The following is a 72,089-nucleotide window of genomic DNA, read 5'->3' on the forward strand; positions in this document are numbered from 1 at the left end:
ATGTAAAGTTAATCTACACAAAGGTTTTAAACAATGTCTTAACGAGAAACATTGTTATCATATGATCCTGAATCTTGAAGAAGAAGAAGGTCTAGTTTTGAATTTGTGACCTTAAACTCAAGCTGGGACACAGAGCACATATGAATATATGCTCTATGAAAGTCCATGACATACTGTATATGTGTATTTGCCCATATTTTACCACTTTAAAAGGGTGAAATCACTGACAGCTGACCTGGAGAGGAAGTGTCAGAGTCCGAATAAAGGAGCAATTAATCTTCTGTTTTTCCACAAAGGCTCATGCGGGTGAAATGGAACAAGAAAGGAGACCTGTGTACCGCAGTGAGTGGACGTTCACCGTGAAATGACTGGATCCGGCTGGCAACAATTATTCTCCTGTGCCCTCTCACTGTGCTCAGCTATCACAGAAGGGTCAGTGGCAGCTGTAATTATTATACCTTGGCCCTTTGTTCTCAGTGCCATTTTCAATCATTATTGTTGCTTTCTGCAGGGGAATTGTTCACATCTCAATGGTTATGTCACAGCGGGGTTGCATTAGCTTATATGTTACTTTGCATGTGAGTGGAGCCGTGAAAGACGTATTATGCTGCAGCGCCGCTACAAACTTCGTTATGCAGCGAGTGTTTTTTTTTTTTTTGTATGACTCCGTTTAATAAAATATACTTCTTGACTTTTAATTGACTCTTTCAATATAGAAAGTCAATACTGTAAACAATTGTAAATGTTTTAGCACCATTTGTAGTCACCAGTCATAAAGCACAAGATACGTTCTTATTACTATGTTCACATTCAAGTTCTATTAGTCTTTTCAGTCCTGCCTGTAGTACAACTAAATGAGCCTTTGAATTGGTTAACCGGGCTGAAAACATTGCGCATTAAGGTAAACAAGATTGTACTTTCTCCTATCTCCCATATGACTCTGCCCCTAACCAAATTAAGGGAGTCATTTGCATAAGCGAGATGGATGAGACGGGAGGAAAATACTTTCTCTCTGGAAAGTAAGTGCACTGCGAGATAGACTGCGGGAATCTCAGATGTGATGTCGCGGCCCATTAGACGGGCCATGCTTCATCATTTTTTCATACAATGGATTCCTGTAATAAGTTTTAAGTGTTCATAGCTTTGGGGAAAAAAAGGTTCTCACTGATGAAAACAGGCAGTGTTTGACTGTAAAATGAAAATGCATTTTCTGTTCAGATCCTTAATTGTAATCACTCCGGAAACACCTGGAGCACTTTTGGCTCTCTCATTTCCTATTCCTGCATCTGAACCGTGATTACATATAATGCATATGTTTGAAAAAAAAGAAATTGTGGATTGATGAACAGTTCTGATGCACCAACAGCCCCGTTTGTTGATAAAATCCTAACGGGCAATGAAATATATGATAATAATAATGCATTTTATTTGACGCCACCGTTCAAAACACCCAAGGACACTTTACGACTTTAAAGACACAAAGTAAACAGGAAGGAAATGACTACAACAGCACTACACAGTTAAACCTTGAACAGATGAGATTTGAGCAGAATTGAGAAACAATTCTGGATCTGAGGTCAGTTCAGTTTCTAAAACACAACATAGAGTGTCATTTGCGTGTTTTCTTCGAGGGCAACATGTTACTTCTGTAAAAGTTAATTAATGTCAGAATGTCAGATTGCACATTCAAAACGGACAGTAGAATTCACTGGTAGGTCGGTGTGGATTCACCATGAGACGGTATCAAACTTATAGGACATCACATTATTCCTGGTTGTAATCTCTCTGCAAGTAATATCTATAATAATGTACACTAACAGACTCTTTTGCCCCTCAGTTGTTCACTTTGATGTGTTTCAGTATCTAAGCTCACTGGCTCACAGTAAGGTTTGTTTGTGTTCTAAAAAAGCATCTCAATTTATGACAATCAGGCAATGTGTATAGGCCAAGCAGCCTGGGGTGCTCTGTGTGTATGCTCAGACCCTTTGGCGAAATTGCTGTCAACACTTTCTCCCACCTCTCAGCACTGACAAAATTTAGCATTCAGTCTGGCTCTGTCCACTCTGAACCAATACCTCCCACTGAGAGAACACCAAATAACTTTCACAATGCTACATTTGCAGTCTTTAGATCTCCAGTGAGAAAATTGTTGTGGTTTTTCTCCACAGTCTGTCGGTCTTTCTACTGCATGCTGTCTTTCATTTTACCTCTCATAACTAGTTAGCTGGAGTGCATTAAACCAGTTGTCCAAGGAAACTGGGTTTCTAGCAAGTTCTGTGAAACTAACCTGGAGCACCTATCTACTAGAAAGCACAACTTGTGCATGTAAAAGGTTACAGATTTTACCAGGTTTGTGTGTTTATTTTGTGTTATGTTGCTACATTAACCACCCACAGCCCGTTATGTAAATCTTAACATGCATTTTCTAGTTTCTCAGTTGTCAAAATAAACTGTTATGGTTGATTTCAAGATAACTTGAATTTTCTATCACAATTCCTCATTGTGCATGTTGTTTTACCCTCCATTTTCTTGGAGAATTGATGTTTATTTGAATGAACAAGATTTACCTGAATAAAATATTTCTGGCTATAATAAATTTATTTTAACAATTTATGAATTAGTGCACTAAGACCAAACGTTGCTGAATGTTTTTACTTTTTCAGGGTCAGATTAAATAAAGTTGCCTTGCCTATTTAATTAATTATTTATCAGTCTGCAATTTTACCATGGAGGTATCCATATTTTTTGTTAATGGGTGAAAAAAAATCTTTAAAATATTTTCTGTAACAATGATAATCTCTCTAAAATATTTGGTTGATTATTTGTAGGAGAAATAAAACTAACAGAATCCCCACATTTTTACATATTTATAATTGTTTTTTCTTCTGGAAGAAAAAACATATCTTTTACTGTTTGATGCATACAAAAGCATTGTGTCTTTTAGCAAGAACATACGTATAAGATAAAAAGGTTTTAAAACATGATGGAGTCTGTATGTTTTACATGTTATATATGGATGTTGGGCTGCATATTGCTAACTTCATAGCATTGTTGCCTTGCAACAAAAACGACATGGGTTCAGACCTGGCCTTTGCTTTTTCACAGTGGAATTTGCATGCTCTCCCAGTCTAATTGTGGCTTCACTCCATGTACTCTGGTTTTCTCCCATTGATCAAAAACATGTTAGGTTGACTGCCCTTATATATGAATGTGTGTGTGTCTATGGTTGTTTGTTCTCTGTGTCTCTCGGTTGGCGTGTGATGGACTGGCTACACGTCTGCAACGTACGCTGCCCTTCATCCAATGACTGCTGGAGCTGGACAACCCCTATGACTGCACGGATAGATGCGATGTATTGGCTTGCTCAATTGTGTAATTAACATATGATTACACAACAACTTTTTAAAGAAATACATCATTTTGCAATGAAATATGAAGTCGTATCAGCATCTGAATTAAGGGCTTTGAGTGTAGGAGTAAAGATATCGCGGATAATCAAATGGGATTTGGCTTTACAGAAATCCCTGATCCGTTAATATGCTGATGAGTTTTTATAAGCAACCTGTATGATTTTGTGGCTTTGACGCGTGTGAGGGTAAAGAGCAACATTGATTGAGACCATTAGTGAGATAATGGAGACAGCTGCCACAGAGACTAGGATGGATAGTTAAAGAATGAGGAGAAGAGAGAGATCCTCACTTTGCGTAACACCCCAGCCCCTCCCTCTGGAGATACTGAAAGTGTTGTCATGAATAATGCATTAAGTCTTAATTTATGGCCAAACTTTAAATAGTGCTGAAACAGGCAGTACGCCTATATGAAAATCTATCTTGTTGCATTATATGCTTAGCTGGTAAGCTTAAAACCTTTTGGCAGAAGTGCAATTAAACAACAAGCTACTGTTTATTCCTGAAAAATGTTTTTTCGAGGGAAGTTAAAGAACTGTAAATATATATTAATTTATTTAGATAGGACATAGCCTAAGAAATTATATAATAGGAGCCTCTAAAGTGAAAATATTAACTTTAAGTTATTTGTCTGTATTTAAACATTTGTTTCAAACTCTTGATTCACACCTCCGTCCTGAAAGAGTTTTTAAAATTATTTTATTTAACTTGTCAGCTTATGGTAACTTTTATTACTGGAGGCCTTGGAGCATGGAGAAACTAAGATGTGATATGTGGTGCGTGAAAAACAGCAACAGGGAGCTGATTGCAGTCTGTGCAGCCTACCTTCACCCGTTTTCGACTCCTCTCCTCCATGGTAATGAGGCGATGAATGGCAGCATGTCTACAGGGAAGGCAGGCGTACGGCATGCAGCTGGAGACTCCTACGCATGAGGCATAGGAACACGACTATCTGTTCAGATCACCTATGGCATGCAACATAAATGGAAAAATGGGGTATATGTAGGTATGCTATCGAAGTTCTTGTCATCCCGTGTGGAAAAAGTTTAAGTTGAATACTGAAGCTCCGTGTTATATGGTCAGCGCTTTCCCTGTTTTAACAATATGAGGGTCCAATAAACAAATCTTGTTTCAGTTTTTAAAACGGATCATTTCCCAAGCCCTGATCCAACTTAAAATAAGCCACTCTAGCAGAGAGTTAAGTACCAATCAGAATCTATTTAATTTTCACCAGAAATATACTACATTTCTGAAAGTATTTACTTGTCTACGGATATGAGTTTGAGGATTTTTTAGGATGTTGGCTCAAATTTTGTACCTCTGACTGCCTCAACAATTCTAGATCAGTTCATTGTGGTGTTTATGGAATTTTTAGATAATTTTTAAAGAAGCACATTTGAAAGTTCAGACATTGGTGTGGGACAAGAAGGTCTGGATCATAATCACCTCTCTAATTCATCCCGAGGATGTTGTATTGCGTGAGGTCAGGACACTATGAAGGGTACTCATATTCTTCCATCCAAACTCATTCATTGATGTTTTAATGGACCTTCTTTGCTGAAGAGTTAAGAGTTTGTCACCTGAACAGTCACCTATGAAAAAAACAAATCCACTCTGTGCCAAATATTATTTTAGTGCAGAGATGCACTTTATCTTTTACATCTGCTAGATTCAACCATTGGATTGGCAGGCGAGAGAAGCATGTTTTGGTCTTCCATAACACATCTGGATCGATCTAGAGGCCTATTATTATGTGCTTTAAATATTTGCATTAGATGCTTTCCATTTCCTTTTGGTGGTGTAGGTATGAATGTATCTATAAAAACCCATTCCGCAAAGTTATTTTGTCACTGATTTCACTGATCTGCCGACCACATGTAACTTAGGAGTCTGTAGTCAATGACTCTGCAACTATCATAGCAAATGAACCCACCTGATGGCTGTGACGTTAACACCTGCATCATTTGTCAGCTCAAAACTAAACAAAACAAAAAAATGAAGGGAACGGCAAAACTTTATCAGACCAACAATGACAACACCGAAACATATGTCCCACTGGGAGAAAAATACTCATCTTTATTACAAGCAGTCTTTTAAATAAATATTGTATCAAAAGTTACACCCACCATAAATCAAACATCCCCAAAAGTCTTTATATTTTATGCACAGCGTTGCTTCCGGCATTTCTGCCTCCAAAACATGCATTAAAAACAGAGGATTCTCTGAGGGGAAACATGCGATCTTAAAGAATTTTTTTTTTCCAGGGCATGAAGGAGTTCATCTGAAATGCTTCAAAAAATTACTTCTATTACCCCCTCAGTGAAAGATGTCTGAAAGACTGTACACAGCTTGCTGCAATTGAAAATGTATCCCCCCGTGGGCTTTTTGGCCACTCCTAAATCCCTCAGTTACTTTCATTGTTTGTGTTGGTGTTAATATTTCATAAAGACGTTTCAATATTTATTCATCTTTGCGCTCTCCACATAGATAACCATCCCACCAGCTCCCTTGTATCATACATTTTAATGTACTGAGCGATCACATCCCCCGAGCAGAGCGTGCAAGTTTTTCTATCCCTCCCTTTGCAATACAAGCATCTTCATCAATAAAACATAACAAATGCCTCTGCCAAGAATCACTCCCTTTCAACAGTGTGCAATACATAAGCTGACATAAGTGCTCTTATTATTGTAAATAAAAACAACTTAAATGCTCTGTAATTGACTCATCAGACACTTTTCTTTGATGTCTTGCTGAAACTACTGTCTGATTTTATATATAGCAATCGATTGTAAAACCAACGTAAACGCGTAGAATGATTAAACTTACATAAACAAATGGCATCCAAACTACATATGTTCAAACAGACTATAACTAATAAACTATTTTGAGCTTCTCCTTTCCTGCACACCACAAGGAGGCAACAGCATCCTCAGCATTGCCTTATTGTACATTCAGCGCAATAGATAGACCCATCAAAGAGCTTTTCCTTATTTTGGTTGAGTCTCAGCCAAGTGTTTTTTTTTCAGCTACTTTCAATATGATTATGACTCAGTACATTATTAACAACAGTTTTACTGCTGTTAATAATGTTTGAATTGATTTCTACACCTGCAACTGATGATTCAGAGGAAAATGACAATAAAAAAAATTAAATGTCTAGTTCCTGATTGTTTGTGTGTGCAGAATGTTCCTCAGCTATCTGAAAAATGGTCTGGGGATTACCAGACCATTACCAGACTGGAGCTGGAGAACAGTTGTAAATAAATGTGTGGCGCTGTGCACAAGTTTTAAATCATCCCTTACAGCAGAGAACACTATTGGTCAACACAGTTTAAAACATTCATGATAATTTGGTCACCATGAAACAAAGAAATGATGGATGACCGTCTTACAGAGGCAACAGGCCACAGATGAAGGATGTTCCTGCAGTTTGGAGTCCTTTTTAGTGAGATACCAGTGACAAGCGTTTTCTTTGGAAGCCAACAACACTTTTCTCTTGCTTAAATGAATGAATGAATAAATAAATAAATAAATAAATAAAAACTTAGAAATGTTTTCAGATTGGAAAAAAATAGTCATGATTCTACTTTGTAAAGATCAGAAGAAATAACAGATATACTATTCGCTGCAATGTTAATATACAAATAAATATTTAAGTTTGTTAACTAACATTAAAACAAAAACAAATCAACATTAGGTAACAACACAACTTCAATGATCAAGAGTAATTATTCTTTTTTCAGTCTCTTTCTCTCTCTTAGATATTCACCTCCTGGTTGTTGTTTTCTGTAACACACCTGGCTGTTGGTTATTGAAATCAGTTACAACCAAACATGCCAGCAGCGCATGTTACAACAGAGCTTTGCTTTCTCGTCAATATTTAACTTTATTGCCTTCATACAGAAAATGGCTTGTGGGATGTGAATTTTTCATACTGTTTAAAAGCTCTCACCAGCATGTTTCACTCAGGTATACATCCAAATGTTGCAGAACAGGATTTTCTTTGTGATAAATAATTAAGCCTTTTATAGATTGGGGAATGAAGGCCCATCTGCTGTGAAAAAGGGCTCAAAAAGAGCCGACTCAAATGCATCATTCTTTGCCAGACTAAGCTGAACAGTGAAGTTTAAATAATGGAAATTGAACAAATTTTAAATGAGGTCTTAATAGGTAAGGAAAAATACCTGCCCTTTCTCAATGAATGGTTGTCAAGTTCTCCTAAGAACCCCTTTGATCACCACACTTATTAAATCTTTTTTAAAAAATCGACATCTCAGTGACAGGCTTATTGTTAAGAATTAATCCTTTTAATGTCTAAGCACTAATCACGCAGGAAACTTTTGACACAAATGGTCACTCGCTTGACACAGTGGTTATGGGTTATGTGAAAGGGAGCTGATTGTAAATTATCTAAAACTAGTAGAGTTTAAATCAAAAGGCGTCCAGTCACCGTGTGTATTTCTGCAGCTTGCACTTACTCCTGTTTCCATGGCCATTAGAGAAAGTTTGTTCGAGATCCTTCACGCTGTGAAAACGTCAGGAAATGGCCAGATAGAAAGCATTGGAGAAAGACAAAGCCATAGAGCCGCTTCCTGCATATCCATTTCCAGTTATTGGAGATGGTTCATGAGCTGCATGGTGGGGAATGTTATTAGTACCGTTGTCTTGCAGTAAGAAAGTTCTGAGTTTTAAACATCAATCTTTTGCTCTTCTGCGTTGTGTTTGCATGTTTACTTCATGCATGCCTGGGTTCAGTCCAGGTACTTTCCTCCTCATGACTAAAATATGCCTGTTAGTTTAACTGTCTTCTGTGAATCACTGTTAGAGCTTAATGTGTGCCTGAATGCTGTGTTACCCTTTGATGGGCTAGTTCAGGGTGTACCTTGAATCTCATTCATTAAACTTGAGAAACATGACCTTGAGATGATGTATTATGAGCTGCACCTTAAGTTGAATTGAACGACCATCTCAGTTGTATCACATCAATACTTTAGAATATCATCAAAAAGGTATTTTTGTTGTGATTTGAGGTTGTTAAGGACACAAGCAGAGAGACGGTGAAAATAATTATTTCCTTACCAATAAACCAGAGTGAGGACAGCAGGAACGTCTAAACTGAGAAGTACTAAAGCTGGGGACTTTGATTACTGGATGCAACAAAGGTGAGTAAATGAGCAGATGGGCAACAACCATAAGAGGCAGCGAAACCAAGGATCTGAGGTAGAACAGTGCTTCCCAACCTGGGACCTCAGGGTTCCCTGCCCAGCATGTTTTAGGTGTTCCCTGCTTCAGTCCACTTGATTTCAATTCATAGCTGATCATCAGGATTTCTCTGAACTGGAGTCATCTGAATCAGGTGTGTTAATGCATGGAGACATCAAAAATATGCAGGGCAGTGAGCCTTGAGGACTAGGACTGGAAAATTGATCAAGAACACATGAAAAAATAGACATAGGATGAAACTATATACCCAAAATAATCATAGTAGGGTTCAATAAATCATCAAATGAACATTCAAATGTTGTTTCTCTGAAACATACATTGCAACAATGCCCCATGAAAGTATTTTTTACAACAAAAATGTAACAATATAAGGTTATGGCTACAGTATGAGAAAGTAATGATGAGGAAGAGTGCTAACTTGACATTAATCCAGTAGATACTCACTGGCACCATCCTAAAAATGCCAATCCTTAAAAGGGAACTATTCATGGACTGAAAGCAAATTTCAGTGTTACAAACTCAAATTATGTTCCAAGCAGGCAACTATTAAATCGCTGTGGTTTTCCTGAAGACCCAAACAATACTGCAGGTTGATTGCCTTCATACCACGCTTCACTGATGCAGTAATGCAGAATCTTGGTTTGTATATACTGTACCTGTGCTTAGATTTAATACTCTGACTTTCAAAATATTAAAATGATTTAAGTTATTTATATTTCCATGGTCAAAAAAAGTAAAAGAAATGCCAGAAATACATCACTCTATGGAATTAATTCTCATAGTCACTGGCAATAATGCTAATAAGAGATAGACACACGATATATATGGAGAGATGTGAGGTCTTGCGAGAACATTATTTACAATGTCATTCTTTATGACAATTTGAGAAAATAAGTGCAATAATTTGGAGATAATAATGCACCGTTATAGTTTGTTTGATGATTTATTTAAGTGCCATCAATGTTTTTCATCTGTTTAAATCATCTTGCATTCAGCCCACTGCAGAAGAGACAGCCAAGCAAACTTTGTGAAAAATAGTCAACAGTCTTTCACTCCATGTGAGCCCGTAATTAACCAAAGTTCAAACCAATCAAACAGAAACCCAGAGGAAAAAAAGGACATTAATATTTCAATTTTTCTCTTATTAATTTAATCACATTTCATATGCTGATTTGAATTGGCCATGCTCCACCACTCAGAGTTGACTCTAATCCCAATCTAATTACTAATTATACGGTTGGAGGTTGATTGGACCAATCCTCGCAGCCAAGGCCAATTTGACTCCCTCTGATGTCGAGCACCTTTCATGTGTGATGTCTCCCAGGTTTTGAGGACTGCGTGTATGCGTGTGCACGTGTGTGTGTGTGTGTGCGTGTACACAGGCGTGCATTTGGAGAGCACATGAGTGTGTGCCTGCATGTCTGTGTTTTAATCAAATAACTATTTAGCACCCTCAGTCAATAAAAATGTTTCCCAACTGCTTGTAGCTGAGTAAAAAATTAAACAAACTAACAGATCTGAAACCAGGATGTTGCCATCAGAAGAAAACGTGTTTGCTGGATTTTGGTTGGTAATGCTGCCTGTACTTTTCACCTCAAAATCACAAATATTTATTATATAATTAATTTAGGTAATTTAATGGGACTGATTCTTTCCACCACCTACACCCAAATGTAAGAAGAAGTTCGGTATCTTGTCTCTGTTTGAATGCCACCACTATAATTCAACTCACCAATATTCAGTCCGATTCATTATGGGTCACAAATTTATTTGATGTGACATGACAGGATAAATTGGGATAATATAAGATGATTATTTTCAACTGAATGACAAAGAAACTGCAGACCAGACTCTGACTGACCCACTTCAAAATGTTTATATTTATTTCAGTTAGAAGAAGCACATTCGTGCACATCAGAAGTACAAAGAATCGATCAATAATGGGTCTATTGATTCAACAGTACAGCTGCAGAATTTGTCCACACTAAATAATGCCATTGAGGTAAATAGGTCCTTATTTGATCATATGTATTAGTATTAGCTTACTAAGTGGTTTGACTATTTGAGAGTTCTATGCAGTAACATGTAATGCAATAACAACTACTTCATGTTCAGGCTCCTAGACGTACCCTTGTTATTTTTGTAGTTTTAATTTTCAAAATGGTGCTCAGAGAGCGGGCTTTGTTGGCTTCTAATGGAGGTTTAATATGATGACTTGAGCATCCAAGTCTCTGTGTATGTTTGTATGTGGCGCTTAGTAGTGGGTGTATTTGAAAAGGTCATCTAAATTAGTTGCAGAACCTCAAGTTGCGAGAGCTCTGACAGGGCAGTGATGAATGGCATCACACTGGGACTAAAAGACACCAGAAAACCAGTGAGGAGTGACCAGAATAATTTATTTCCTCTTAAGAAGTTTTAACTGGAAAAATGTGCAGGACAGAATTGACAATGTGTGGGCAGCTGCTCACAGTATGTCACTAGGAAACAGAGAGGAGAGAAGCTGAAGTTTTCTCAATAAACAACATGTATATATAGACCATGTTTCTTTATTTCTGTTTATGTTCAGGAATGTTCTGAAATAGGCGTTCTGTTCTTTTAATTTCCAGCTTTGACATGGTTAGTGTTTTGAGATTGTCTCTGACAAATCCTTTGTGTTTTAGGAAGCCATAATATCTGTATTCAAGCAGACCTCAAATTACATTCATTAACTCTGAGATGTTATAGATGCAAAGCTGCTGTAATGGAAGCTTTACACGCAAACACTTTTGGTCCAGTATAATTAAGTTGTCTTTTTTATCTGACCCACACATTGCGCAGACCACATCAGATCAGAAATGAGGACATTTTGCAACTTGTGTTAAGATGTAATTGACAAGTAAATATAGTGAAAGAAACTGATCTTTGCAGCTGCGGAAAAGTAAGGGGGGGGGAAAAAAAGCCTGTAGCCATGGCCTTGGCTGCCACCACAAAAATCCTCAGTTTTGATGCCGATTTTGGAAACTAACACTGAAGCTGTAAAGCACGTTTCTTCTCAGGGACTGTTTTTTTTTTTTTACGTTTTGCAGTAATGTGTGTGCTTGGTATAATTGCTTGCTAAAAAAATGTTTATGGATTTCTTATCACTTTATCCCCAGCAGTTGCTGCGACGTCGCAGTGTGTGAAATACAAAACTTTGTCACAGTAAATTGTCAGTAGGGAATTTTGACAGCCTGCACTGTGTCTGTTTCCAGCTGAGTCTTGGTGTTATTAATTACTTAGAATGCACTCTGAAGAGAATAAAGAAATTTACTTTAATACATCAATTGGACAAAATGTGCACCTGGTGGAGGCATGTTCTGATGCATGGTCAGAACTGAATATCCCACAGCATCCATTTAATACTTAAAAATGTTAAAGAGCTAAAGCAGCAAATGAGTGCTATGGCCAGCATAAGATGGTGATGCTGTGTTTCCTGTTAGAGAAATCTGTGCTCATTTGAAGGTAACTTAGTTGAGGATCTAAACACGGTTTAGCATTACACATATCTCTGTTTAATCTGCAATGTTTCAGTGTTTTGGTTTCTTCTAACTGTATGCTGCAAACAAATCCAGAGCTAGCATTGTACACATTAAACACCTGCTAAATATATTTTTAAGATTTTAAGATTCTGACCATGTTGTATCTATCTATCTATCTATCTATCTATCTATCTATCTATCTATCTATCTATCTATCTATCTATCTATCTATCTATCTATCTATCTATCTATCTATCTATCTATCTATCTATCTATCTATCTATCTATCTATCTATCTATCTATCTATCTATCTATCTATCTATCTATCTATCTATCTATCTATCTATCTATCTATCTATCTATCTATCTATCTATCTATCTATCTATCTATCTATCTATCTATCTATCTATCTATCTATCTATCTATCTATCTATCTATCTATCTATCTATCTATCTATCTATCTATCTATCTATATCTATCTATCTATTTATATCTATCTATCTATCTATCTATCTATCTATCTATATCTATCTATCTATCTATCTATCTATCTATCTATCTATCTATCTATCTATCTATCTATCTATCAGTCAGTCATAAATAGGCAATAAATGTGTCATTGCTGCCAGTATGTTACCCGTTCCCCTTGTGGTTGGGCTTTGCTCCTTCATACAATGCTTGGTGGAACAAAACTGATCTGACATCTTAAAATTGCTTGGCGATGAAACCATATAAGATTTCAATTCTGCTCCATGGGGAAATATTGTTTCAAGCCATTACTCTTCATCAAGGGGATGTCATACCCACTCTATCAAGCTATTGTCCTCCACAGCGCGTGTTTTCAGCTGTGCCCCTGAGACAATAGTATACGAGTTGCACAAGCCGCTGAATTCCTATCACACAGCCACAAAGGACCACATTGTAATGATCAAAATACTTCAATGGTGCTTGCATGGAAATTTCATCATTATTTTGCAAGTGAGATGCTTCAAGCACAGCTCTCTTGATGAGACGAGATGGTGTAGCTTACAAAGTCTCTATTAAAAACAGTGTAATAATTCACTTGGATATGTTCCCCACTGTCACTCTTGAATATGCTCTGTTGCAGCACGACTGGCACAGCACCAATGATCTGTGCCACATCATTCCCAGTTCATCGTGGTTACTGAGGATGCCACAAATTGCAGCCATGGTGGATTCCTGCTGCTCTAATCCTCTGCAAAACTGTGAGGGGGTTTATGTGGAGAAACCCTGCCAGCTACCTCAGGGGGCGAATGATCTCTCCTACCTACCCCTAGTAACCCCAGTGGTTGTATCGCTACAGGAAAAGATCTTTCTCTGCTTATTATTACTTGCACCTCCCACCAGCGGCACAGAAGATGAATCATACCTGTCAATCCTAATCCCTGGTGCGGGGAGGCCATGTTTGTTTATATTGATCAGCAGCATATGTGGCACAGCTGTTGCTTGAGGAGGCTGATGCTGGCAGAGGCTTGTTCACGCTTTCCCTTGGCAACAGTACAGTTGGCAGGGACGATGACAAACAGTACACACTCGACTAATCAATACAAACAATGTGGCAACAAATAACAATAAGGCCGGGATAGGCAGAAATGATAAGAGGAAGGGTTTTGATTATTCGGTGCATGGAATTTACTTTGTGTCTGGCAGAATATGATGTCAACATGACTGAACATATTTCTTGATTTTTCTCACTTTCGTTTAATCAAATGCGTACAATAGATCCCTTTCATAGGAAGGGAACTTTGCCAAAGTGTCCAGCATTTTTAGGTTGCAAATTCTACACTAAAAACTGTCAGTGTAAATAATGACCACTTGTTCAAATAACACTTGTGCGAGGATTCAATATGGACTGACCAAATCTTCAAATGACTCAGCATAACCTGGTATATTACAGGTTTGATGCAATGCTGAAGACAATCAAGGACTAATTAGAAAAAAAAACTGATTTACAAAACAATAGTCTTTTTCAGCAAAGCCTTTATTTTTTGAAAAACAGCTCATTTGGACTGCACAATTCATTCTTAAAATATAAAATATACAATGTTTTTGCTCTCCTCTCTGGTGCATTATTAAAAACTCCAAAACAAAAGGAAACATAAAACATAAAAGAGCTTGGACCCAAAATCAGGTAATCAAAGAAATCCAAAGTGAAACAAGCTCACTGACGTCTTTACGTCTTAAAGGAAAATCTGGGTGAATTATAAAGACTCTCTTTAGTTTCATCTATAACTCAACAAACTGGATAACAATTTTGTATACAATGTTCGCAGAAAACTGCAAAATTTCTGTCCAAACTAGCATTAATGCTACAGCATTCACCCAGCAGTCTTTTGCATGCATGCATCTTTGACTCTGTAATATCATGTCGAAGTACTTCCATGTAGCTATGCAAAGTCCAAAGCTGAAAACCATTTGGATGGAGAAATCCAAATGGTATTCAGACTTGACGTACAATAATATAAAATTGCTACAAACTGTGTTCGAGACACAAATCTGTGTTGATAATTGCTTATGTATCTCAAAACCACATCTATGTATGAAATCAGCAGCACAAGTGGAGGAAAATGACTCAAGAAGTAGCATCTGGCAATGATTAGTGGCCATTAATTGGTGTTAACTGGTGCTACTAGTGTTTCCAGAGTTGAAGGATAATTAGTTGGGGGTCAGCTCAGGGCTGAAATTAACATGTCAGAACTCTGCAGCTGTCTCGTGACAACTGGGTGAAGTCGAGGTGGAGCACATTTTTTTTGGCAGAACAGGTTATGAAGAAATGTTTATCTGGCCAAGACAAGAATTATAATAGTTATTTTTGTGAGAAAATGAAGCACATATAGTGTTTTAGTATGTTTGTGTATCTTTGTTTTATGGGACAAATAGGTGAGGTGGAAAGAGTGTTTATACGTCTGAGCTGGTTCGGATCACTGCCGAGATGAAGTGACGAAAATGAAGTACCTCAAGAATAGCTGTCAGCGGGACTCAAACCTGATTTGCCAACGCAAACAGTGAAAGAAACACTCTGACCGAGTCAGACGGTCGAGGACCCACTCAGAAATCCAGCTGGAGCACCTGTACAAACAGTCCAGCCCGAAACTCGGTGTGGGCAGTTACCACACACAGCTGGAAAGATCGGCTGTCGCTGTGCAGAAGAGAAGCAGACGCAGCTCTCAGATTGGAGTGCGGTGAGAAAATCTGATGCATTATCGAAAGGGCAGCCATTGTCATTTAACTAGGTGGCTGCAGAGAGATCTGAATAACAAGTGAGTTGCATCCCTGGCGGCAGAAGCATTCATCATAGCCCATGCGGCACCCTGGAGGAGCACTTTATGGATTTTAAGAGAAAGCTGAATAAGTATTAAAGAATGAAACAGAATGTTAAGGATGAAGACGCAGGAATTCAGAATAATTTCTGCTCTAGTAAATTAAGTTACTATTTGCTATAATAATTTCTGATTACTTGTGTTTAACTTGTGTTTTTTTTTTACTGAAAGTACAGCAGACAACTTACCTCTTTCTAGTAAACATTTAATTCAAATATATAAATAAGGTCAAAGTAGCATAAAGTAGCATAAGGCTAGGGTAGCATTAAACTAATACACTAATAAGAATACTGCTATTATAGCCTTGTTCAGTAAAATGTGGGATGAGTAAATTAAGTTGTATTGTCTGTTTCTCTGTGTATTAAAATACAACAAAATGAACAGAGTATTATGTAATATATAAATATATACATTTTCTTATTTATCAGCAAACATCTTGTTATTAATTCTCTAGGCTTATAGTTTCTGGCACATATCACACTGGGTATGTGCAAAAGTATCAATGATTCATTTTGAAGCTGGCTGGAGATTTGTACATGTTTATGCTGTGGGATATAGAAAGACTGAACTATTTTGTTTTTAGAAGACAAATTGTATTAATAATCACATAGGTTTCTCAACCATCTTTTGTTAATTTTGGTGAATGCATATGCAGATTTTATAACTCTTTCTCTGTGTATAGGTCATTTAAATTATTGAATAGCCACTGATTACTCAGGATTATGCAGATAACTATTTCAGTGTGACCTAAGTGTTAGATTAGGTCACACTGAACCTAATCTAACAGTTAGGTTAGATTAGGCAAAAGTTGATATGGTGCTGATGACATTTATTTTATAAAAGTATAGAAGAATGTAAAAAAAGAAGGAAATACTTTACAATTTGCAACTTTTCTTGCTTTTCTGACATTATGCAGCTTAAAACTATAACTTTACTTTGGTGCAGATAAAAACCACACCCTAGAACCGCTTGCTACGACTAACTGCAATGCATTAAATTATAGTGAGCTCCTTTCTCCCTCCAGAACTTAACTGCAGACTTTTCTCCTGGAGTCTCTGCCAAGTGCTACACGTAACAAAGGGATGTCTGCTGTGATATCATCCCAACCCTCCCCACACAAGAGGATAACTCCCAGCCATCAGAGTCACTTGGCTCCGATACGGGATAATGAGTGGAGCGAATCAGTTGTGAGATAACTTATCTCTCTCGGTCTGCTGGACTTTTTTTTTTTCCTTTCCCTCATATGAATCCGTGCGTTTAATAAACCCAAAATTCATTTTCTCTCTGTATCTCTGCTGATACAGTTTGTCTGTCAATGAGAAGAAACTCTGCGGCTGGGAGATAGAGAGGTGAGAGAATTCACTGCACACTGCAGACACTGCGGAAAAAGTGCGATAAGAATATTAAATAGGAGGAGGAATTTTGTCTTCTCCCCCAAACCAATAACCAAACCGAGGATGGAAATGAAAAGGGGAGCTTGAGTCTGCAATCACTCTAATGGCAGATATTGAATGCCCGCTGTGTTTTATAAGCCTTTTAGAGTTAGAGTTTCACTCAATCATAAATGTGTATTTATGATTGAGGATTTTATATATATATATATATATATATATATATATATTTATATATTTATATATATATATATATATATATATATATATATATATATATATATATATATATATATATATATATATATATATATATATTTATATATTTATATATTTATATATATATATATATATATAATTTCAGACATATAAACTCAAGAGATATTGAGGATAAGGATGTTCGGGGGAGTGAAAGACAACTGAAGTAATCAAAGAACTTCAAAGGCAGGATAGCTATGAGCTTGCAGGTCATTGAGTTTTCTAATAATTGGAAACTGGCTCCATAAACTGATTATCTCATGCTGTTTCCTAGCACTTTTTATAGGGTTATTTTCTAGAAGAAAGGAAAATGAGATAAGCATTTATTTGAAAAAAAAAAACGTGCTTGTTTTTCAATACTTAAGCAAAAAAAGTAGCAGAACAGATATATATATATATATATATATATATATATATATTATATATATATATATATATATATATATATATATATATATATATATATAGTCTGTCAATGAGAAGAAACTTTTCATATATTGAGTATTGAGGATTTTTGTTTTAATTGGAGTGAAAGGACCTTACTCAAGTGTGGAATACATGCCGCACCTTTCCAGCTATTGCATCCTCCTCATATATGTGCGTTACTTTTTCTTGATCCATTACATTAAATCCTAGTGAAATACGCTGAGCTTTGTGGCTGCAACATTTCACAATGTGCAAAGATTTGAGCATTATGACTATTTTTGCTAAGCACAACATCCTAAGATGAATAAAATATAATTTGCTCTCTTAATGACTGCAAGAAAATGGCATCTGTGTTTGGACAAAATACAAGGATATTAAAGCTTCAGTTACAGTAAAGTTTGATCGACATTCTGACTGAAATTTTATGGCCCCAAATCACACAGAATGACATTTAATGAATCCTTAATTTCTCTATTATCATAAAATCTGGCCTTAACCCTCCAAATAACCACATATTAAACAGGTGAATTATTGTCCATGTCAACATAAATGCTTTTGGTTTACTGTTTATCACCAAAGTGCTACTGAAACCCGAAAATGTCGAAGACAATTTGGCTATTTAAATCTGACAGTGGGATAGTTAATCAGTACCCCTGACGATAACTGCAAATTGCCCAAGATTATGTTGACACATCTTCATTGCCGCATGTAGGAGGGGGTTCGATAGCGGCAGTGCTGCCATTTATCCCGCCGGCAGCCTCGGGGGATTCTTCTTCTGCAGTACTCTTTTTAATGTCTGGCAATTAAAGGCTGTCGAACTGCCGGAGAGGGAGGATAGTTGGGGAGATGGAGGAAGCTGGTGCAAATGAAATGAGTTTCAAGGAGACAGAAGCAAAGGGAAAATAATAAGGAAACAGGTATATAAATAGATGTAGAGCATCTCACAAAATTACTCAGACCTCTTGAAGTTCTTCACATTTTGTTAGTGTACACCACAAACACTGCAGTGTCATAATGCATTTCATTGTAAGTTTTTTCACAGGCCAACAGAAAGAAGTGACTATCTGTGAAGTGAAATCAAAACAGTTACATGGTTTTCAGTTATCTTTACAACTAAGAACTTAAAACAAGTTGTGTACATTTGTATCTACCAGACAATTCTTTAAAGAGCCACCCATTGCTGCTGTTACAACTACAAGATGTTTAGATTGTGTTTCTATCAGCTTTGTACATAGAGAGAAAAGTAATTTGCAAAGCAGCTTAAGTTCAGAGTAATTGGGACAAACATAAGTTTTCAAGGCATTTCTCTTGGAATTCGGCCTAGTTTACTTCAAACTGGTCTAAGTTTATATGTTGACATAGACCATTCAATTGTAATTTGGCCATATGCATAGGGTTGTCTTGCCTTTGGATGACGCCCTCACTAGATAGACCAGATTTGAGGAGTACTAAGCTAAGTTAAGCTAAGTTTGTTCCCCCACCTCAACTGTAGCTCACTACAGCTCCTTCAGAATTCACTGGCAAAATTGTTTTAAATCTTATTCTGCTTTAAACATCTCCACAACTTTCTTCTTTAGCTGTCTGTCTTCTGTGTCCCTTGGTCTTCCTGGTCCAATGGTGTTCTCTGAAAAACCTCTGGAGCCCTCGTAGTTTAGCAAGATTTATTTTGAAATAGAATTACACGCTTAAAATGTGCCACACTTTTCCAATCAATATTTATATTTTTACAATGCTCTCAACAATAAGTCAACAGTAAAACAGCTAACTTTGACTTTCAGAAGCAAATTGAAAGCTGAAACTCTCTTCTGTTGTCCAATTAGTTAACTATTCCACCTCACAGCGAGAGCTCATCTTGTTGCACCAACTCTACCTTTCAGTGTCTTCTGCATGTCTCAGACAAGCTGTACAGCAGAAAAGCTGTTCGACAGGCAAATCTATCGTGCCTAGTTTTCACTCTCCGTAGCAGTTGATGCTAATGCTTTACATATCTATCAGACTGACAGGCACAGCATGTTGGTTTGTTTCACTCAACGGGAGAAATTAATCACACACATTTAGTACAACAAGAGAACATTTTAGCTCTGCATTAACGGCACTCACGCTGCTTTTGATGGCCATATTAAGACAATCGTCTCCGACTTTTTATTGAGGCTATTTGTTAACAGTTCTAACTTAACTGTCAGAGTAGACGCCTTTCTACGTGCTTGTATTCTTGTGTACGTTTACAGTATATGTTGTGAACAGCAAACGTCAAGGTTTTCAAGTTATTTCCCTGTCAAACTTTAAAAATACCACTGTGTGGACATGTGCCCCTTTTCCCCTGACAGCCTTTCTGTGAGCAAAAATATCACCAACAACGTTTTTCTCAACGTATTCCTCCATGAAAGGACAGTGTTAAAGTGGTCCCAGCAAATGGCAGCGCCCGTGTAAAGTAAATCATATTACAAGCACATTATAGGCAGATTACATCTATTAGTTGCTGCTGAGCCCCATGCAAATGGCATGCCCACAGGAGACCAGAAAATCGCTTTAAACTTCAATAAGTTACAAGCGGCGGTAAGCCGAGCCATAATCTGCACAAAGCCCCAGGCAGCAGCAAGACTGGATGCAATTAGAGAGGAAATAAATTTCTATACTGTAAATAAAAAGAAAGTAAAAAAAGAAGAGACTGATGGAAGTGAAATGAGCATTGTTAACTGAGATGGATTGGCTTTGTCATTGTTCAGTCCACAGTCATTGGTAGTGATCAAATAGAGTAACTATTTACCTGATGTAAAGACAGTTATAGAAAATCTTAACCTTTATGAAAATGCTGAGATTCCTTTTTCATACAATCATTTTGCTGAGTTCCATTACATTTTTGCAAACCTTAGATATATAACCTGTCATACGGCTACCTTGTCAGGAATTTAGACTCACCTGAAATAGTTACAAAATCACATTAAACAGTCACATTCTGGTCTCAAATCTAATTTTGTAATTCTTGTCTAACTCTCATATCTCTTTTCATAATTTTATTTATTTACACTTATACAAGAAAAATAAACCTTTAACTCATTAAAAGTTTCAACAAAAATATTAATAAAAGATAAGAAGAAGATTAGAACAGCCAACCCCACTACAGCTTTTCAGTTCTTCAGTGCAGTACTTCTCAGTCAGTCCTTGCTATATTTAATTTAATATTTTGGGTCACTATCATGTTAACATTTTTCCATAACATATGGTCATGCATTTCACTTAAAAATATTTATCTTAAAACAGTACGGTAATAATACCAGGATTTCTCTCAGTGTATAATAAGCCTGGTGGGCCACCAGGCTTTACTTGTGCCCCCACCAGGCTTAGCATTATTATTATTATTATTATTATTATTATTATTATTATTATTATTATTATTGTCTTTTTATGACTTTACAGTTACAGTTTAGGTATTAATCTTCCAGTCTTCCAAAAATGCATAACTATTTTAACTCAAAAACATGGCGGCCGACTGAAAGACTGCCCCAGTGCCCCAAGCACTGGGTTAACAGGTTTTCCGGGGGAAACCCTGTAATACTGTGGGCTGTTTAGGTTTTATGAATTTTAATAAAATGTTGTCACAGTGACGTCATCATATTGTTCATGTTGCAATAACAATGATAACATTAATATCTGTGAAATAAAAGTTTAACTCCTCTACCCCTTTCCAATGCTACTATTATCATCTGCAGGAATGTACCTGCCCTGCCATTCAGAAACAACCAACTGGAGACAGAGAAAGACCTTAGAGCTGCCAGTGATTCTCATGTAAACGCTGCTCAGTGTGCTAGTGGCAGCTTACCATTGCAGAAAAAAAGTTTATCCACTGTCGTTAGTAACCATGTTAACTATCCTGAGCACTCACTGCAGGCTTGCAGGCTTTGCTGTTGGGAAGAAGCTGTAGCTTAGCAGAAAGCAAGGGGGAGGTGAGCGCAGTGTTAGATTGATTGACAGCACTAAAACCCTCCTCCTGGCTCTTATTGATTGTTTCTGACCAATCGATGGAACTTTTGGGAGGTGCACATCCAATTATTCTTGTCATCACTCTCACACAGCATTTTAGAGAAGGAACATCTTCCTGACAATTAAAGTGGTGGCAGCGTGATGCTCTGCGGCTGCTTTCCTGCTTCAGGACTTCCTGCTTCAGGACTTGCAAGGAAAATCAGCGACCATGGATTATTGCTGCTGTCAGCATATTTTTCTTATTTATTTACAAATTTTGACAATTATTGAGTCAGCATGTAATATATGTCATTAAATTGAGCACTAGGAGAGATGCAATACGTTTATAGTGGGTGTGTGAATGACCTAATTCTTAGCAGAAATAGAGGGCCTCAAAACCAAATTTTGCACAGAGCCCCATGGAGGCTTGGGCTGGCCCTGGTGGGTAGGATTAAATAAGTGTCACTTCTTCCTACTCCTTTTCAAACAGAACATAAGTGGTAAACACGTGATTTTGTTCTTGGCTACGTATGCGCATGTTTTTCTCTGTCTCACTGATTTTTTGTTCTCTTGTTATTTTTTTTATTTTTTATTTTTTTAAACCTTTGATATATATTAAATGAATTGTAAAATGATACTTTAAGATCGCCACCTTCTTATGTTATTGTTGTGTGTACAACAGAGAAGTTTTGATGGGTTGTTTTTAAGCAGAAAAAAACAGCAGTCAGAATGTGGTTCGGACCCACACGGCAGTGAAAAAAATCTTAACGCTTTTGAACGTCCTACGTGTTTGGAATAAGTTAGAATCTTGCTGCGCTCTCTGCCCCGCCTCTCTCCCACCCGGCTTCATGCTATTGGTCAAAGTCAAGAGACTTCGCCTCTGATTGGACAAAAATTATGTCCGTCACGTAAATCAGGAATTGTTTCAGGAAGCAGTGGTGTGTTGGCATTCTGGAGAAAAATACAGACATTTCAGCCGCTCTGTTTCCTCACGTACGTAAACCAGGGGACGTATAATGCCGAGGAACCTCGCCTAAATAACTGTTTGTTTGTTTTTTTGACATAAAGGATAACTGTAAGTATGCACGATGATGCAGTGAATAGAAACTGCTGCAGTTAAAATGTGTAACCTTTGCAAAGTTGTGTTATGTGCACTCTCTAGTTAATAAAAATACTCGTAGTTTGTGTGCATGCTAATAAAAGAAACATTTTTGAGCTACAGTTCACAGAAATATTAAAAATGCAAATCATTACTTCTTCAAATAATTCACCCATTTAATAATGGGTGAATGATAATGAACATAATTTAATAAAACATACTTCTTTATGACTTCTTTTTATTTAAGAGTTGTTATTTGCTAGAGTTCATAACTATTTACTGCATTTAGTCAAACAAAAAAGTACCGACTCTGTTTTTTTGTTTACATTGAGCGCCTTTGCATATTCTCATTGAAATTTGACTCCTGGATTCTATGTTTGCTGTACTTGAGTTTTTCATGATCAAGTTTCTTCTAGAGCTCTTTGATTGTCACAGAGACATTGGTTTAAGGGACATGGGAACGCAGATGTGCACACACACTTTCCCTTCAAATGGCAGAAATCCTGCTTCATTTTTGGTGGGCAAAATTATAAGCAAATATTACTATTCTAGTTCTGAAAAGGCCCAGGTACAGAATGTTTGATCTTGCAGTAAGATCACCGATTGGCTACTTGGCCAGATAAATGACCCTGCAGCGGACCAACATGACATTAACTGTTGATTTTGGATGCATGAAGATTACAACTTGATGAAAACAGACACATACAGAGAAGCAGATGTAGAAATAAATTGGACTGCAAACGACTTCTAATCCAATGTTAGATTTATTTTTAACTAATCCAAAGATTCAGAAACTCTGTAATACTTGATCACTTTTTGGGTTAGATTTGGCAGGAAATAAAAGGTGGATAAAGTAAAAAATTAGGGGGATTCTGAATTTGTTTCTGTGCTTTTCTTCATTTTTCAAATGTAATTTTGAAGTATCGGATCGGGACACTCAAAATCAAATGATTTGAAAACCCTGATTGGGACATCCCTAAAATCTGAGGAAGTAAGACTGCACACAAAGATAAATGCTGCTGCGTTATTATTATTATTATTTTAAGTGCAGGTATAATCTTGTGATGTTGCATCTCGTTAAAGCAGCTCAGTACTTTCACTCTTTGTAACTATAAATATTAAGATTTTTAAACTTATTTTCTCTCTCTCTCCTGCTTCCTTTAACTTGCTGACTCTGGTTTCTGACTGCCTCAGAACAATAGCTGCACATATATCCTTCTCTCGCTAGCCCTATCGGGTTAGAAATGCATTGGTGAACAATGCTGTTAGCAGGAGGTAAAATTCAGGTGGCATCAGCAGCGGTCTCCCATGAGAAGGTATCAGTCGGGAGCAACAGCCAGCCACGCTACTTGAACATGCTAATTCGGGTTCTCTCTCTTCCTATTCCCCAGCTGCTTCTCCAGACTGTCCCGCTGCTTCTGTTCCTTTTGGATGCGGATAGTTGTTTTGCATGTACACATTTTTCTCTCTCTTACTTTTGAATACAATCTTTGTTTTTCATTTGTAGCTGTTGAGTTTAGCTATTTTGCTATGGATGGAGCTATATTTTGCTCATCAATACTCACCAAATTCTTGGTCCCTGTTGAAGAAATCAGCCCCACAGAATCATACAGCCTGCATGAAGATTGTGTGTTCACAAAGAAGAGCTGTGCTATTTTTCCATACATATTGTGTACTGACTGTTGGCTATTTAGGATTGACCCTTATCCCAGGCGTTTGATTTTAGCCTACGTGACAAACTCCATGCTGTACTTGTAGCTTGTTGCACTTCAGCATTTCCCTTATTTGTGTAGTGCATGAGAAATGATTATCCTGTCAATAACTGTGGATCTTTGCACCTTTCCTCTTCTGACCAGTCAGTTTAGGTAGACTGCAATTTCTTGGTACATTTGTGTTTTTTACTTTTGCATTGCAACCTACGAGACACTGAAATATTGGAATACTGTTTGGCAATGTAATACTATTTTAGGCTTTTCCAACTTTATTCCTGATCTTTTCTATTGTGTTTCTTGGTTGTCATAAAGCTGTTTGCTAACTAATGATATCTAACAAACTTCTGAGGCCTCCAAAAACAGCTGAAGTTATTAAAAACACACACACTGTTTAATAATTACGTGACTCCTGAAGGCAATCTGTTACGCTGGGTTTTATTTCTCTAGTATCAGAGAAACAATGGTTAATTACAGATTTTTATTGTGGCAAATGTCAAAAACCATGTGTTATTCCCCTGTCCTTACAACTATCTTCTGAACTGGTCTATGAAATAATATCCCAAAGAAATATCATATGTCATGTGATAAAATGTGAAAAAGTCAAAAGGATATGAATGTTATTTTTAGGACATTTTAAGTTTTAACAGTGGAAAAAAAATAAATAACTAAACGGTATTAAAACATTGCAGACATATGGGTTGACAACAATTCATAAACTACAGGGAGGTGTTTATTTCTTAACACAAATGTAGTCACCAGCAGGATACCGTCTGTATTATTCTTAGCTCTTTCTCTTTATATATTTTACCTCTGAGCTGTCAGAGTAATCAAAGAGAACTCATGGTGTGAAGAGAAACGGCGCTATGCTAAATGAGACTGATAGGAAGCTCACACTGCGAACCGAGCGCACATTGAAGGTGGTGAGAATTAATTTAATTATGTGCGCCAGATGTATGCGAAAAGATAAACCATCTGGCTGATCAAAACTGACTTACTCTGTCTCCGTATACGATTGTGCAATTACTTGAAGCTTTTCGACAGATTTTGCGAGTTATGTCTTACCGCAGCAGAAAATGGATAAAGGAGCTAAATTTGATTAAGCTAAATGCTTAGGTGTGAGCAGTGAAAGCAGCTATAAATGTTCTTTTTTTTCCCCCTTTTTTAAAATTTCCTCTTAGACATTGGAGGAAGGATGGGCAAGAAGGATGCCGGTACTACCAAGTTACCAGTTGATCAATACAGAAAGCAGATTGGTAAGTTTCCAGATGGATTCACATAACACAATCAGTACAATTGTAGCAGAGATTTAATGGAATTGTTTAATTTTAGAAGATATAAAAGGTTATATAATAATCAAAAGATTAAGTTTTGAAAATGAGTTCCTGATTCTCATCTAACTCACAAAGTTGATCTTTTACTTGTTGTTTTACTTTATACTGTTGTGTTTTAATCATTCATAACTAACTATAATTTAGTTTTAATTAAATGCTTTTCAAAAAATTTCACAATTATCCTAAAGTCCTTTTGGTTTCTTTTATGCTATCCTGTTTGGGGTTTCTGCAATTAATTTCATATTTCCAGAGTCCCAAAACATAATTTTTGTTTTCTGTTGTATGTTACTTCCACAAAATGTGAAGCGAAAACATATTTGCTCTCTTACTTATTTTTTTCTGTTTTCACATTTTTGTCACATGTAAAAGTTTCAGATCATCCGATTTATTTAAAAATATTAAACTAAATTAATTTCCACAAATATAAAATGGAGTTTTCAGTCTATTATTTCATTAAATACTCACAAAAAAGCCATCAAAACCAACTGTATGTGGAAAAAGTGATGAAGTCCCAAACGTAATGCCTGATTTTGCTGCCATTGCCAGCAAGAACAGCCATCAAGCATTTGTAATAACTGGCCGTTGGTGTTTTACTGAAGAGTAATGATATAATGACTTTATGATGTTATGTGTGCTGCACTTTTGTTCATGTATAATACTGCTTTAATTTGATCGTACTTGTGCGCATCATCCATCCATAGTTTGTACCCAGTTCTCCTTAGGGTTCTGATAGGGGCTGGTGTCTGTTGTCATCATTGGGTCAGAGGTACACCCTGGATAAGTCATCAATCTTTCATAGAGGTTCATCATCTCTTAACTAACCAAAAACAAAATCCTGACTAAAATTATGGGAAAGATTTGAATGAAGTACTCATATACCCATGGCTCATGTCAAATCCTTTGTGCTGTTTTTTTCTCTCTCTATGCTGGATAATTATGAGAAAATGCATTAACTTATGAAATAAACCTTGAAAACTGTTTTTAATATGGGCCTTCAGTTTCCTTTTCACTTTATTAAAAATACAATTTAATTATCTCATTTTGTGAGTTTCTTGCAGAGTCCTGAGACAAAGATGATTTCTTTTTTTCCCCCTATTTAATGGAGAGACATCCATGGTTGGTTTTGATCAGCATCTGCGATCACTAGGCAACAGTAACTGTATCTGTGGATGGTGAACAGGAATTAATGATGCAGAGCAGACAGTTTACATGCTGGTATAGAAAAAATTAAAGAATACATTGGAGTTGCAACAATGCAACAATCTTCTGATTGAAAAATAGGGATCAGTGCAATCTACTTACTGGAAATATATTTTAAGATATTTTGATTAAAGATACATTCCCAACATATACAGTCTTGTGCAGTTCTTACATACATCTATGTTCATATGTTTCATTTTTCACTGAAAAAAGTCAATCAATTAAAGCTAAACATAACACCACCTTGTTTTAGTTATAAAATAAAAGACAGAAACGTAAATTGATATTATGAAGAGTAAATTTAGGACGCCATAGTATTGGCTGGTGTTATATCTTTACTTGAAATCTTTTTAGTGAGATGCTCTTTGTAGCTATTAACTAGACTTGTAAGTTTTTATCTAAGATTTAGCTGTGCTGAGGCGTTTCAAGAACCTAAAGCCAAGAATTTTTATCATAGCAAGATCTTGGTTTTGATTTTGTACACGACATTATATTCCGTCATTGGTGGGTCTACTGGGATGTTTTATGTACAATTCTGCTTCAGCTTGATTTTTTTTTGAATCAAGCTGAATCTTGACTGTTTAATCAAGTCTATTTTGCCATTGTTTTGGTACATACGTGTAGTGCCACATCCCCTCATGTCCAGGCAACAGCATAACATTCTGTTTTCTGACTGTAGATCTCCTCCTTGCTGTCTTTCCATTTTTTTATGACTGTTCAATAGAACAGAAAAATCATACATACCACATGCATGCAGCTTATTTACGTGCCTTTCAAGGTAAACCTTCCCAAGAGACTTACATTCTCAAGAAGGTGTTTTCAGCTACGTCTTTGCTGCACCATTTATTGTATTGTTCTGACACACTTCCCCTCAGCGGATGATTGCTTTTTGGCCCCTTCTGCTTCACATCCTCAGATTATTCTGTTGTTCCTGGCGTTTCTTTTGTGTTAACAAGAATCACGGAGGTATTCATCTGTATTAACCAAAATAATTTCTAGTGGCTTGTTTTGCAATTGATTTAGTGTTTTTTCTTTTTTTTTAAACTATTTTATTGCTAATCTGTGATTTTCTTTCCTTTTGTTGAGAAGAAAAGAAAGACTTTGTATTCAGACTAAAATATGTTTTTCTGCGCCTGTTGAGAATGTCCATTCTTTTTCACTCTGCAGATTCTGTTGTGTTTTCATGTAGTGACAGATGAATAAGACAATGTAGTCTCCTGATATTCCCTAACCATTTGCCATTATGCTAAATCGTTCAGGTTCAACAAACATAACAAGCCCAGCTCCTGCAGTCACATTCAAGAAGAAGAGTAGAAAATTATATTTTCTTTCCTTCCTTTTTTTGTTGTTTTGTGTTTGTTTTTTGTGGCATATTAAAGCTTTGTCCCTTTTTTAGGAATAAATATCGTATTATACCACTGTTTAACAAGAAGACTTTAAAACAAACACCAGAAGTGTGTTGTCAATGTGGAAAATTTCTATCTTCTACAATAGGACAAATTCATCTAAGAGATGGAATTGGCAGTATTTATAAAGTCTGTATATCTCCTCCTTGCTGACTTTTTAATCAATCTGGAACTCGAATGAAAACAAATTTCATTCCATTTCAAGATTGTAAAAAGAATCGACAAGAGACAATCAATAAAATTAAGAGTTAACTTTAGTTCTAACCCTCGAAAATATATTTTCTACTGACAAACTAACACAAATAAGAAACTAGCAATCAAATCAGTCACAGTACTACTTCTAATCTTCTACTCCAGCTTAATTAATACTTTACTATAATTAATAGTAAAGCTATGTCCTACTCAGAATATTGTTACACAATTATATAATTGCTCTGTATTATGGAGCATGGCCAGACTTATTGGGAAATGCAAACTGATATGAAACCCCTCAACTGATTTTCAATTGCCTGGACCCATTGGCAAATGACCCGTATTCTTCTGAATATAACTGGATGAGCCTTCAGCCAGTCAGAGAAAATGAACATGTCATAGGGCTGCAACAGTACTGAGCTCATTTCGTTATCATTCAAACAAACTGTGATATTCTTAGATGTCTGCTCCTGTTCTGGTTTCAGTTAAATAGCAAATTTGTATGATGTGCAAGTCACACACCCCTTCCTACTCCTTCCCCCGAGTGCTCAATCAAATGTGATTAATTTTAGCTAATACCCCCTACCTGTCTCATTATGCTAAGCAGAGGAATGGATCAAGATAAAAACTAATTTCTCCACACTCTCATCAGACACAATTTAAATGCAATGTCAAGCCAGCTAGGGGGGAAAAACACAAAACACTAAGTGGATTGGCAGGGCAAGCCACTTTTATCCTCCTACTCTTCCTTTGACATTTAATTAGAGATTACTTCGGTGGCAGGTTCGGTCATACTCCATTTGAGCCAGGTGCTACTTCTACACCTCGACTTGAACCCATCGACTTCAAAACCTTCAAAAACTGGTTCGGTCTTAGACTTTGATGGTCTTTTCAGATCTGGCGTTAACATGTGTCATAGCTAATCCAGACACTAAAAGACCAAGACATTGACACAGACACATAAGCAGAGATAACTTTAACTGTGGCCAAAATAAAAAAAATAAAAATAAAAGATAAGCAAGTTTGGTGAGCTCCATTCACATGAGGCAGCAGTAGACTTGAAGGAGTTGTTGTACCAGTCACTGAATAAGTGCAGCTTCTGCATGAGCTTCAACTTCCCTGACTCTGAGGATCTTATAAACCCAAACCCTTTTAGCTGCTGGTTGTCTCTTCCCTTCCCTCCTTTTTCTCCTCCTCCTCATCTGTAAAAGTAATGCCAGGGCTCGCGCATGACAGCTTGACAGATACTTTCTGCATTCACGTCTCCAACTGAAAAACTGCACTTTTCGGGTAACTTTTCGGTCGCCTAGCAACTATTGCCAGTTTTAGGTATATTTGCATGGATGCGCCTTTCTCCCCTTTTCTGCTCTCCGTCACCAAAGCAATTGCAGGTCTGAAATCCACCCTACTTAGATGTGGCACAAATATGCAACATTTAAATCCTCGTTTACCACATCTGCTAGTCCAGTTGTCTTGCATAGGAGCATAAAACCTGCTTCAAACATCTGCTTCATTTTATTAGTGAATAAGAACCATCTGATTCTTATGTTGTTTTCATTTTATTAGTTTTTTTTTTTTTACATAATCCAGAGCCAAAAACTGCCTTGTGCCAACACTTACAAAGGACATAAAAGTGTTAATTGGGTTTACTTTTTGGAGTAATACATAACCAGAGGGAAAAATAAAATTGTAAAAAAGTATGCTAGGTTTATACTTCTTGTTCCACATTTTGCATAGCAATTTGACAAAACATAATCAAAGTAATTAGAATTTAAATATTGTATGTATATGTATTCAGTTTGTATTTATTAAATGTGTCAAAACAAACCCATAGTGGAAGATCTGAAAATACAAACTATACACAATGTGTTAAAGGATGTAAACTGTTGTTTTCACAACTTTTAAAATCAAGAAAACAAACCAGTGTACAGTTTTCTATCAAGACAGTGAATCCATGCGACACATCATTATTTGTATATGGGACTCTATTCTATTTTTACATAGAAAACATTTTGTTGGAATAAAGTGCATTTATAATTGGCTTGCTTACTTAAATAAAACAATGGAAATGATTATGATGCTTCATACCTTCAATAATTCTAGGATTTACTCATCTTCATCAGCAACAGATGAAGATGAGTTGATTTGGATGAGTTATTCAGTCTCTGTCTCTACTGATTTGATGTTGCTTTCTGATGCGATTTTACATGCAGTTGTTTACGGTCTGCAAAGCTTTGTACCATTTGTGTGAATAGCGAGGTAAGAGCAATTCTCTCCAACCAAATTTCCCCTTTCCATTTTCTGTCAAGTGAAGGAGACATCCAGTGCCCCCTAATGAATTCCCACTTGTTCACTGTCTGGTTCTGGCAGCATGCTCCCCATTTTTATTAGTCCCACACAGAGTCAGCGGGAGGCGAAGGAAGGGTATTGCACCTGAAGGAATGGAAAGAGAAAGGAAGGCGGAATGAATTTGAAATTTTAGAAAAAAGTTATGGGGGAGAACGATGAATATAAACCAAGAAAATGTCTTGTGAGATTAAGCCTTAACACAGAGCTCATGGTCATTTCTCTTTACTGTCCATAAGAGAGAGCGAAAGAAAACCTGCTTTTAGAATCGTATGCAAATTTCTATTTAATTTTCACCTTTTTACTGGTGCAAAGGATATTTTCTCCAAACACTTTCTCCCATAGTAGACTCCTGGATTATGCTTATATGTTAATTCAAGTTCTCTGCATGTCAAATGCAGGAGTCCTCATGTGACATTACAGAGGATGTTTTCCTGCTTCATACTAAAATACTGCTATTTCTATTGAAGCTTCAGAGATAAGTAGAGTGCTATGTTGTTTGTATATATTCTTATGAAAGTGAAACAGTCCCTAAACTTTACTCTAAAATAATTGATTTAACATTGTTTTCTTTTTCCAAAAATTGATGTTGATAATAACCCCTGACCAATCAGAACTCCTTCTTGTAATGCATTTTAACCATCACTGCAACTCATCTGTCAAAGTTAAGTAAATTCTGTTATATACTGTATTTGGTTTCAGGCATCATATCAAAGTTTGTTTCCATATTGTAGTTAAACTTAAATGCAACCACTACCATTATGAATTGTGTGATTACAAAATACTAATGCAGATCTGATTTTCATTTCAGTGGCATTTAATGACAAAGAAAAATAATGTTCCAGTGTTTAATATGCATTTGACTTCGTAACCCAGACAATTTGATCAGCAGATAAAGCAGGCTGCCATTTTGTGGGCTTGTTGACATAATTAACTGCACAAGCACAGTGCTCACATTACGCCATGCATGTGCCTCACAGCCACATGCATTCCAACAACAACTCAGTAATAGTCGTACTTAATTCCATGCTGTACAGTACCATCTACCTCAGTGATGTATCTACTCACCTCAGCATAAAGAATGCTTGAATCTGAGAATGAAGTTCATGGCTTGTCATATTTTCTGATTAATTTGAGTAATGATTATTGGACTACTTGTTAGTCTTAAGAGCATTGTATTTTGATACCCAGATCAGTTGATTCTTAAAAGTAAGAATAAATTAAATATACAGGATGGTAATGAAGCTGCACAGAAATTGTTCATAAGCTATCCATCATTACTGCGTTTGTGCACCGTACATCCTAAAGTGCGGTGGAGTACGGCCCACAATTTTAGGGTGTCTTATTTAACTTTTCCCTCATTCTACCAGACAAACAGGAAATGGACAGTGGTTTGTGAGACTGGCCTTAACAAAAACATTCATGATGAGAACCTGAACTGAACTAAGCTTCTACGCTAATTTACTCAAATTTTCAGCAGTTATTGACTAAATTTTAAGCACCAAATGACTCTCTTTCGCAACTACAACCACTCACCGTTCAGTAAGTTGTTGGCTTTCAATATGTCGTTAGCAAAGTTTTGTTTCCTGTTGTGTGATGTTACACAGGTTTTTCCTCACATTAATCATATTTGCAAGTTTGCCTATAAATATCGCTTGTGGGAGTCAATCCCAAAAGTAAGTCAAGTAAGCATAGGTGGGTGGTTCAGATTAGAAAGATTTTGTTCCGTTTGACAGACACTGAGTTACAGATGTGAAAAATATGAGTGTGTGGAGTACATCTGGGACAGCACGTCAGTCCATCACGGGACAAACAACCTTGGAAACACTCATACATAAAGTCAATGTAGAGACTAATTAATATGACAAACATGATCATATTAATTTCACAGTGGGAGGAAGCGAGAGTACCTGGAGAGAACTTATGCATTCACAAGAACATGCAAACTCCATCTAGAGTGAGCCCAGGTCAGGATTCAAACTCGGGTTGCTGCAACACTGTTCCACTATGTAGGCCTTTTTAATGGGCTATTATTGGTTATTACTTTTTTTTATGTATTAATGTTTAACTCACTACTGTTGCTTTAAAATTTCAAAAGGTTACATTTATCTTTTATGGTTTGAAGCAAAAGATTGTTTAACCTAGACTCTAAATTTTAGGCAATTCAATGGAAATTTTCCATGTCTAGTATCTACATTACACTTAGTGATGCCTCATAGTTTTATTTTTATCACACTTTCACTCACTGATCTGTTTTTTTCCCCTGTGTTCTCTAAATTTTAGGCAAACAGGACTACAAAAAGACAAAATCTGTCTTAAAGGCGACACGATTGAAAGCTGAAGCAAAGAAAAATTCCTCCGGATTTAGGGTAAGATTACATAATCTCATTGTCTCCTCCAGTGTAATTTGAGTGTATATTACATTCCAGTATATCTGCAATTACTCTTGTCTGCCTGCCTACCTTTTGTTTTTCTATTTGTCTGTCTGATTTAGCGTGTGCCTCTCTGGCTCATCTTTAATATTCCAGACTCTTTTCTGTCCTGGCTCAGGAACTCACTCTAAGCCTTTTGGGAAGGAAATGATAATGTCCAGATTCACCTTTCATTATGTGATGTGGCCCCACACTCACAGAAGAATTGTAGGCTTCAAACAGAATTGCAATGTTGTATAGGGTATGAAAAATGCAGCTGTGGTATTGTGTATACAGGAATGCAAAACGTTTCTCTAATAGTAGGGAAGTGCCACAATATTCTATTTGTTCAAGTACAATGATCTGAAAGACGCTATAAAGCTATTTTAAAGGCTGTGGGACTCTGGAGAGGTGGAGACATATGAATCACCTTAAAAGTTTATCATATTTGTTATTGTTATAACAAATATGATAAAGATAAAAAGTATTTTAAAATATTTGCAGTCTTTTTGCAAATTATATCGAAAACTGATTATTATCTTGGCTGCCATAGTAGTTACACTATGTTGTGCAATTGTTTTGCTAAGCAGCACACAGTAACCTCAGTTCAGGGCTCCAGAGTGTGACCAATTTGGTCCAGCTGTTCATGTTTATGTCGTGTGCTGCAGTCAAGTCGGCCAGGCTGGTCAGATGTACAGAGTAGATGCAGCGCAAATGAGGAGAAAATATGGAAAAGTTAAGGTCTGAGCAGTACAAAAGTCATTGCCACTTCTCTGACACAAAACCATCAATCTCACAGGTTGTGTGTAACATTCATGGATATGTTTTTTTCCGCTTTATTCCAAGTGAGAAAAACTGTTCTTCCAGTCCAGTCGCCCCAGATTGTGCTGCTAATAATGATGGCATTATATTTGTGCCACCAACTTGAAGGCTCACTGAGAGTGATGTAAATGCATCTCTTAGTGAAGAACCAATTTGTGGTGAGTGTGTTTTATATCTCAAAACGCACAGGTCTGGTGTATCCTGGTGTGTCCTCCTTCGCTGCGTCCGCAGAGTGTATGTAAATGAGAAATTTGTCAACACCCCAGCCTTCCTTTCACCAGTTGTTTTTTTCTTTAGCCAATTAAAAAGTTGTTCTGTTTACACTCATAACAAGCCAGCCCCTTCTTTTCCTCATTAAGCCTCAGCGGGCCACAAAGAGCTTAAAGAATGAGCAAATCACATCCAGCATTACACACTGGGTGAAATGGTCAGGTTTTAAAATATGCATCTCTTAGACATGCAGGGCCTCATTAACCACATCTTTAATCCAATTAGATTAGTCCATATCTTGAAATATTGATATCAGTCATGAATAATTTATGTTTTTCGTGCCCAAGACGAGGGGAATTTTCAGAGGTCGGATTAAAAATACCTCCGGGATGAGGATATTAAACTGACTTGGACCTCTTGGCCGAGAGTTTGATTGAAATTCCGCCTAAATGTAATGAATATTTGGTCACGCTTGCTTTCCCATCAAGTTCTTTTTAGCATGATGTGAAGTTGGAAAAGTGTTTCTTTTTTTCTGCTTTCACACAGCCTTACGATGAATTCAGAGAGCTTTCACTGGCCTCTACATCTCTGGCAGACGGCGTCCATTTCTATTAGTGTTCGTACTTCAGGTTTGACTGCAGGTGTACCTCAGTAAATATTTTTAAAAGTTAATTTATTTCAGTAAATTATTCAAAAGCTAATTAGTAGATTTATTTGATATACCTCAAGTGATGTTTATGACAAACATTTAAGGAAAACCGTATATTCAGTTTTTCAAAAAATGTGATTACAAAACGATATTGCAGAAATGCAGACCTACTGAAAGCTGTGTCCATGTTCTGTACAGCTTATGCAACCTGCACTTGACCAGGGCTTTATTTGCTTGAATTACTGAATCCATGTAGCTTGGAGGCAATTTTTCTACATTATCTGCTTCAATAGCCAAACGGCTTACGCGAATAATCACCAAATCACCAAAATTAAGTGCACAATTTACTTTCATTAAAAAAATTATTTTGGACCATTTAGGCTAAAAAGTGCTTTTCTTTTTAGCCTGGGCTTTTGATGTTTTCGTTGGATCAAAAAAGTGGCTAAAAATGAGGATTGCAACAATTGCTTATCGTTGCTGTGGAGTGAATCTTGACAAAACTGCTCAACACTCTTAAAAATGGCTCATCATCTCAGGACATGCTGGACAAAGAGCGAGCAGCAGGTTTATTCAACCATACTGTCTTGACTGCATATTATTGGAAGCTATTACTTAAAGTATCACTTTAAATTTTAATTAATGAAGTAAAGTTTGTGTGCCTGTGGAATAAATATAGACATAAACACTTGAAATATTTGTTGTGTAAATTATCTTTTGACTAAAAGATAATTTCTAAAGTATGGTAAAAAATAAAGTATGGTAACTTATTGATGGTTAATATTTTGAGATGCACCTGTATCTGTACCTCTCTTCTTCTTTATATGAGACGCCTAGAGCGGATGCAGATGGTATCTCAGAAGGCCCAGCAGACATGCAGGCATGGAGAATCTGGCTGCTGCCAGGGCAGCCTGTCTCAGGGCTGTCCTAGTAACAGGACAGTCTGGATAAGTTGGCAAAACGAAGGATGGAGGCAGGGCAGACAAACTAAGAAAGTGCCTGATGAACAGTAACTATTTATTATGCTTTCTGCTCAAGTAACCAAAACCTACCTGCAGTATTAATGAAGACACTCGTTCCGCGTGGTTTTACAAAAATAACATGTAGCTGAAATATAAGTCCTCTTCTCTGCGTTGGGATCTGACAGCAGTGAGGAAGAAACTGGCAAGAAGATCATTCTACGGTCTGTCCTTCAGATTGCCTGGAGAAGAAGCAGAGCCTTCAGAGTAGCTCCAGCAACATTCTCCTGCAGCACAGGAAACAAGCCTCCTGCCTCGTCTAATTGGCACAAACAACCTTCTGTTCACTTCTGCACAGCTTTTCCCGCAGTCTTATTTAGCTGCTGAGTCTAGAAAGTTGGGTGGGGGAAATTGCTCATAGAATTGGCAGAGGATGGAGAGTACAGATGATGACTCTGGGTATACGCCATCTGTCATTTGTGTTGTGTGGAAACTAAGTTGCAGTTCTTTATTTGATTTTTGCCTGTTTTGTAAAGGTAGTGAAGATAGAAAATAAGTGCAGTGTCAATTCGGCATTGGATGTACAACTGGTAACTGGCCAACAAGAAAATTACTACTAACTACTAACACGCAATAAACCGCTGTTATTTTTATTTTTGTGTAAAATGTAACACATATGCGTTTTGCAATATTGCTAAACTGTTGCAAAAATGGAAAAGAATTTGGTCAGGTTTTAACTAAAGTGTGACTAACCCCCCCACAGATAACCAGTCTAAATAAGTTCTTTAGGTAATTTTTTTTTGGTCAGTATCTCGGTAAATGTCACACAATCTAGCATTCGGGTGTAAACTCAGACACATGCCCCTACTGGTGAGGCCATGTGCAGTTCTGCATAAAACACAGCCGCAGACCACTGATCTGTCACACAACTGCAAAACCTGGGCTTGGTGCCGGGAAGGGGAGGCAGATGCATACAAAAAGTCTCAATTTAGTTTAATCATGTGTCTCCGTCAGTGAGAGACGATTTCGGCACTTTTGATGATGTATAGGAGAACCTTTAATCACTTCACCACCTCACCTTCTCTTACTTTCTAAAATTGTGCTAAGTTTTATTTCCTTTGGTGTTTATGTGACTTGCATTCTTAGTTGCGTTAGCATTTGTAGCTAAATGGTTTTCTTTGTACATATTCTCTGAAGATCCAAAAGGCTCCCAACATTTCTGACTCAAAGGTTGAAAACTATGTTAGTGTAACACCTTCTCACTCCCTGTTTTCACGTTTATTTTAATTACTTGATTCACTTTTTGTCAAAGCGCAAATAAAAATATATCTTTGGGCGTAATAAAGGGTTATGTTGTGAACATTTTCTTAACCGAATTAGCACAAATATGTTCCCAATAACATTGATTCTGGTGTTTTTACTCTTCCAGTGACATAGAGAAAGGGCTCTGAAGAGTTGGTCTTACCCATATTTTATTTATATTCCCTAAATATTAGATTAGAAAAGAGATTTTTTTCTTATGCCTCCTTCAAGAAATGTAGCCAATCAGAGCTCGTATATAAACGAGACATTTAAGCCACATGGAAATAAACTCTGAAATAGTTCAAGTGTTGCTTGAACTCCTGGAGTTTATCCGTGCTTCATATCTGCAGGACGAATGCTCCAGCAGCTTCTGTGTCTATCCATTTGCAGACACAAACAAACGTAGGTGCGTCCAGATCGATGTACGCATCCCCACACAGGCTCACACAAACAAACCCAGGAGGGGAATGAAAATCAAACCAGATGAGAGGACGTCTGCTGAGCTGTGGCTCGTCGCCAGGGCGACCGGCACTTGCGCTTCCAGCATGCCGAGTTTGTTGCAGCTGGCGCCGGAGCTGAGGGAGCCGTGTGATGAAGATGATGATGTGCTCAGGCCCCCATCCAGTGGTCTCCATCAAAATGTGGGCAGAGAGGCTGCGAGTTTGTGTGTGAGGGTGTGTGTGAGGGTGTGTGTACTTGTGTGCGGTCTGCACATGCAAGTGTTTGCGGGCCTCGACTCAGTGGGCCGCTCTCCTCGAAAACAATGATCTCAATCAAGTGCAGGTGCTTTGTATGACTTGAGTGTTTGCAGCAAAACCCCTCCAGCTTGTTTTCATAGTCGAGTTACTGTAACCAGCTGTTCTCATAAAGAAGCAGGGGAGGGAATATTGTGTCTCCTTTTGTTTCGGCAGATTTGGTAAAATGCGTGAATCTGGAGCGAACTGCTTTCTTTCTGATGTTTTTTTTTTTTTTTTTGTCAAATAGCTTCCGTCTTTATTATATTTTCAAAGCTGCCAGCACAGAAAAGAGAAAAGCAGAAAACAATCAAGGCTCCGCGATTTGATCACCCTTTCCTTTTTCTCCGAGGCCCGGGCAAAATGGAAAAGTAAATCAAGCGGCAGGAGCCCGACGGGTAATATATGAAGCTAAAGTGCATGAAATTTAAAAGTTTTCCAATTAAGAGAGGACTTTAAGCTGTTTGGCGGCTGCTGGGTTGGAGATAAATGCGGGCCAAGGCTAATGAAGACCAATGCGGCTGATGACAAGACGCTGCAACGTGTACACAGATAGCTGGGTTGAAGCTGATGCTTTTTAATTGTCAAACCCCCAACCCCCATCGTCTTAGTCAGAGAGGAGTTATTATTATTAGCCCCCTGCCACCTCTCATTTGTGCTCAGTCTTATCTCTTTGTTCTCTTGTTTTTCATTTGTCATTTCTCTCTGCAATTTGGCCGTCGGGTCGAATTTGTCTGGTGCTTTGTTGTTTTTTTTGTTTGTAATTTTTTTAATTTCTGTTTACTTTTGATTATGAAACCTGAGAACTGACAGAGAGTCTAACAAGATTATAACCTTGAGTAAAAAAACAACAAAAAACTGATTTTTAAACAAAAGAAAACATGCAAAACATGATTCAAACATGATATATATGTATATAAATATATATACATATCAGTTTGTAAAAAAATATAAAACAAATATAAAATAAATTTCATATTTTAAATTTGTATTAATATTACCTTCATATAGCTTCATTTAAATAACAAATATGTATTAACTAGCCATCAGTCAGGTGTTTAACAGACTCACTGTGAAGCAAACTTAAAAAAATGCTAAACTTTGCCCTAGTGGGTCTCCTATAGTACCGTGACTTTTTAGGGGCTAAAAATAATTGCAGACTGCTCAAAAAGTTGTCAGCCAGCTGACCAGCAGTACGCAGCAAGGAATTGGGGAGGAGAAATAGGGCAGATTTAATCTGTTTCACGTGTCCATCAAATACTCTGGTCACTGCTGGATGTTCTCTCACATCTCACTTGAATCAGACGGAAGATGCTAAGAAACAGCAATATTTGAAAACCTTGGCATACTTCATACCAGTAACCTGCCCACGCCTACAAACTGACCAAGTGTGTCAAAATAAAGATAAAAACTGAATCTAAAAAGAAATGCGGAGGTTTTAATCATGTTATAGCTTTGACTTTCCCAGGGTCACATTCCTTTTCTGAAAACTAAATATTTCTTTTTGAATAACCTTTAATCAGGCTGCACTCTGCACTCTTTCACAGCCCTCCAAGCTCTCTGGTGCTGATTAGAAAGTTTGCAGCTAATGAGTTCTCTTGATAAAGAATTACTGGCATTGTTCAATACTCTGAGTGCCCCTAATGAAACTCCAGCTGATGAAGATTGTAATCGTCTGAGCTGCACATAATGAACAAGCGCTCCAAATTCCCATTTTCAACTTGAATACCACTTTGTTGGAAAGCCTCAATTTGTTTGACAATTAACCAATAGAAAATCTTTAGAAAAAAAAATTAGGCCATTTTTGTCGAAAAAAAAAAAAGTTTCACTGTGAAGATCAGAGGTGGAGTTCAGCGTCCTGGACACTGAATTTTATGACTTGTGAAATTAGATTTTTCCAGTGTATTATTTTAAAACATATGCAGAGACTGCATCATTTATTTTGCAAAGCTTAATTTTGCAAGTACATTCAGATGTATTCTATATGGATCCAACACTGTTTTCTTCATCCTCTATTACTGGTGACCAGGAGGTGAAATACTGGCAAATAACCACCTAACCTAAAATGATTTTTGATAATGTATCAAAAATCATTCAGCATTTTCTGTCTATAAATGGCTCAGTTATAGAAATGTATAAAAACAGAGAGAGGTTTGGCATTTATGTTTCGCTGCATTCAAAATTACTCGCAGCAAAGAACTTGTAGCACACTTCTTTTATAATACTTATTGGAAAGAAAATTTCTGGATCGACAAGGTTTTGTAAAAACATGTGCATCTCCAATTCTTCCATCTCTCTGTAGAGGCTTTAATGGTAAAGTGTATTGAGCCCTAGATTAGATTGCATACCAGTTTAAAGAACAGCTGTGCAACTTTAATGATATTTCTGTTCGAGCGGAACATTAATGTTTTGAAATTTTCAGCGCTTCTTCCTCAGAAAAAGAAAATCTAGAATTTGCCTTCCGGAGCTGTTCTGTGTTGAATTGTGGGTAGATCACTGGCAGAGAGCTGCAGTAAACACACAATAGTGTGCTTTGAAAGCAAACATCTGGACTCAATTCAGATTTTCATGAACTTTCCAGAAAGTGCAGATTGAATTAAAAAAAAAAGGGAAAAAAAGCATATGGAGTGTAAAATCTGCCTTGGTGAAAGTTAAATATTTTGCTGATGCAGTTAATTTAAGGAACTATGTAATACGTGTTTCCTGACCCACATGGTGTCATGTGGCCTGACATTTCTTTTAATCAACCAGTTCAACATACAGATAGAATTTAATAATTGTAATAGAGACTGAGATGTCATTATTTGCTGCATTTTTTTTTAGTGAGCTTTGTAGAGATTTTTTCCCCCTTTTTAACTAATTTTCCATTCCCCAACTGTCTGTAGTGATGAGATAAACTTGGGTCATGATCTGGCTTTGTTTGTCACAACTTCACCTCGTTTAAATTCCTTAATTGTTGCTTTGTCCATTATCACCTGATTAAGCAAGTCTAGATCAGCAGATTCGTCGTTGTTGCTTGTGAAGATCAACAAACATACATCTAACTGAATGGTATGTTCTCTTGTCTTCCCCATCTTGAAGACTGAAGTATTTGCACATGCTTCAGCTTGAGTTAGATTTACTTGTTTTTTTTTTTATTTTCAAAAGAAGAAATTGTTCAAACAGTTCTCCTACAATATTTTAATTGTTATGAAAACATTCATTAAACCTTTTAGTAAAAGTTGATTGTCATTGTACACATTTTTCTCCATAATTCTTTCATGAAGGGTGTTTGCTAATTACGAATCTCCGTCACCTACTCGCTTCTATTTCACCGCTTAAGATTTCCTGCCATGACTGGGTGTGTTTGTGTCATTAATGCGCAGATGGAGCCATCAGAAACAGAACTCCCACTGTGGAGGCTTGTTTTACTTAAAAGAAAGCAAAAGCCATTTTCATGCAAATGCAGGTATACACAAGAAAACACATCTGCTTTCGTTTTGGCGTTCTGTCAGCCCAATAGCTTCTGTTTTTCCTCTGCGGTGGGAAGAATAAAGAAGTGATTATTATGAAAGAATCCCTTTAGAGCCGAGCCAAAAGGCGGTTAGATTCTGCATGAGTGTGTGTTCCTGTAAGTGAATTATATAATCCAAACACCATGAGTCCTTTGTAATGTTTGTCTGATTTTGCAAATAAAAATAGTGGATGGACCTCTCGTGTTCTTCCGGACAGCATTCTCCCAAGTGTTGTTCTTCTTCTGAAATCATGCTGTTTCTCCTCAAAAGAAACCAAGAGACAAATCAATTTAGTATTGCTTTTGCTTCTTTGAAATGTCACTTTCATTTTTGACTTTTTTATTGGTTTTTATTTTGCAGGCTTTGTTCTGTAATATAATTGCTTTTAAAACAGCTCAAACATTGGATTTTTATTCTTCTAAGGCAACGTGAAACAAACTGTTTCTGGGGTGCTGTGAGATTAGATGGGAAAAAAATAATGTGGAAATTGCATAAATAAGTAATATGTAAACCTTTTCTTTTTCTCTTTAGAATGCATTCCTGGTTATTGCAGCGATTTTGGTCTTTGTCTTCTGCGTTTACGCCTTCTTCTACCTGAACCTGAGCACAGAGATCAACCTGGATCTGGACATGGATTAACAAGTTCTGGACCGTAAACCAACGCCTTTGGTTCTTCCTTTTTTGGGCAAAAAAGTCAAATATGTGAAGTAAACGATGCCTTTGCTAATTTTTTAGTTACCACTCATTCAGACCAAGATATAATTTCCCTCACCTTTGGCTGTTTGAATATAGCAAACAGTGATATTCTACGCTTTATATGCAGTAAGGAGACTTTCACACTGTGGGGGGTAAACACATCAAACGTTGCAGCTTCTTGGGTTTGGTTAATTTTATAATTATAATAATTACATAGTTGCTGTTTAGCCTTCAACAGTTTTTTTTATCCTCTTAATTCAAAAGTATTTTTGAATTTGAATGAAATTTCAGTACTTATACTCTGGAACACAAATGTATTGATTAGTTTTTTTCTGGGCCAATAATTTTTTTCTGTGTGTGATTCGGGTTTTTGATTCTGACCAATTTCTGTTTTTCGAAGGACTAAAACTCAAAACTTTTTGTTTCACCAACTGAATGTAAAGTTTTTACAAAGCAAATTTGTACAAGAAATGTACATTTAAAAAAAATATTTTAATTATCATGCATTCAATTAATAAATTTCAGTATTTGAACAAATGACAGACCTAATGAGAAGACTTCTAGTTGCTATGCCGATTAATTGGTGCATCACTTCTGCAATAAATCCCCTGATAAATCTTTATACAGCAAAAACAATGAGCTTCTTTTTACGCCTCTGAGCCGTGCCAGTCATACCCCGCGCAGTCACGTCCCTTTGTTTTCCACCGCTAATAGAAAAATGTAAATCTGCTGCAGCTACAGACAAACCCCTTCCTCACATTCCAGTGCACAAAGCTTTCCTCGTGGATATCTTGAGATCACAAAGTGTGAGATTAGAATCCACAAAGCCCTGGTCCTGATTGAACATGTGTGCAGAATACAGAACGCCACAGTGCACCTGCTGCACACAGACAGGCCCGTTCAGGAGATCTGCTGCAAATCCAATCCGGTTCTTTTATTTAAATAGAAATTAAAGGCTTAAAGAGTGGAGCAGAGAACACAGGATTGTTTTTCCCTTTCTATTTGTATTAAGAAATATGAAGGTTGTTCAGAACTTTTTTTCTCTCTTTGTTCAGCCAAGCCATAAGAAGTGACCTTCTATTTACTGTTTAAGCCCAAGTTCTCCTACTCTGTTTTATTAGCAAGCAAGTGGACAGTTTTTCTTGAAAAAATTATTTTCTTCTCTTTTTTTACTTTTTTCTGTGAAACTTTTTTTTTTTTACAAAAGGCAATACCAAATACATAAGCAGCTTCTCATTTCTAGCCTTTTTTTTCTCTTCCCAATTGAATGAAGGTCTTAAAGTCTGAGTCTGATTGTGTTCTGCTGCTGAAATGCCTCGTGAAATGTGAGACAGATTTTCCAGCTCTCAGCTTGTGTTTTCTCCCACAACCTTGCGACCTCTTGTAAATAGACTACATGTCAAAGAAGCCATTATGATTAGAACACACTCGTACCCTCAACCGTGGGCTTTTATCACGCTTTGGTACATCGGGACCCTCCTCCTCTTACACTGCGACTCGCTCACGTGTGTAACAAAGGAGAGCCGGGCCTAATAGACCTTCAAACATGACACCTGTTATCTAAAAGCTCACCATTACAGCTGCAAGAGCTCTGACATCAGAATAATGGAAAGACTCTGTGCTTTTTTGTATTGGCTCAGATGATATGTTTAATATTTGTGTAATGGTTTCTACTATTGTTAAGCCTGTGAGAAGAGTGCATGAACATTACTGTTTTTTTTAAAGGGGTTTTGAATACTTTGGATTGTCTCAAATTTTCTACTCTGGAATGTAAATTGATCTGCTGTTAAATTAAAAAAAATACTGCCTTATAATCACAGTGTCATAAAATTGTTGATTTTGTGTGAACTAAACCTCGTTTTTCTCCTGAAATGTAAACCTTTGGTCCTAAACTTTTCCAGCTTAAACCTTGCAGAGCATCAGCAAACTAACCAGACTGGAGTTTGTGGTAAAAGTATTAATTTAACTGCAGTAATTAAAGCAAAGCTGTATTTAAACTCATCACGCAGTCTGAACTTTAGATGACGCACTTTATTTACCATAATATTTTATTATTCGTTTCACAGGTTTGCTGTTCTTCCATGTTGGTGTCATTATAACAAGCCTATAAAGTTCATGCAAAAATGAAGAAAGAGGTGAATTGAGATAATATTTATGTTTTTCATTTTTTTTAACTTCCATCAATCTGTGGAAAAATTATGCAGCAACAATTTTAGTTATTCAAAAAACAAGAATAGGACAAAGAAGTTTGAATTTATTATTGATTTTTCTAATCCACCAAGGCCAACTATCACTAATATTAGATTATTAAACTAATATTATTAGTTTAAAGGTTGCATACCAATATTCTCAGGTGCAAGGTTTACATACATTAATAATATAATTATACCAGCAAGATTCTGGTATAACTGTGTACGCATACAATTGTGCATACACAACCAGTATGAACTCAACCAGAATTTCTGCCATTGCTATTACACCAGTTTTAGTTTTTTTTTAAATGCTTGAAGTTAATGGTTCCAGCATCATTCCACTGAGGAATTGATTTGAATACATTTCTAAATTCCCAAGTTTAATAACATTCATGATTATGACATTTGTTTGTTACTATTTGATTAAAACCACAGTTACTTGATGGATTTTGAAGATTACTGTTTGCATGTCAGTAAGATCTGTTAGAGTCCCCTGGAATAAGCTGCAGCATCTTAAAGGACATGGTGCTTAGTGCAGCACATTAATTTACAAGGACAAACATGGGAAAGACATAATTTGATGTCATGACATTTTCTACCATCCGTGAGTTCTCCTTGTCTTGCATTTGCTTGGGGTATTAATCAGTACCTCTGTATGAGTATTTAGCCTTTATATGTCAGCAACATTTTGATGGAGCTCAAGCCTTACCCACCATCCTGTGACAAATGAGCCAGAAACCCAGCACCCAAACTTTGCTCATTAGTCATGTAAGGTACGTCACCAAGAGTGATTACGCTTTGCCTGAAACCTGCGTTTACACCAGCTTGCACACGAGAATAGCAGGTCGTGCTCCACACTTCACCACATTTAAAACAATGTGAGGCATTCTCACATTGTTTTAAATGTGCTGCTTATCTTGACATGAATCATAATTATAAATGATGAGTATGCTGGGTTTGGTTTGGTGATTATTTGCCTTCGCCTTAAACAAATGCGTTTGGTCGCATCCTCTACTGGATGTAAATGTGGATTGACCTCAATTTATTTTCACTTCAGCTTTTAAATGGTGTGCTCCTCTGGTTTGGTTCCATTTTTGTAAGGCAACATATCAATCCTGAAAAGCCTCTCTCTAGCGTCCACCTGCATGCGTGTGTGTGTGTGTATGCGTGTGTGTGCGTGTGTGTGTGCGTGTGTGTGTGCGTGTGTGTGTGCGTGTGTGTGGTATTTTCAGCTCTCAGAACCGTGGCTGTGGCTATGCTCCAGTGAAGCAGTCAGTCTCTCTGACAGACTAGTGGGAAGTGAGGAGGGTCAGTTCCTCCAGAAGCTCATTTAGTCCCTATCTCTATCAAACACACACACACGCCTGCATGTGCACGCAGTTTCTCTGAGCTTCTCTGACAAAGCGGCTCTCTCTCCCTCTCACTCACACATGCACACACACATGCAGACATACACTGTTGCAGTCCCATTAGGGAGATATGGTGAAGACAGGGCTGATGATGCGTGTCACACAGTACTACTGCTGGGCTCACACTAATGTCTTCTCCCTCTTTCTTCCCCACCGTCATTCATTATTTTCTACTTGCCATTGGCTCACTCAGATTCGAGCTGTGTGTTTTTGTTTCTGCATTGGAATAACAAACGTAATATGTATTTGACATTTGTATGTGCATGCCAAATGAGGGATTTCATGATGAATAGAAATAAGGTTCGCGTGAAGAGATAGATACTACTTCCAATATTCATCACAGCAGTGTCAAATGAATATGAAGAAAGCATATTGCAGTCAACTTCTGAAAACTACTGTCACTATATTGTCCTAGTTGCACATCAACCACCCATCCATTGTCTCTTGCCAGCTTGTTGTTGGAGATCTCTTTGTGTTCCCAGTGCAGAAAGGATCTATCTGGGGATGTACCAGAAAAACTCTCAGGAAGCATCCTGATCACATGCGCAAATTAACTCACCGGACTCCTTTTGATGCAAAACAAACTCCGATGCTCTTTTCTTTTTTGGCTTCTCGTCGTAGCTTCTATCAGCTGCCCTGATCTCCTTGGTCAGTTTGTTTTCTTGCCCGCTCCCTGCTGTGCGAGCCTCCCCCTTGTTCTTTTGCCATGTGAAATGAAACAAGTTTTACTGTTGCTGTAGGTGCGAAAGATCTTTGTCTGCACACTCGTCCTAAAAAGGCAAACTGATTAAGGGAGTATCAGTAAACTGTTTCAGATTAGTGGGTGAACCTTCAAAAAACCCTACAGGCGCCTCTGGTGGAGGCCAACACATAGTGTCACATTATTGAAGGAGCGTAATCTGAATGCCCGAAAGCCGCTCGACTTCATCTACTGATGATTGTTTTGGATTGGGTCATTAGATGGTCACCACATTTGCAGGCCAATTTTTGCAGGTAAATTTTTTTGGTGATGAATTTAAAGTGAAAAAAGAATCATATTCAGATTTGCAAAGTATAAACATTCTGAGCTATAAATTCATTGCCTAAAACAGTCTGGTGTTAATGAGACACATCATTAATGAGGTTGCTAAATCTCACATGATGAGAAGAAAAAAAAGAAAAGGAGTAAAAAAACTAATTAAACGCTAATATTGAAATTGCATGTTATCTGAATATCGGACAGTCTTGATTATGAATAGACATTTATATTTTGTCACTGAATTAAATGAAACTCATTTTACGTTTCATATCTTTATAACCTTCTTTTACTTTAAGGATTTTCTCTGCCTTTTTTCACATTCACATTATTTCATCAGTTTGTGTAAGAGCCTGTCCCTGCTGGCAAGAGATGATGAAAGGTGGGGAACACGATGGTTGTGCAAACACACAAGCCCTTTTTCTAGAAGTCAAAGCATCACCTCTGAAGTGGAAGCTCACGCACCATGGCTGCATGTACCGTCACAATGCGACTGTACCGAAGGTGAACAGGAGGTCTAAGTCGATCCGACAGCTAAACAGTCGACTTTCCGAACACAGACTCCGTTGTCAAGCAGGTCATTTTGTGATTCAGTTTGTTTTCATTGTGACCAGACTGACGTGGTGCTGAGCTGTTCCGGCTTGGCATGTGAGAATTACTTTCTGGGAATAGGAACAACACCATAATGACATCTTTTAACTAAAGTGTGAAATTCAGGCTTGTGGCCATGAACTACAATAGGATTTCTAAAAATGTACAGTTCATTTTTAGTTTAATTGCAGAGGACATAAGCTGCCACTTTTGAATTTTTTTCTGGCTATCTTCATTTTGTATCCGCCCAAAAATCTGAGTTTAACAGGGACGTGTTCACTTTTGAGATCCACCGAAGGTTGTCTGCAGACATTAGTGTCTGCATCAGAGTCTAATTCGCAGCCTGAATCGGTTTTCTGTGGGTCTGATGTGAATGCATTAGCAGGATTGTGCTGTGCAGTGGATTAGAAACTCCCCAGTGCCTTGTGAGGTGTGTAGTAATATCAGACTTAGATGTTTCTACTGCAAACCGCACCCTGTGATCAGGCTTTCAATCCATGATGCGTGGCCTAATGACGGAGGCCGAGGTTCTCAGCGGGAGATCAGAAAATGTCAGGGAGGACAGAGCCAGACGGGCAGAAAGGTTACATAAAGCAAGACTAATATGTAAGATCTTCATATTAAAACATGGCATTCTTTTCATTTTAGCCAGGCACAACTTTAATCTAAAGCATATGCGCACGTCAGGGTTTTTTTGTTTTGTTGTTTTCAGCCACATGCTCACAACTGCTACAACTATAATCGGTGGTTCGTGTTCAGGTAGAACAGGTGATCAACAGGTGCGAGCTCTGATACCAGTCCTTCTCTGTTTGTGTCCCTTCGTGTTTGCACGTGCTGTTTGTGTTTCTCACAGGGGAACACCTGGGCTCAGCTGCACCTGGGCTCGTTGCCCAGTCCTCCATCTGACAGTGAGTGCTCACACACAAACAGGCGTGCACTGGAACACAGCCAGTTCCTGTTACCGGCTAAAGGAGGAAGCAGCAGCTGACATCCTATCCGGCAGTTCCCGGGAGACTCGACACCTTGAGTAAACCGACCAACTCAGAGCCACTTGAGAGAGAGCATTTAAGAAATCAGGCATACCAACAACCTGGTTTGCATTTAAAGGCATAAGCCTTGAAAAGTGTAGACAGCCCTCTCCAGGTTTTTTGTGATGTGAAAGAAAATGTAACCACAATGGATCGTTTCCAAAATTTTCTTTTACTAATTTTACTAACTAATCTTTTACTAATTTTTTTGATTTTTAAGTTCACCTGTAAAATGAGTATATCTATATTAGTGAGAAACTGTAAAAAACACAAAAATAACAGTAAAGCTGATTAATTTGGGGGGGAAAATCTCCGCTTTCCTCTGAGAATTTTTTATTTTTTTGTAATTTGTATCTTTTAACTGGAGCCATTGCTTGCAGAGAGTTTACAAAGAATTACAAAACAGACTTTATATAAAGGTGTCAGTCAGGAGAGGAATCTTGTAGTGTAAATTTAAAAGGTCTGATAAAATTGACTTAATGCTTTTGGGCCACAGCTTTAATACTAGACCTGGCTAAAAACAGCTAAAACTCTGTAGAAAACATGTTTTATATCAAACTTTTTTTTTCTTTTTAAATTATAGGCAAAGTTGGGAGAGTTTTGTTTGTTTCACAGACAATTCTAGCACATTATAAATGCATTATAAACCAAAAGTAAACATGCAAGCTGTTGCTTTCATATCATAATCTGTATTATAAACCATCTCTAAAAGACCTGAGAACACTAAAAAGATACGTCCCAAATAGTTTAACTGTCTGATATGTGTGTTAATATGGTAAATAATATTAAAAGAGCTTCAGGTCCACAACGTGTATAAAAAGGAGAAATGAAATCCACTGAGCCGACAAAGAAAGAGAGAGAGAGAGATAAGTTGCTGTGCTCCTCAGAGCGTTGTGTTTGGCCACGCATCAGTGAGCGTGGAATTACCTGAGGGAATAACATCCACATGTTTTCTCTAACAGTTGTGTTGTTTATTCCAGTAAGTAATGTGATCTTAAGGCTCCTCTTCTCCCTCTTCCAATCACTGTTCCAGAAAGCAGGCGGTGATGTGTGCATTAGTTTAGCACTTGATTGTTTCTCACATACCAGGTTGACAACACTAGAAAAAAAAAAAAAACAGTCCCAGACTTTAAAACTTTTAGGAGCTGACGTGATTGTCAAAACAATTTTATGTTTCTATGAGGTTTGTAGTTTTTCATTGCTTATTTACAGGTTGCAGGCATAGCTAAAGCTCGGTCTCTTGATACCTTTATCACTTCCTCACTCATAAGGGGATTTTAAAGTGTATCCAGTTCAGCTCAGAGATGCAGAAAGTTTGTTGTTCATTTTAATTGCCTGTTGGTCAGATCTCTTGATGAACCATTCTGCATGAGTTGGAGGTCAATCAGTTTGGGACTGATGGGAACTTAAGAGGATCTCCAGCTGCATTAATCGTTTCGTCGTCAAGGATTGGCAGAACAGACTTCAGTCTTACAACAAACCTAAATGAAACAGAAGAACCGCAGGAAGACGGTATCCACATCACTGGATACCAAGAAATGATGGCGCTCCATCTTCCTCCAGAGATGTCACTTGTCCTGAAGTGACACAGAAAATTAAGAATTTAAAACATTCAGTGACGTGGAATGATGATGCTGAACTCGCCGGTGAGTTGTTTGCAAGACTTTCTGGCTTGTTATATAAAGTAAGTCTGTTTGGCATCGTAGCTGTTCTTGGACTTTGTGAAATGCACTTCTGAATACATGCAACTTATATATGTGTGGGTTTTCCCTTTTCGTGACAGAATGTTTTGATTGACACAATTTGTACTCTACAGCAACTTGTAGTCCAGAAAATATGGAGCATACCAGAAACACTTTTCCAAATATTTGAAACCAATCTGGAGATATGTTATCTCTTCTCAGCATAGTTGCTAAGAAGACGCAGTCATATCATTGTGACCCCCAGGTCAAAGGCCAACAGGCAACAACACAGATGCTTTCTGCTGCTTTCTGCCTTTCCCTTCTCCTCTTTCTGAAAAACACATCATTCTCCATTTGCACACCACTTTCCAGCCTTTGTCTTTCTTGTGCCCTCAAGCAACATATCACTAAAGGTCAATGCAGAGTATATTCAGATTCAAATATCATCAAGAGTGCAGAAAACATTTTTAGAATTTTTTTTTCTTTTCCAACTTTTAATAAAAACTCTATATTTTCAATCTAAAGAGCCTTTAGTAACTGACACAAGTAGAAAAAATGTTTATGCACAAGCCAGACGCTGGATATTCTTTAAATATTAAAGAAGTTTGGAGGTTGCACTCTAATTTTACCATTGCAAATACATTGCATCACACTTTTAAGTTAATGTTGGCTTTAAATAAAACAGTGAGGTTGGGAGATCCAGGACACCGAGGCATTTTCTGCAATCTTTTTAAACGCAGAAAACTTTCAGATATTTTCAGAAGGTCATCAGTCATCCATAGGCTTTACATTTGAGTAGATCGTTCGGTTGAATGGAAGGTATGATTTCATCTTAGGAAAATCACTTAGGAAACTATTGTAATACGAAATCTGTAAAGCTATTATTCTAAAGGCAGCCTTTGGCACAACTTAAGAAGAAATTAGAGGATCTCTTCATTGAACCACAGTGTCCGCTGTTAAAGAACCACTGAGCTGTGTGAAGACTCAGGAGAGGCAATAGAACCTAAAACCTTGATAGACTTTCATGCAGTAAAAAAAAAAAAAATAATTATTTTGTCTGTCTGCAAGGTGTTAATAGACTTTGTCTTAAGAGACCTAAGGGGCTCTGAACACTTTGTAGTTCTCTTGGTGGACACATCCGTTGAAGTGGCGTAGAGGTCCAAGGTAGTATCTGTGAGAATGTGTTTGAAATATTTATGAATCACGTTCTGAAAGAAAAGGCCCTGAATAATTTAAATTCAGTACAAACCGAATATTTTCACCTCTGTACCTAAGAGAACCGTGTGGGGCTGATCCAACGGTCACGCAGGAACAATCCGGTCCCTGCACAACCAAAGTGAAAGTTATTCTGTCCTTGAGACAAATTCAACCCTGCAAAAAGGAAATCTTGGACTTCAGTAGTGCTGCTGCCTCTTGTTACCAAATTGGTCTGTGGGAAACTATAAGGGCTTTTCTCCTTTCTAATTAATAAAGGTAATAAACACCTGACTGTTTGTGGGCTAATGATTTTATGCTCAGGTGTTTATTAAATCTCGAAACAAATAAATATAACAAGATAGCAACATGCTTTTTCCCTGATACACCAGTACACTGAAATCCATACCCTTGATCTCAAAACACATGAACTATTCATACCAGGGCACATCAATGTCTTTTGAGACATTGTTTTAACTTTCCTGTATGACTCTGGACCCTTTTGTTGTTGTCTTGGTTGCAGATACTTCAAAGATGTGACATGACTTCATTTTCTCGCTCATTTCGGGCCATATAAATACTTGAGCTGTTGGAGTGTAGCCACAGTTGCTGACAGAAGCAAGGCTGCCATATCAAGCCACCGGTTCTTCTGACCAACACCAGCAGGAAAAAGGAATTAAGTGCCTTGCCCAAGGACACAACGACAGGTAGTCTGGTTTCCTTCCACAATTCAAAAACATAAATAGAGTAGATTGGCTATTCGAAATGTTCCTGACAATGAATGGATGCATTGTTTTTTAGTCTTTGTGTTGCTTCATAATGGTTTGGAGACCTCTCCAGGGTGTGCCCTGCCTCTTGTCCATTGACCTCTGGAGATAAGCATCATTCCCCCCAGTGACCCTGCCTGGACAACAGGTGTTGTAGGGAAAAAAAACAATCAGATATTCACTTTAAGTCAAGGTAAGTTTGTTTGCATGGCACATTTCAGCAACAGGGTAGTTCAATGTGTTTCACAAGACTTACAAACTTTACTGTAACCAGTTAAAAACAATCTGGAAAACATTACAACTTGTCAAATGCCATCATGCCATTCTCATGATTAAACATGACATAGAAATGTCAGATTCAGGCAGATTCAGCTCTGTAAATAATATTGTTGGAATTGGCTATCAAACTATGAAAATGCCTTGGAGACACTCACTTTAAAAACTCTGAGGGAATTCAGTTTGCATTAAAAAGTGCCCATCTGCACACAGTAGCAGTTCTGGCTACATGGCAGTTTACACAAGTTCTGTCAGTTTAAATGAGCGGCGTGAAATAACTTCCTGTGATATTTACATTTCACTTCCACACATCCTGCCCCGCAACACACACACACACACGCACACTGACACGTGCACCCACACGCTCTGACTAAGTGTGAAACAGGGAGTGACAATGAGCAAACAGGCCTTGGGGCAAAAGAGGCATTTTACACAAACAGGCCCAAAAACCAATCTTACTCTGAAGCAGGATTTTTTTAAACCACAGAGGCATTATGTCATTATATCGAATGCACATCAGAGGGAACTGTGCGAGTTTTGGTGACACCTTCCTGAGCCAGATCTGTTTTTAATGATAGGATTAAAGAACACACACCTGTGGCCTATTCTCGCTCTCTTTCTTTTTTTCTTTTTTTTTTAAACACCGATGCTAAGACGGGCAGTTGAGCTGATCCGTTGTGTGTCACTGTTGCACTCACCTCATTCAGCTTCAGAAAGACCAGCTATGTTGACCATATCTCTATTTGCATTGCTTTCTGTGTGACCAGACATTTGCTTTTCAATGGTGAATACAACAGATAATGCAAACCACATAACACTCCTTCCCTTTTCAGCTTTGTAAAAATCCTCATTAGAATTATCTCTTCAGCATGAATAAGACAGCTGGATGCTGGAACGAGCCCACAAAAGACCAACAATGTCCCTGAATCCGACTATGACGGTCTGCTACAAATAATCTACTGTCCACAAGGGTTTGTACAGATTTGTTGTTTTCAAAGCTAATTATAGTTTTCAGTCTGCTGCAAATCACATTTGGCTTAATTTTAAGACTGGTAGTCGATTGTTTCCAGACCAAAAAGTGATTGAATATTCAAATGTAGTTCAGATGTGACCTGGTGGAAAATATTAACTGATGAGCTATCAGTAGTTCAATTAAACCTCAAATATTATTTTCGTAGGACTTTTTTTTCTATTATTCTGTTTGTTTGAAAAGTAAAATGAATTATGTTTTTTAGGTATGTAGCTCAATTAAAGAAGTTTATAAAGTCTTAAAATAAATTAACATTTTATTGCACAACCATAATTTCTCACCAAAAAAAAAGCTTATGTTCCTGGAGTATAAATACGATGACAAATGGACCAATTTGTTTCAGTCGATGGCCACTGGGCTGGACAAGGAACCTTATTTATCTTGTTACAGTGCATCAACTATTATATAACTGCAGGATAAATTATCTATACAAACAGACACTGTCTATAGGCCAGTGCAGTCTTTTCTTTTGTGTCATTACTAATGTAAATTTTGCCAAACGTCTGACACTGTACAGGAAACCATGTGCTGAGATCAGATTAAGAATGAGCTTTTGAGCATCAAATGTTCCAAATTGATCTGATGTGAAATAAAGGATGAATTGGTAGAGGATCTGTGATCCTGTGGGCTGACTTCACCTTCTGAATTTTTTCAGAGAGCATCACAAACTCTTTAAGCGAGCTGAGAACAATAGTAAATAGTGGATGATTTGGATACAGGATTGATAAATAATCCCTCTTTCTGCAGACCCCAATAAAAGTCCAGTAGCGTATTTCCAGAAGTGCTTTGCTTCATTTAACTGGTCCTCTTCATTTTGTCACAGAACAAAAACCTGAAGAGCAAACATTATTTATGAAACACTGTGACTCTTGTCAGTCCTTGACGTTATGTGGACTCACGCTTTTGTATTTTGCTGCACTTCAAAACTGTAAAGTTTTTTTTTTGCGCTTTTCAAATTGTCTGTGTGATCTTTACGCCATTCAACGCTGCTGCATACAAGCGCATGTTGTCAGTGAAGCCCATTATCACACTTTTTCTTATTCCTAACTAGCCCTAGCAGGGACAGTAAATAATCCCACTGCCTCACATCACTCCCTGACCCCGCTACTCCCTCTTGACCACAAATAGTGTATAATGGAGGTGAGCCAGATGGGTTCCAGGCCTCTGAAAAATACGAACATGAAGGTGACTCATGGAGCACCGTCCTCTGACTCGCCTCGGCGTGAGGTGAACTCATTCAGCTCACCCATATCCCCAACACGCGTGTTCCAGGGTTGACAGTGTCTTTCATTGAGCACAATGAAATGTGACAAAATGAATCACTTTAAAAATGTGTGCTTTTAAGCACTTTGTCTAGAAGCCCCTTTCTGTTTTCCTCATACCATCATGACATTGAGAAGAATAGAGCTTTTAATTATTTACCTTTTTGAATATTAACACTGTTAAAAAAAAGCACACACTGAATTTTATTACAAACAGTTCTGCTTGCTTTAACATGTTATTGCATTTGTTCTTGTTGTTTATTCTTTAAAAACAAAAATTGCTCAAAATGCTAAGAAATACAAATCATATAAGAAATGGGTGACACTTTATTTGACGGGTTGTGAATAAGACTGTCATTACACCGTCATAAACACACATATCACCTGTCATGAACATGAGTAATTCTTCATGAATATTTATAACTTTTGTCATGAAGTAAATCATGACACTTTTAGTACAAAGTTGACATTATTCAAAATGTTTCCGTTATGACAATTAGGCGTTAATAATCTGACATAAAGTATTACTGATTAAACTTTCACTTTAATAACATAAAGCTACAAAAGTCCAAATGAAGACCAGAAAAGATATGGTGCTCTTCAGTAGCTAAAGCCCTACATGTAGTTCCTACTACTTGTTTCTGATCTGTACAGCATGGAAAGATCTCGGCTCAAAAAGTATTTGTTGCTGGTCAGATGTGAACTATTTCAGAAATGTGTTCTTTTTAATGTTGCCAAGATCAACGCTAAACCTCGAGAAGCAGTATTTAGTTTCTCTGTTATTTATTTCCAGTCCCAACTTCCTGAAAATCTGGGAAGCGTAGGAATTGGGCTTACTTGGATCAGGTGTGAAAACAGTCTTTACTGGAGAGTGCCCATAAAGGTCATACATTACTTTATCAGCTCATTTTTACCACATCTTAGCTGTACTACAAAGATCAAAAGCAGATGATCAAAAGCACCAATTTCTTTTTCACTCTTATAGTTTCTTTGTAGAAACTATTGATTCTCTCCCAAAGCTATTGTGGTGTTAAAGCAGCAGCTGAGTCTCTAAATGTATCCCTTCTGCTATTGAATGTGCTTTGGTTTTCCTCAAGTTTATCTGTTAAAAGAGTTTGAACAAAGACCCAAAGGGTGAATGAAGACAGACAAGAAAAAAACTATTGTTGCATGTCAATAACATTTCTATTAAATTTTGTGCAACTCTACACTTAAAAAAAGATTTTTTGTCACAGTTGACAACTTATTAATCTATTATACTGTTGTTACCTTTAATGCCAGCTTTGATTAAAAAAAAAAGGATTATGTTTTATTTGCTGATTTAAAAGAGACATAAAAAAAAATTCTTACAGAGATCTTGCCTGAAGTTACTGCTACAGTAAATAAGCTAAATTATTTCACATTCCTGCTATGTTTGCTTTGACCCTTGAGCTTATTTCACACAAATCAGTGCGATATGCAGGCTCTTTCCTTTCACTTTCCTTTAAGGTAAACTTAGCTGATCTGAAAAATTACATAAAATCCAGAAGAAATTAATTAATTACCGTTATAAGTTTATTAATCAGTGTACAGTGTAATCCTTTCTGCAATCCAATATTGTGACTGCTATGTAAAATTGAGTTGCTTGAGCTTCACATACTAGTATAATGTTATTCTCTCATCAAAACATATCTGGGGTGTTGCTTTTATTCTCTCATGCATGTTTTGCCTAAACGCTTGCTCTCACAAATCGCTGCCTTTTCATGTAAAGCTCCTTCTGCCGCAATCTCCAGCTGAGCTTCGATCTCACAGAGCACCCCACCACTGCACATTTCCCACACAGCTCCTCCAGACTAGTGGCAGCAGCAATTAGCAAACACCTGACATGCTGAAGGAAAGAGCAGGAACTTCTTAAAGAGACAGAGGCTCAATTTCAAGGCGTAAAATCATGAAGTCAAATTTCATTTGACATACAACAGATTTTTATAAACAAAATGAAGGCATTGCTTCAAAATGGTAGAATGTGCCTGAGAAGTAGATAATGCCACCGTGTACGTTACAAGGAATGCATTGTGTTTTTGGAGTCATGCCCATTTGTACAATAAAGTACTGTCTCATTGGTGTTGCTATGCTTGACTGCTAATTTGGCCGTTTCTCTCATTTCACAAATCAAAAGTCATCATTAGACATATTTTACACAAGAGGTTGTATGCTGTATGTTGTTTCCCACTCAGACTGTCTGATCTACAACAGTCTGACCTCAGAATTATATTTCAGAACTGCAACTGAAATCCACATTAATTGGTGACACTTGACAAAAAGTAAGTATTGTACAGTAAAACTTATGAAATGAAGCAAGTCATAACAAGAAGTACCACAATGGAGTGTTTTAAGCAGGCAGAATAGCCTCAGTTACAATTTGACATTGAAAATGTGAATATTTTCTGCTTTTTTCACAGTCTTAAGATGTTAATTAACATTTTATTGGTCAAAAAAGATTTAGTCTCTAATAGTTGTCGATTTCTCCTTCATTATTTACCTTCACTTCATTACATTAATGGGTTTTGGCCAAGTATTTCATGGCGTCTAAAAGTGAAAAGTTTGGTAGTTTCACCAGAATCTAATGGTGTGCTTGTAGGAACATAATATTCCTCAGAGATTTCTACAACAATTCAAAGGATCACAACTGAACACACTCTTTTTGCTTTCTTTGTGTGTGTGTCTGTGGGGTTTTTTTCTCTACGTATTTGTACAAGTGTATGTTTTTGTGTGGCTGCGAACACTTTGCCAAATGTAATTATGACTTCCCAGGGCTACTTCCCACTGTCTGGGCTGGCTCTCCCAGCAGGGGTAGATTGGGAGAAAATAAGGGCTTATTCACTGGACTATAAAAAGAGCTGTAAACAATCCCACATTGAAGCTACTGGGAGGAAACAGAGAGCTGGCAGCGAGAACGACACACTCAGCTTCACTGGCTGCCTGACTGGTCTGTTTGCTGTGAAGACAGCTACTAAACTATCTGGTCTGTAGAGTCGCTGTTCGCCTCGGTTACAGTTTTACCATGCATCACCCTACAATCAATTAAGTGTTGATTTAAGGACTTCCATTTGTAAAATGGCTTGTGCAATGTAATTTAATTAAAGACATTACAGGGTCTGATGATAGAGTTAAAGTAACAAGAACCTTTTGAAAAGCAGGACTGTTGAACAGAATATCACCATCTCCTGCTAGCCTCTGATGGTCTTGGATAATCTAACTAGTGGAGATTTATAGGTCGAACTTGTTTGTATTGGTAAAAGTACTGTCTTGCTGGTCAGATTGGACAACGTAGGAGTTATTTTACTGCTGCAATTTTGTGTTTTTTGAGGATCCTTTTCTTAAACATTTTAAATCAAATGACTTATCCCACCTCACTTTCAATATTTTTGCACAGGTTAAATTTGGACACGGCAATTGAACTAACGAGGACCCTCACCTTCTTGTGACTAAAGATTTTACATGATTAAGTTCCAAGAGAGTTTCAGCCTCTGGTTTATTATTATTTTCTAATATTCTGTTTCATAGCAGGTCCAGCATTTTAGCAGCAACACTTCCTAAAGTTTAATAATCTGCTCAGGAACAAGACCTCAAGTGGTTAATAAATGAGGCTGTTCAGCTTCTTATCACATTCAAAGCAAAATTATTCCTCAAAAGACATTTAGTTGGAGATGTCAGCTGATAAGGATTCCAGCCATTTGATTTGGGTGTAAAATTTGCTTATCACTGGCATTGAGGGACTGAAGTTTGACATCCCTGCTCAAAAAAAAATAAGTCTGGAAGATCAACCATCTCATCTGCAAACACCTGGATTTTAAAATAGACTGGCAAGGCCTGGTGTGTCAACTTGGAGCATCATAAATTTTATATGTGACACAAATCCAACACACATCTGCCAAATGGTCACATTCTGTCAAGGGTTTATTCCAGTCTCCTGTAACTGGACATAATGGGTGCAATTTGATGATGGAGAGACTCTGATGAGAGGCAAAAGAGGATCGTGGCTCACTTTACAAACATAGCCTTGTCGCTATGGATTTAGTTTGTTTCTCTGCTTAAGAAAATAAACGTGTTAAACAAAAGTTAAACGTGTCTCTAAATAGATCGACGGAAGAGAATAATTTGAAGCACATCTTTTTCAATTTTAAACAAAATGACTGGCTAACAAGGAAATTAAAGCATTCAACGATCTGGTGAAAGTAAGATTTGCGTGACGTCACTGTTCATGTTGGCTTCATTTAAGACATTTCTTTCATAACCATCATTTATTTACTGCATTTTAGCCATTAGTGCAACAATTCAGATGTTCATATAACATCATTATTCTGCCTAAATAGCAGATTTATCACCTCTGCTGCATAAAATGTTGCTGCTTTCCTAATTAATCAAATTAATGCTAAAAACCTAAATTGCATTTGTATGTTTTTCCCTCTGTTGAGTAGCTGGCTATACAATCGCACACAGAGACAAGCATTGGACAAAAATATGCATCCCAGCAATGAAGTGCAGCTCATTAAAACAACCTGTGTGTTTCTGCCAATTCCTCTCAGCTTTGGGGACGTCATTCTCGGATTCTGGGAGCTGAAGAGGAGAAAAGGGGGGTATATCATCTACTGCTGTACAACTCTGAGGAGCCACTTGTGCGTGAAAGGCAGATGTGTTTGTGCTGTAAACAAGAGAGCGGAGACGAAGAGCAATGCAGAGCCATGCCAAGAGATCTTTTGTGCCTGCCAAGGGGCTGCAGTGCTGGGCTTCACACCAAAATGCAGCCAGGAAGAATGCCATGCGTAATAACACAAAACACCATTACTTGAAAAAGTTTTTTTTTTTTTTTTTCTCAGAAGCATTCAGCCGTAAACCCATCTGATGTTAACTTAGGTTTAGCGGTGCATTGAACACTTTAAATGTACAATAATGAGGTACTTTGTGTCCTTGGATTGCACTGTTAATGTTTCTCACATTCAACTTGCCTGGGAATATCTGTGATACTTCTCTTTGTCAGATTGCATTCATCCCAGTGGGACCAATGTGAACATGAGTTAAACATGCAGCCATCCTAACCTGGATTAAATTACGATAACTGTAATTTTAGAGTAGTAGCACACATGTTATTTATGGGACAGAACTCCAAAAGTAGCCATGTCAGTTTATTGCTTTGTGCATCCAGCAAATGCCCAGTCAAACTGGGAAGTGGGAATTTCATTGAGAAACTCTGTCCAAGGATTTCAGTTAAATTCCTCTAACTTTTATGACTTTAAACATAGCAACATGCACTGTCTTGATGAAATAAGTCACTGATATCAAAGAGCAAAACTCGCATAATACACGTTTTGACGGGGAGTGTATGTCAACAGTGGCCTCATAAATAGTTTGACACAATATGGCAAAACGATTATGGTTCCATAGTGCAGCTAGAATTTATATGTTTCGACTGACTGACGAATGGACAAACCCTCTGATGGAGCTAAAGCTGTCATTAATTCGGTGTACTTTGTTTTTCTGCCTCACAGCAAGAAATCTTTGAGTGTTTCGCTATGTATGCTCTCCTGTTTTTGGCTTTTTAGTAAAGGTATTGCTGTCATGTCATTGTGTATTTTGTTCATTTTTCTGTCTCATAAAAAGTAGTCCTGGCTCTGTAGTTCTGACTTTTGCTCCGTCACAATCTGGACAATGCCTCTGGCAGATCTATTGCTGCCTTTGACTACACATTTGTGTTCTCTGCATTTCTGCCCAGAAGGACGTTCTTGTGGGTCAGTGCTTCTGTTTTTAGTTGTGTCACTTTCCTGGACAAAGCCACTGACAGAGCTATTGCTGCCATAAATGCGGAGAACTCTTTGTTTTTCATTCTAGCAGAAAGTACTCCGCATTCCTTTTCTTTTCTGTTTTCTCAATCCCCAGTTAGCTACAGCAGATTGATCGCGTATACTGAGCCCGGTTCTGATTGAGGGTTCTTGTCATGTGCTTCAGTTTGAGGATTTACTGAGAAGCCAATGACTTGATGCACTCATCAAAGACCCTTTAGATGGATATTGTTTCATGAGCAGAGACAATCGATTAAATTGTTGTTTTAGATTTTTATTGGGATTGAGTTGTATTCTGTACAATTCAATGTAAATAAAAGGGGAGTTGGGCTGACAAATGCTGGATGAGTTCAAATTAATTTTGAATTAAACTTTTAAAGAATCACTGAAATATTTGAATCAAGGAGGCTGGTTATGCATCAGACTCCGTACAGTTATAAAATCTTTTAAATGTCCAAGATTTCAATTAGTACCACCCAGTGAACACATTTGTTAAAATAAAGAGACACTCTGCTTTCCATGTGACCCACAAGTTTTGCTTAAAGTTGCCACAAAAGACTGCCTAATTAATTTAAAGCAAGAATCTACTATTTTACAGCTTCTTTATAAATCTTTTGTTTTCTTCTGTTTTCTAAATTGAATACCCTGCTGGTCTTTCTATAAGAGTCCCATCTTCTTTAATAGAGATGAATAACTTGGCTCAGTAGGTGCAAACTTAATTGATAGCATTGCCGTAATGTTCCAAAGCTGAATCTGATGATGATGTTTGTGTGTTGCCTTTCTTCAGTGTTTGTGTAGCGATTATGAGCGAGGGTGAGAGGGAGAGGTGTGAGTCTGCGCACGACGACGCGCACAAATAACTGGCAAGGAGCATTAAGAGAGAAGTTCAGTGTGAACGGGGACTCGGTGTGTTTGTGTAGGAGTGAATGTAAAGTGTGCACGTAGTGTTAATGAGCCGCTATGCTGGCTTGTGTTTCTCTGTTTCCGTGTGTGCGTGTGTGTGTGTGTGTGTGTGTGTGTGTCCGCATACGTGTTTATGTGTTTGTACACACATCTCATCTGCATGGCGCCATGCCCCATCGCTTCCACGGGGCTGTGTAAGAACAAAGACTTTCCATTTGCAGCGCTGCTGTGCCTGCAGGGAAAAGCCTGATCATAATTAGCTGAATGATGAGTCTCTGCCATGCACCACACAGCGGGCCTGTGGCTGCGTCTCTGCAGCACCCCTCTTTTCCTTTCTCAACTCCTCTCGCCATTTAATCTGCGTCTCCCTTGTTTCTTTTTCTCTTTCTAACATTTTTTTCCCCGATTCGTTATCTTTCGCATGCTTTGCATATCGCTCATCATTTATAACCTCTGTCAGACTCACCCGCTTCCTCTTTGCCTTAATAATTCAAAAAATATTGTATCTAGATGCTCTATCTTCTCTCTTTTCCCTTTTCCTTGCTTCACCACAGATGTTTTTTTTTTCTGAAAACTCTAAAGTCTTATTAAGCTCAAAGCAAGATTTAGTTTAAACTGAGAAAATTCAGACAGACACCCCAATAGAAAAATATATATGTAAATCACTTTTTGACAGAGAAATCAGTAGTAAAACTTAATAGACTTAACTTTAAAGAAATGCTACTTTGTAATTTGATGCCTTGTGTCTTTAAGAGGCTCCTACACTTTCCAACACGCTGCAGTCACAACAATGCTTCTATTATTATGCCACTAATAATAGTTCTTCACAGTGTTGGATTGAGAAACAGTTTGTATGATGAGCTCAGCAGACCCACAGTTCCATCAGGTATTTGCTAATATCTACAGCCGCTAGTCTGGAGGAGCTGCTTTGTGAGCCCCCAAGCTCTGAGACTCAGCTGGAGTCGCGATCCTCCTGAGCATCACGCCAAGACTCTGTTAGAGTTAGACAAGAAGCAAAGCAACACTCTAAGTTTGTGTTTAATGAGGAAACGTTATATAAAGCTAAAAAAGTAGATTTTACTTAATGCTTTCTATTTAAAGCCAAAGAACAACCAAACATAAAGACTAAAGAGCTGCCATAACCAGACTGCATAGCTTCCATTGGCCTTTTACCAATACTTCTTTGAGTACTTTTTGATTAAAACTGAGCATACATTTTGTCAATCAATCAGTTCGACAGTTTATCCATTTGTCCGTGTGTCAACGCTGTGGAAAATTTTTCTTCCAGCATTTTGAGGCACTTAACATTTTAGCATCAGGTAAACACAGCAGGTAACAGCAGTTATCCCATTTTCTAATGGCTACTGTCAGCAGGATGTTGTTTAAGTTTGATGTGTTTTCCTGACAAAAGTGTGGGGAGAGTTGTAAGTAACAACATCATAGAAGGAATGTGTCTTTTTTGGTCACATGTGGGATTTAACACATGAACCACAAACCGATGGGCAGCCACAACAACACGGTGTGGCGTGTCTCCCCAGGCAGACGCTCTTGTCCCCTTCTGATTTTGTTCTCAGCCTCACTCACTCACTCCACTCTCTCTCTGTAACAGGCCAGGCAGATGGCATCCCCTTGGCCCACTGTGCCAGGAAAAGCATGTGAATTAAAGGTTATACCCAGCAGGTCTGAAGAGCTGCCAGCATCGCTGTGGCGGAGCAGAGTGAGAGAGGGGCGATGGAGGGAGGGCAGCCCGGCCCACCTGCCTCCCAGGCTCTGGGACATCTGTCCGGGGTTTTGTGGAATGATGAGCTTGCTGCTGCCAACCTCTGCTGCTGCCACCATGGCCGGCACTGTGCCGGAAGGAGACGCCGGCGTCTGTTAGGTTTTTCAGCCTGAAAATGAGCAAATGAGCAGGTGTCGGTTTGTTTACCAGTTTGTGTGTGTGTGTGAGTATTCTTGCGCACTGGGGCTTTTGTTTTTGTGAGTGAGAGGATAGCCCTGACTGGATGGGACAATAAGTCTGATTAGCTTATAAAGTAAATCATGAAGTACCTGCAGCGTCATCTGTTTTTCTCTTCTTTTTGAGTTGTCCCATACTCTCTCGAGCAACACCCACCTAAATTTCATCCTGACAAGTTACCTTGAAACTTTTCCCTGATAGATGGACTTTTAAAACTACCAGCTCCTGCGCAGTCCATGCTTTTCAGATCTTGGCGGGGTCTGCCAGGTCCAGCCAGCGCTTGCCAGGTCAGGCCATCTGTAGACTGAAACAGACATGTCACCAGTGGAGGCTTAACAATACAGCCTGTCTCGAATCTGTGCCTAATTCTTTCCCAATATGCTTCCCAATTGTTTGCTTTAGCCGGGAGTGTGCTGAAATGTTAGGACCCCAAATAGCTTCACAGATGTTGTGGCATATTTTATAACAGAGCAAGGCACATACATTCCACCTCAGAGAGTGACTGACAGTCATGATTAAAGGTGCTTTGACTGGAATGCCCTTTGGTTTGCTACAAAATATTGCAAAACACTTAAGATTTATGCAGATATTTATTTGTATAACATCTTGCAACCAATCAGTAAATGTATATAACAGTCATATGAAATCTCCTTAACTTACACTCATCGTCTCTGTCACTCAAGTTGACATTTGAAGGAAAATAACGCTGCAGATAGTGACACGTCTATGGAAGCTTTTGCTTGCAGTTGTTAACAGTTTTCCCATATGTGCCTGTTGTTCTTCAAATAGAGATTTCATGGACTCCTACTTGGGTTAGTAATATCTATTAGATGTATTTTGCATGTTTAATAATTATTCATTGATCCAAAGTGAGAGACTTTTTTCATGTTTACCATCTGCCCATTGAGTTGTAACTTATATTTTGCACGACATAATAATGATGCAGCAGTTATCACTTGTATGTAATATGTTTCACATATCCCACCATTTTCATTATTGGGTTTATGTCTGATCATTACTGCCCAAGAAAAGTATAACATTTGAGTCAATAAATAATATAATTTTTGATCTTGATTTGTAAGACAGGATCTGAAACACTTCTCTTGATTACTGAGTCATGGTGTCATGGTGTCGGATACTCCCTAGAGTATCCGAACTGATTGTTAGAGAGCAATGGTAAGATTAGGGAACATAGGACAATCTTTTTAAGGAAAACTGTGCATGCAGTGTTGTAGGAATTACAGACCAGTCGTCCTGCACCTCTTGACATTGCTGTCAGTTGGGCCACAAATCCTCATTTCCATCACAAAAAATACCTTCTTTTGCAATGCAGTGTGAAAAGAACCTTTCAGTGTCTTATCCAGCCTCTGCAGGCATCTGCTGTGATGTCATGTCACGCTGCATCCATGGCACCCAGAAGGATCGTCTGTGTATGTAGCTGGTGATCATATTCTTTCCATGCCTGCTGAGAAAAATTAAAACTTAAATGGGGATAAAGAAGGAAGAGTAGTGTGAGAGGAACTCCATCAGCCTGATGATGTTGGTGCGATGAAAACAGGATCATGTCCTCTGCCTCTGGATTCACCCAAGAGTAATTTACCAAATCAGGGCAGATTTAGGAAAAAGGGTCAAATGGAAATGTATGGAAATATGCTTGACATATTACAGAAACCTTTTCAACCATTTTGCATGTGAAGGCTTGTGCAGAAGTCAGGCTTAAACATTGTGGAAGGTGAGACTGTTCAACAGAGATCCCATATGAATTACGTTTTGATCATCATGACATGTGTCACAAAGTACTGTTGTTGTTTTTTTTATGTTTGTGTAAATGGTATGAAATTGAAGGATTTTTTTCTAGTTCTAAGATTATCATACCATGAGAAGAGATATAGTCACTCATGCCAACGCTGAATAATATCTTTCAAATATTGTTTCTTCTTTAACATTTTACCCATTAAAATGTTAAAATGTGTTATTGTCTTTGCAAATTCCTCACTTATTTATTTCTTTGACTGATTTGTTTGGTTCATTTCTTTACAAATAATTTTCTCATGGTCTCGGTGCATTTCACAAAGCCGTGCACTGTGTTCAGGGAACCGTGTTGTGGGATGAGTCAGGACAATCTGAATTTGAGATGTTCTGGAGGATCCTGTCGCGTCTGTGAGACATGCTGTGAAGCTGCTATGTGGTCCCTGGAAACAACACATGTGACTTTCTGTATGACCTCTCCACTCCTGAGGTCAAAACCATCAACTCTGTCAGACGAAAGCCAGACACCCAGAGAAGGTGTTAATGACTGCTCAGAACAGAGTGAGGCTGCCGAGCGTGTGCGCCGACGGTGTGGAGCGGACTCCTCTGAGGTTGGGCCATGTGTATTTTTAAGCTGCTAACGTGTTAAAGTGCTTATCTGATTTTATGGACACAACTCGTGTTTCCTCTTTCTATATTTTCTGTCTTAAATTCCCTATTCCAGCACACACACACACACAGCTCTGACTGTGTGCAAAAGCAGCTTCCAATGGCTGGAGCCTCTACACCCAGTGCTGGATGCTCTCCTTCTCATGCCAGCTGCCAGCTCCCGACCCCCTCATGCATCCTCCTCCACATGGAGCTCACAGCTGGCTCTCGGCTGCCACAACGTAGGCCGAATTCTTGCTTTCGCTAACGCAAACACATGCATGCATACATGCAAAGAAGCGTGGGCCCTTCAAAGTAAGGACAGAAAGGAAGAAAATGTACACATTCAGTTCTCTCAATAAAAAATTGGATTCGTTCTCCTCAAGCCACATGTAGACGCATGCTCCTCTCACATCTCACCAAGCATGTCTTAAACCTCTTAAAGCAAATGCGATGTATTTTCCTTTAGCTGGTGAAAGCGTAGAGAGCAGAGAGCTGCAGCCTGGACAGCACACCATTGTTCCACAAACTCTGCTAAAGTACTCTTACAGCTCTTGTGCGCTCTTCCTGTCTTCTATTCAGGCCTGTCTGCAGTGTTATATAGTGCAGGGGTTTTGCATGAGAGAATGACAAATAGTTGGCCCCGAGGATGATGGGGAAAGCATGAGAGAGTGATTTAGGGTACATGATTGTTTTTAAAGAGAAGCTTAGCTGTGGAAAGGGTTATGTTGTCAGTGGTGGTTCAGACTGAAAATGGGTTATGAATTGCTTCTTGAAAGTTTATGAATCATTTTTTTCTTGTGTTTTTTTTTGCAGTTAATGACAAGAGAAAATGCACCGAAAGAGAAATCAACCTCTGCAAATAAATGGCATTGATCATTGGTGTTTTTTTGTTTTTGTTTTTACAACATGCAACAGAGATTGTTTTTCATCTCCACCCCACTTCAACAACTTTGGATATAACTTATCTTGAGCTAAGAAACCTAAATTTTGACAGGTAATGTAAATGATTTTGTCCTGTGAGTTTGTGACTTTGGACATTTATAACACCAGCAACACAAAAACATAGGATAAACAGCGATGAAACTTCACATTTTATTTTACACACCGGAATCATCCGAGTCAGCAATAGAGCAGATTTCTAAACAGAAACTGTACATCAAACTAATTTTGGCATGATTCCTTGATACTTCTATTCCTGATTATGATTTGACCAATGTATTTCTTTTAGGCTTAGAAGAAGAAGCACTCCTCCAAAAGTGGACCAAACTTCATTTTGAAACTGAAAATGTGTCAGGTCAAATTTGTCAATGAGCAAAGCAAACATACCAGAAACAGTAAAATGAAAGGCAAAGCTTAATTCACTAATTAATACAAACTAATTTCACACTCATTTTTTTCTTCTACTGTAACATCTTGTGTAGAAATGTACAGTATTTTCTACAAAAAAAGGAACATGTGCTATTGATAGTTTGACAGATATTTACATATTTACACTGCACTGATAGACACAAACATTTTTTTTTGTCATCTATAGTGTTATCAAACAATCAAGCTCCACAGGAAGTGCACTGACAGCAAGACATTGCCCTCAGATTGTGGAGGTAGAAACATTGTGATTTTGAGGACGATGCCCAGACCCTGTAAAAGGGGTGTGAATACTTTTATCAGGGACACTCTATGGGTCAAGACCAGGTCAGCTTGGTCTCTCACAGTGGAGCTAATTACACTGTGAGATGATCTGAAGACAGTAAAGTCATTTAGCTGATGCCACACAAAGCTGAACTCCTTCAAATGCACATTTAGAGAACACAGTGGCCATTTATGTTATCCTATAAAGCCTGAGAAATCTTGGCGATCTTGTTGCCATGTCATTTTCTTGTACAAACTGATTCTGACTGTGAATCGAGTCCCTTCTCCATGCTGGACTCAGTTCTTGTGTGACCATGTTCCCACGTCCTCATCTGTTTTATTGAACTGCCCTCAGTGAAGAATGCACTGGCTTGCATCCTCCATACTTAAACAAATATGCGAAGCTTTTATAGCTTAATGATACCATCAAAAATAGCCAGTTTGCAGCAATTAAAAAGATATCAGTTGTGCAGCTAGACTTTAAATTTTCAAGAACGACACACAGCATCATTTTGAGATAGTTGTTCACAACATGGAGTTGGTCCAGTGCTGACAAAATGTTGCCGAGGCAAATGAGGAGTGGAATTTAATTTGTATTTGGGAAATAATGTAATTGTAAAAAAACTAAAAATCCAAAGAATGCATGTTAAAAGGCCCTGAATAAACTGAATAAAAAACTATCTGTAGAAAACACACCAATAAGCTTGCTTGGATTTAATTAAAGTCTCAAGTTTTTCCTGTTTCCCCAGGTCAGGTTGTTTTGGGGTTATCTTGTATTTATTAATCATTTTTTTCTCTTATGTCTCAGCTTCCTGCTTCACTTGCAGCTGTTTTACATCAATGTGATTAGTCTCACTTGTTCATGGTTTCAATAATCACCCTCCAAAGTATTTGTTTTCCTGATTTGCAGTCGGTTTCTGTGAAATTGTTTTGTTGGTATCGTTGACATTTCACTAGTTTGCTCATTGCTGATTATCGTTGTGCATCCTGTTGTTGTTTTTCTTAATTAAAATGGCCTGTTCTTCTTCAGTGCTTAAATCTGGAGCAGAGAAATCCAAACCACTTTGCACTCATTCACATGCTGATGGTGACAGATTACTACATTGTGACCCACCTGTTGCAGGACAAATTCCTTCCACTGTGGCCAAGAAATTGTCACAGAAATTAATATAAACTAAATATGTCTTGCTGGTATTTCGTACTATATCAAAAACAAGAAAACGTATAACCAAAACAATGTAAACAAAGGCAAAAAAACAAAACAACAACAAAAAAAACTTGATCGATTCCTTTAAATGGACTTATCAAATCCTTTTCCAAGTCTAACAATTTTACAAGGGCCAAGCCTGCAAAATATTATTAGGTACCATAGTTTTCCAAAAAAGGCAAAAGCTTATTTTATTTGTTTATTTTATCAGCTTTTAGCAATTTAATTTTTTTGAATGAGGACCTTTCTGTTTCTTTTGATGCCATGCATAAATGTAGCTGTTATTCCATTTGATCTATTTCCTGTCTCCTAATGCAATTTTTCTTTTTATGCTCTTTCTTTTCCTTTGAGGCTTTCTTTGTCTGTGAAAAGTATTATACCAATAAACCTTCTTTGTATCAGGTGACTTGATTTTATTCGTCTTTATTATTTGACACCTGACCAATTTTGAGCCAAAAGGAAAAGAATAGGTATTTTTATTCATTTTGGACCAATAACTTCTTTTTGTTACAGTGTTGCCTGAATTTCACGAGACAAGGACACTGCTGCATTATGTGTTGCTATACTGCTATGCTATATCACTCCCACACACTGTTACCCACTAAATTTTATGAATTCACAAAAGAACTTATTAGTTTTTCTCTTGAGTTTAGGTGAAGTGAGTTTGCTGGCCAGTGAAGCCATCAAAGCAGGTGTTGGTACTTTTGGTTGTGTTGGCAGGTGCCAAAAAACAGAGAAATGAACAATATGTTTATGGTGATAAAACCTATAGAAATCAACGGATTCAATTTCTTATCACACTGACAAGATTCTTTACACTTGTCAGCGTAAATGACATTTAAGAATCAAATCAACTCTGACTGGAGTAAAATTTGCTAAAATTCTAACCCTGTTTTTAGATTGTACATGGTAGAACTTTCAACTTTCTTTTTGAGCAACGGTGTTAAGCATAAAATAAACAAAAACAAACAAAAACAAAAACCCTCTTTCATTCGGACAGTCCTATTCACCGTCACCGTCTGGTATGTTTGAAGGGTGTGTCTTCAGTTCATAAAAAGGGCAGCCTCGGGACACGTTATCAGGCTACTAAGTTGTACGTCTGGTAGGTGTCAATATGGTGCCGGGGACTGACATGATGAAAAGCAGGCAGTGAACGGCTAAGAAGCAAAGAGCAGGAGGGATAGAGAGAAAATACATACATCACAGTGGATTAGAGCACTTGGTACCAGAGGAAGAAATATGAGAATATTTTGTGATTTGGAGTAAAAGGTAGACAAATAGAGACATGTTCTTTGAGAAAATTAAGATAGGACAACATCTTAAACAGCAAAGACAAGAGACAGGAAGAAAAATCCAACGTTTGCTTCAACAATTTAAAGACATCATTATAGTCAGCCCAACAATGTACTGATGGCAGCTGTCAAACATTGTTTTTATCTATTTTCTTGTTTGAACTCCAAATGAAGAAAAACAGCTGGAGCTCTTAAAACATTGCATGTAAAGCCATCATAATCGTTTTCCTGTTTTCCTCGTCACAATCAAGTCCCAGCTACAACAGAGAGACATGCAGCTATGCTTAATTGTCCAATTTGTTTCTGCAGTATGCTGACATTTGTGGAAACACACTCGATAAATGACTGACTCTGTTTGCGTGTTGATCCTGTTGAACTGAATTCCACGTTATCTGAAAACGGATGCTGGTTTTCAATGAGTTAGATGCACAATTTTGGTGAGTTGATGATGTAATCGACATGTTTTGACTGCAGCAGAGATGCAACAGTGGTGCCAATCATTTTAACACAGTGCAAAGTATTTATATTTCTGATGTTTGATTTAAGACATTGCATCTGATTAAGAAATGAATAGAAAACACATGTTCATAGGACCAAGTCCCATGTGACTGTGTCTGATGAGTCAGTGTGAGGAGGGGGGGAAGCAGCTGCAGCTTGACAGAGTGCAGGTGTATTTAGGCGGCTGCTGGCTATCAGGCAGAGAGGTGGTTCAGACACACAGCCCTGACAGCCAGGCAGGGACGACAAAGTGCTGTTGATAAGGAATGGAGACAGAGAATCATACGTGGGGCGGCTGGGCTTTAGCCTGTTTAGCTAAGTAAATACACACTTGCATACACTTACACGCACTCACGCGGTCATGTTTCCATGACTTCAGAGGGCATTACGTTGACTTACATTCATCTCTCAGAGACCTTATAGGATCTTCAAGCAGCCTTCGCTCTTTAACAGACCAAAGCTTAAATCCTAGATCATGAAATTTATGTTCTATGGATATTTAGTTCTAAAGCTACTCCAAACACAGGGCTGGCTGAAGAAATGATTGTACAAACTGAATAATAAATGACTATATATTATAAAATATTTATTTTGCATGGAGACACAGAATAAACTATGCAATAAAATGAATTCAGGATTATTGCTTTAATGAAGGTTTGTTTCTGGCACAGTGAAGAGACACTGAAATGAACAAACAAACCTAAAATGAGTCATTTTATTTCATTTTAATCATACATTTACTGCTGCATTTAAAATGTCCTTCATGAGTATTGTCTTGAAAATATACCCCTTAACGTTTCTCTTTTCTTAAACTATGAAATCTGATCCATGCTGCTGTTAGATGGCATTCGAAAAGAAATGTCCTAAATTACTCTTTCACATTTAAAACTCACATATACAGTTCCCATCTGATTAAAGGAAATCAAAGCATATTTTAAATGGAAAATTAAACAACTAGTTTGCTATTAACATACAAATAAGTAACCAATACATTCATTTGCTCCAAAAATTTTATTAGATTGCCCTCTACATCTTAAGCAGCATGCTAAGGTATTCAGGAAAATCCAACTTTTCATTCGTTTCCATTTATTCAAAAGGAAAATCTTACATTAACTAACATTTATCTTAAATTTCTACTGTTGCCGTATAATTGGTGACACAAGTCCCACCAACTTTGTGAATACATTTTTTCACAAAGTTGGAGTGTACAGAAAAAGGGATCTTTATTTTATCTCTGTCCTACTTTTGCAAGAAATACTCCAAGCAAAGTCTCCTGTATGTGTGTTACTGGGTGTTTCTTGTCCCTAGTGGATACTAGGAAATATCAACAAAAATAGGTCACCAGATCTCACCTTTTGGATGGGGTGCAAATAGTGCAAAATGCATGTGCAGCCACACAAATCAACACGTTTTCGAAATGCTGAACTATGCCATGAAGTTAATGCTAAAAACCAAAAAGGCACATCTATTGAAGTAGTCAGTGAACTGATGAATGAGTAAACAGACGAATGGTTCTTCAACATAAATAGAACCAGAGATGTTGACGGCTGTGCCACCATATTTGAGCAAAAACAGAAAGAGCCTATCACTGTTTAGATTCCTTTTCAACAAAAATAAAATAACTCTTAAGGGATTCGCACGACAAGAAGGTTGCGAATTTCAACCTCAGCTGGAACCTTGCATGTTGACGTTGCCAAATTGTGTCTTATCATGGATCCGGTGATGGACTGGTACTTACTAAGCTTTGTCTCTCACCTATTGCTTCTCTTCCCCCCCACATTGAAACGTGATAAAGAAAATGACCGGACGGCTTTACAACTGGATACGACTCAATTTTCCACATTAATAAGAATGCATTATGAAGGCCTCCTT

The 72,089-nt window shown here is 37.7% G+C and overlaps 1 protein-coding gene across 1 annotated transcript; it reads left to right on the plus strand.

The window, feature by feature from the left end:
- Positions 1-22,440: 22,440 nt before the first annotated feature.
- On the plus strand, positions 22,441-44,070 carry triqk (triple QxxK/R motif containing). The gene is made up of 4 exons (XM_055053629.1): positions 22,441-22,584; positions 25,499-25,573; positions 33,079-33,164; positions 41,905-44,070. The coding sequence occupies exons 2-4, from the start codon at positions 25,513-25,515 to the stop codon at positions 42,010-42,012; spliced, it is 255 nt and encodes an 84-aa protein (XP_054909604.1). The 5' UTR covers positions 22,441-22,584; positions 25,499-25,512; the 3' UTR covers positions 42,013-44,070.
- The last annotated feature ends 28,019 nt before the right edge of the window (positions 44,071-72,089 follow it).

This window comes from Poeciliopsis prolifica, unplaced genomic scaffold (genome assembly GCF_027474105.1).
Source record: "Poeciliopsis prolifica strain line A6 unplaced genomic scaffold, Auburn_PproV2 SCAFFOLD038, whole genome shotgun sequence".
NCBI classification, from domain to species: Eukaryota; Metazoa; Chordata; class Actinopteri; order Cyprinodontiformes; family Poeciliidae; genus Poeciliopsis; species Poeciliopsis prolifica.

Excerpts from the sequence above, each read along its gene's own strand:
- triqk (XM_055053629.1), top strand. The coding sequence starts at position 25,513 with ATGGGCAAGAAGGATGCCGGTACTACCAAGTTACCAGTTGATCAATAC. Across the intron at positions 25,574-33,078 it reads TCAATACAGAAAGCAGATTG|GCAAACAGGACTACAAAAAG; the intron begins GTAAGTTTCCAG and ends TCTAAATTTTAG. Across the intron at positions 33,165-41,904 it reads AAAATTCCTCCGGATTTAGG|AATGCATTCCTGGTTATTGC; the intron begins GTAAGATTACAT and ends TTTTCTCTTTAG.